At 39.3% G+C, this 72089-nt stretch overlaps 2 protein-coding genes across 2 annotated transcripts; one reads left to right on the top strand and one right to left on the bottom strand.

Moving 5' to 3' along the window:
* Positions 1-20146: 20146 nt before the first annotated feature.
* Positions 20147-20977, top strand: H1-7 (H1.7 linker histone). Its single transcript, XM_026400683.1, has one exon. It carries the CDS (start codon positions 20180-20182, stop codon positions 20975-20977), a length of 798 nt encoding a protein of 265 aa, XP_026256468.1. The 5' UTR covers positions 20147-20179.
* Positions 20978-30222: 9245 nt separating this feature from the next.
* Znf641 (zinc finger protein 641) lies at positions 30223-38116 on the bottom strand. Its single transcript, XM_026400645.2, has 6 exons — positions 37990-38116; positions 35132-35340; positions 34517-34608; positions 33267-33396; positions 32524-32637; positions 30223-31692 (listed from the first exon to the last, which is right to left on the bottom strand). Exons 2-6 carry the CDS (start codon positions 35313-35315, stop codon positions 30938-30940), a joined length of 1275 nt encoding a protein of 424 aa, XP_026256430.1. The 5' UTR covers positions 35316-35340; positions 37990-38116; the 3' UTR covers positions 30223-30937.
* Between the last annotated feature and the right edge of the window lie 33973 nt (positions 38117-72089).

Raw genomic sequence — 72089 nt, 5'->3', positions numbered from 1 at the left:
TGTCCTGGTTCGGGGCTGGGCACAGTGGTGTATACCTGTAATCCCATGACTCAGGAAGCCAAGGCAGGAGGATAGCAAGTTCAAAGCCAACCTCAGCAATTTAGTGAGGCCCTAAGCAACCTAGTGAGACACAGTCTCAAAATAAAAAATAAAAATGGGTTGAGGATGTGGTTCAATGGTTAAGTGTCCCTTGGTTCAATTGCTGGTGCCAAAACCAAAATTTTGGGGTTGAGACTTGAACACCATTCCTTATTGTAGCATTCAGGATTAAGGCTGCTTGTTAAAATGGGTTAATTTTTTTTTACAGATTTGAGAAAAGGAGGAGAAAGAGAAGAGTCCTGTTTTCAGGAGTTGTTAGAAATATTAAAGGTCCAAAACATTCTAGACTAAAGCCAGAGCTAGGATCCACTGAGATGGGGTACAGAGATTTAGTTGAAGGGCTTTCCAATCTCATTCAACCTTGCTGATTCTATTTCCAGCCCTGGCTTCTATTTAGTTTCATCCACTCCAGACATGACCTTGACTGTGCTGCAATAGTTTATACATTTAAGCAAAGAGGCAGATCAATATTGGAAGGTATGGAGCTTTAGGAAAGAATCACTAACCTATTTTCTCAAAGCTCAGAGGCATAAAGGAAGTATCAGTCTTCAGAGGACAAAGAAGATATGACTAGCCCAATCATAAATCCTTTTCTCACTGCTGTTTTATTTTCTGGCAGAAAATTAGCAAAATGGCTTACCAGTATTCCACACACTGAATTTCTATGTACTTATATTTATGAGAAACAAAGGCAAAGAGCTCCTTTTCCTTCTTTCTGACTCTGCCCTTCTAGACTGTCTCCTTCCTTGCTGTTTTTTTTTAAAGAGAGAGTGAGAGAGGAGAGAGAGAGAGAGAGAGAGAGAGAGAGAGAGAGAGAGAGAGAGAGAGAGAGAGAATTTTTAATATTTATTTTTTAGTTCTCGGAGGACACAACATCTTTGTTGGTATGTGGTGCTGAGGATCGAACCCGGGCCGCACGCATGCCAGGCGAGCGCGCTACCACTGAGCCACATCTCCAGCCCTTCCTTGCTGTTTTGAATATTGTTTGTCCCCTCCAAAACTCCTATTTAAATTTATTCCCCATTATGAGATGTTCAGTTTACAAAGCTTGCTGTTTTATGACATTTAAGAGATGATGATTATGGGGCTCTGTCCTCATGAGTGGGTTGGTCCATTGATGCAATTAGTATATTAATGGGATGTTATGGTTTGGATGTGAGGTATCCCCCAAAAGCTTCTGTGTAAATGCAGGCATACACAGAGGTGAAATGACAAGCTTATGCGAGCCATAACCTAACTAGTCCATCCTAGCTTAAATGGGCTGATTGGGTGGTAACTATCGTCAGGTAGGGTTTGACTGGAGAAGTTGGGACACTGGGGGTGTGCCCTGGAAGGGTTCATCTTCCCTGATGTCCCTTCCCTCTCTCTGCTTCCTGAGAGGCTTACCATGTCCTGAGAAGCTTTCCTTCTGCCATGATTTGCTGCTTCACCTGGGACCCAGAGCAATGGAGTCAGCCCATCATAGACTAAATCTCTGAAACCATGCACCAGAATAAACTTTCTCTCCTCTAATTTGCTCTTCTTGGGTGTTTTTGTCACAGTGACACAAAGCAGACTAACATCTAGAGAGTGGGTCTGCTATAAAAGGCAGCTTGACTCTGTCTCTTGTGCTGTCTCTCACTAGATGATGCCTTGGGACTCTGCCAGAAAGCAGGCCATGATCACATGTGGTCCCCTGATCTTGGACCAGAACCAAGAGCCAAAATAAGCCTCTTCTCTCTATTACTTACCCAGTCTGGAGTATCATGTTACTAGCCATAGAAAACGAACCAAGACACTCCCTAACCATCTGAGTGCCCCATATCACCTTCTTTGTGAGCTTCCAGAACTGTTTCTCCAAGTTTTCTCTTCTGCCATGCCACAAATTCCTCTTCACTCTTTGAATGCTTCTGCTAAGCTGAAGATTAGTTATCCCTCGGCAGAACACTAAGAATTTGCTCCTGTAACTCCAGGATATATTCCTTGATGTAGTCCTGGCTTCAACCCCTTAAAGCATAGCTTCCAGAATAGAATAGGAACTAATTCAAAAAGCAGCATAAAATATTTAGGGTCAAAAGACTTCCCTCACTTGGGCTGAACTCCTGATTCCAAGAGGTATGTTTCTGAGTTTCACCAGTAGGTTCTCTTTCTGGCTCCCATTTCTGGCCCTGAAAGCATTATATAGCTCAGATTACAACTGCAGTCAAGGATGAAGCCAATTTCTAAGAAAAGAGATACAGATTTTCAGAAGTACAGCCTTGAGCATACGGGAGCTCTGGAGAAATTAAACACCAACCCAGTCTACATGTCAGTTTCTAAATTTCTATTATATATCCTTAATGATCATTCTCTCAGGGAAAAATATCTTTCCCATAATTTCCTCTAAAAGCTTCTATTTGTATTTCTTACTCTTCTAGTTCTTCAAGTACAATTCAAGGACATTTGGAGAACTGAAAGAAACCAGTTTCAAAAGCCTTGAAGCCAATGCCCTTCCTTATGCCTTCTGGTAAAAAAGAAATTTACTTGTGTTTTACCATAGTCTTGAGGTAAATGCTATTATCTTCATTTAATATAAGAATACTTATAGAAGTAATTTGATTATGTTAGATTTAATAATAATCTAGGACTTGAACCAGTCTTTTCTAAGGCCAAAAAGTCTTTGCTCTTCCATCTCCCTGCTGTTGGCATTGCTCAATTAGGAATTCCATTTCTAATGGATGCAGGAAGAGAAGAATGAAACCTTCTACCTCCATCATTCCAGAGGCTAATTTAGATCTGACAGTAAACACTGGAAGAAGGAGGAGGGGAGGTGAAATTTGATGGATACAAGTCTTGGGCTGGATTGTAGGATACAGTTTAATATGTCCACTTCACTGATGTATCCATTCGTGGGTCCCAGGCTCCATCTCATTGGAGAATCAGTTATTCATCCCTTCCTGAGGCTCATAGGAAGGGTAAGCTGTCTGCATGACTAAGCTACCAATGGATTCCTGAGGGAAAGATGACTTCAATTTGTCTAGGTTGAAAAGCCAAATTCTGGCATCATGTTTCCCTGGCACTGCCTCCCAACATTTATTTACCCTCAGAGGTGTAAGAAGCTGATATCCATGCTTCTTTTGCTGGCCTGGAGGTAAACCATGAGAGGGAGAGCCATACGGCTAGTTTCATTGCTGTTGCTATGTAGTTGAGAAGGAACCTGTATCTCTCAATTATCTCTTCTATAAAATGAGGGAGCTGGCCAAGATATACTATGATGAGTCAAGCAATGAGTAAGTATAGACTCATAGAAACTCTGATCCACAGCATATATTCCTCTCTCTCAAATATCAGTGTTACTGCAGTTTGAGACCAAACACCTGACTGAAGGTTCCAACAAATGGGGTCTGGTCACTCATCCCTCACTGTTGAGAGCCACAGCTGAAGGGGCCCCAGCGTTTCCAGCTGCCAGCTGATGATTGGCTCACAGCACCTGAGCAAACTTCTAGCTGCCAACTGATTGGCTCCTCTGCTCATTGGGCTGTTCCCCCCCCCTTTCAGACCACGGAGCTGCTCATTGGGGGACTTTTTTTTGGCTCTGCCCATGCGACCCAACCAATGGGCCTCAAGAGCAGGAGGGGTGGGGGGAGGTAGAGAGGCTTGTGGGAAGCCTTGGTGGCAGTTGGGCTCTGAGGGTTTTCCTGAAGAGCTGTGTGCTATGGTGTGTGTGTGTGTTCTAACAATAAAGTTTGTTTCTTTTGACAAGTGGCTCCTGAATTGTGCCCAGCCAGACTGCAGCACCCCACACCAACCCCCAATAAACAGAAAAATTAATAGTAAAAAGCAAGAAAGGAATTTTAATTGATAGAGCTATATTGAGAAGAAAAATAGGATCAAGTATCTCAGTCCTGTTGTGGGAGTACCAACATGAGCTTTAGGTTTAAATAGAGAAAGAACTGGGGCAGGAGGTGAGAGGTATCAATAATTAAATAGTCTTGGATAAACTGAAGTCTGATTCTCATTTCTGATTCTGTGAGGTGGCTCTGGAGAACTCCTTATCACTTCAGGGGCATCCATTTGTTGCTTGGATATCTATCTATCAGACCTGTGATCCTGGCAGTGGGTAATTCAGTTTCTCATGAGATGATTGTTTCTATTTTGGGTTGTAAGAAGGGGAGTCTCATGGTGTGGTGATCCATCTACAAGGCTTTGCTGCTCCTGGAAGGTATAAGGCCAATTCTGGAAATTTCCAGGTGCCATTTCTGTGATCTGGAATAGGAAGGACATTGTAAAAGATGGCAGTTAACATCCCTGCAAATATTGGAAATACCTTACTCTATTATCTTGATGTCTTCAGTCTTGAAGGAAGATGAGATAAGTTAGGTAAACTTAGGGCTAATAAACTTTGTATTACCAGTTTTTAGAGAAACACTCATTAAATGATTAACATGTCTGTGTGCAAGGTTAGCAAGAATCCCACCAAAGGTTTAGGGGAAGGAGGACAGATACAAAATGAAAGCAGAGATGCCAAAACTTTATCCTTCTCTTAGCTACTCATCAGGAATCAGCAGACCCAAATAAAGAGCCAGCACTTTTAGCAAAAGCAGCATCTAATTCTCTGTTACACCAGTACCAGGGGGGGGGGGGAATCACTTTACTCCCAGAGCCTTTTACCATATTAAATTCAACAAACACAGTACACCTATTGGCTTCTTTGTGTCAAGGACTATACTGAGCCATACCAAATATTTGGGCTTTCCAGTTGGCGCTCTTGGGGAAAGAAAAAAACAAACTGAGAGTGAAAAACCAGCCAGATTCTGAAACCCTCCACAGTTTCAAGGACAGAGAATGAAGGAAAGAGTAGGGTCAGTTCTTCAGGACAGAGAATTTTAGGAAGCTACCGAATTCTACCTAAGATTGTAGCTTCTCACTCATTTCTGGTCTTTATCTCATTAATAAAGTGCACAATAGCTTTTTCCCTGAGAGGGAATGATGGCCATACCATTTATAGGCGCAGGTGCCTCTCAGGCTCCAGGACCCAGGAGGCCTTAAGACTACATTTCCCAGAAGGCATGGCTCAGCGTCTGTCCTCAAAACGCCCTTCCTAGAATTGTGCGCGTCCTTTGTGGGTTAGCGCAAGTCACACCAGTCTGGGTCTTAGGATCCAACACACCCACCCTGGTTTTAATGTGCAGTGAAGGGTTGATCAACGAAATAGAAACTTTCTGCTTTACCCTCGTGCCTCTCGGTGTTTCTCCAGCACCTCTTGCAGTAGCCCTGGCCCTGCGTGGTCCCTGTGGACCGGTTCGGTTGCCTGCGTCCTCTCAGCCTTAGGGCAAGAAGGGGTCGAAGTCAGGAAAGGGGCTTTGGCGAAATGTATGGAAATTAATCGGGAAGTTTTCTTAATTTGAAGTATCTGGGGAGAAAATTGCTAGAGGGCGTGAGGAGAGGGGGGGGGCGTTAGCGGATGGTAGGGCACAGGTGCGGTTGAGGACCTGGAAAGCCCGCCCCGTTGCCATGGCAACCATCTGAGGACTAAATCTCGGTGTAGTCAATACCCTAGGACACAGAGGCACGATAATAAAATAAAAGGCTGCCTTGCTCTCAGACTGTGTGTTGTGTTGTGTTGTGTTCTATGGGAACAAATTGAAAGGACGCTCTTGAGAAGACAGATGAGAGAGCCAAGGAAAGCCACCCAGAGAAAATGATGGGAATTAAGTCCAGAAGTGTCCTAGATTTGAAGGGAAAACTTCAATACTTGTTAACTGCATACAGAATTAAAGCCCATGTAGATTGAAGAGATAAACATTAACAAATTCAAAGAAAAATGTACAGAAATTTTATGATCTAAGGTAGGAAAACAAGTCACTTTGAAACTAAGAAGTTATGAACAACATTGATATCATGACCATTGGAAACTTACCCCAAACAAAAGATACCATAAATCAGTTTCAAAGACAAAAACACAAGGAGAAAATATCTGTATCATGCGTGAGAGCTAAGTGTTAACATCTAAATATCTAAAGATACCAGGAAACACCAGCTAAAGATATCAGGAAACACTCCTGTAGGCAGGGTTAAGGTCTGTTGCTTTTTGCAACAAGAATCTACTGGAGCTAAACTATAATTGGCAAAACAGCAACAGGTCCTCATGTTAACTGGGAAAGGGGATGTTTGGTCATTTTTGTCATTTGTCCAGTGTTCCTCTCTATGCTCAGATATGATTTCAGAGTGTTTATCATGTAGTTTTGCAATAATTCCAAACATTAGCTTCTTATATGATGTTTTTGTTTTAGAGCATATTCCACTATCCCTTTAAGATTATGACATATTATCATATTTCATATGTGGGAACTTGGAATGGATTCTCCTTTCCCTTAGGAACATTACATCAAAGCTTTTCAGAGTCCCTATAGGTAAGTTTCTGTCTTCAACTACTGTACTTCAAAATATGTATAAATTCAAGTTTGATTGCCACTTTGAGAACTTAGGTTGCAACAGGCTACACTCCTCTGCTGCTTCTCTGAAGACCCAATATAGGCTGTGAAAGTCTGCAATCTGTCAGCAGCATTGCAGAAAGCCAGGAGCTCAAGCTGAAACAGGTTGATACCATATTAGTCTTGAAGCTTTGAAATCTCACCTGCCAACACCAGCCTCCACGCTCTACCACCAGGGGACCTCATGTTATGTCATGGATCTTGGCCATACTGGTCAAATAGCTTCTCCCAAAAATGACTTGTATACAAATATGCCTCAAACTTTAATTAAACTTTACTTTCACAGAGGCCTGATTCCATACTTACTGAGCAATTTGGCTTCAATAATTTTCGGAACTCCCTTGCTCTATGGCTAATGTACTTTGTCAACTGAGTGTATTCCTAGTGAGATTTGGTCATATCATTCTCCTTCTCTTTGTGCATTGCCACTCTCTGCATGGCAATAAGCCACAGAAGTTATGAAGTTATATTTTGGTCATCTCCTTATTTCCACCACACAACAATGTTCATATTTTTGTCTTACTTCATCACAGTCACAGAATAACCTTGACTGATGTTGGTGATTTGTGAAATGGTTTATATAAAGTAGGACACAATTTGTCTTAGGTACTAGTTACAGGCTAGTTACCCTCTGAGCTAGTTTCATCTGTCATTTTTCTTTCTCATCAAATATATAAAGAACAACAAATAACCTGGTAAAAAATTAGGGAAGGGTAGCAACAACAATTGACAAAAAGGAAAGAAATGAATAGTTGTGTGTTAGTCCATTTATCATAATTACAATGAAATATCTAAAGCAAGGTAACTTTATAAAGAAAGGTTTAGTTAGCTCACGTTTCTGGAGGTTCATACAAATGGAAACCCCTTCTACTCAGAAATGAAAACAATAAAATTTGATTTACTAGTATTTTGTTGAGGGTTTCTGCATCTGTGTGGGATGTTGGCCTGTAGTTTTCCTATTTGTTAGGTACATATATATTTACAATTGTAATATACCATTTGCAAATATATTCTTTTAACATGACCTTTTTGTCTCTTTTTACAGCTTTTGAATTACAATCTGTTTTGTCTGACTTAAATATAACTACCTGTATTTTTTTGTGGTTTCCATTTGGGTGGACTCTTTTTTCGTCCTTTCCCTTTTATCCTACGTGTGTCTTTAAAGTTGAGATGAGTCTCTTGTAGGCAGCACATAGTTGGGTCTTCATAAAATCGATTCTATTGTTTTATGTCTTTTGACTGGAGAATTTAATCCATTTATATTCAAAGTAATTAATGATAAGTATTGACTTACTATTGCCATTTTGGTAATTGTTTTCTGGAAAATTGTAGATTTTTTTGTTTCTCTCTTCTCTTGCATCTTTCTTTGTGGCTTCTGTGGTGGTTTTATTTGAATCCTTTCTTCATTTCTTTTGTACATCTACAAGGATTTCTGCTTTGTGATTACCATGAGGCTTACATAAAACACTTTACATTGATAACAGGGTATTGTAAGCTGATACTTGCACAAACTCTACACTTTTACCCTCCCCCCCAATTTGTTTTTGTTTACATGTTTTGTGTCTTATGGTTTTGTTGCTGTGTTAGTCAGTTTTCTATTGCTATAACAAAATAGCAGATGCTGTGTACTTTATTAAGATAGCCAGTTATTCTTGCATTTCTGGATATTCATGGGCATGGTGCCAGCATATGCTTAGTTCCAGTGAGGGTCTTCTGGCTACATCACAGCATGGCAGATGATATCATGATAGGAGCATGAGTGAGAGAGAGAGAGATCTCATGTTGCTACAGGTAACTAGAGAGATTCAAGCTAACTTTTTATAAAAAAGAAAATCATTGTCATGGGAACTACATGGATCCCTCAAGAACCATATTAATACCTTCTGAAGACAGCACCCCCCCAGTAACCTAACCACCTTCCTCTAGGCCCCACCTCTTAAATATTCCATCACCTTGGAATGAGATGGACATGATCACCCTAAGTACATGTATGAAGACACGAATGGTGTGAATATACAACCAGAGATATGAAAAAAGTGTGCTCTATGAAGTGTAATGCATTCTGCTGTTATATATAACAAATTTTAAAAGTAAAAAAAAATAAACTACAAAAGTCAAGAATATAAAAATAATTAATTAAAAAAAAAAAGATTCCACCACCTTAACCTGTCATACTGGGATCCACCTTCCAGCACATGATCCTTGGAGGGATATACTCAAACTGTATCCAAACTGTAACATCCCTCAACAAATTATCCTTAGCTGTAGTTGTGTTTTAATAGTTTTGTCATTTGATCTTCAAAATAGAGAAAATTGATTTTCACACCACCATCATTAGTGTTTTAGTCAGCTTCTCTGCTGTTGTGATCAAAAGACCTGACAAGAACACTCTGAGAGGAGGAAACGTTTATTTGGCACTCATGGTTTCAGAGGTCTCAGTCCATTAGATCTCCAACTCCATAGTTCTGTGCCTAAGGTGAAGCAGAACATCACGGCAGAAGAGTATGGTGGAGAATAGCAGCTCAGGACATGGCAATCAGGAAGCAGAAAAAGAGCTTCCCTTACTGGGAACAAAATATAAATCCCCAAAGCACACCCCCAGTTACCCATCTCTTCCAACTGCATCCTACCTGCCTACAGTTATGGCCCAGTTAATTCATATCAGTGAATAATGCACTTATTAGGTTAAGGCTCCCATAACCCAATCATTTTACCACTAAAATCTCTAGCATTGACTCACACGTGAACTTTTGGGGGACACCTCATAGCTAAACCATAACAATAGTATAAGAATATTTTAAGTCTGACTATTCACTTATTTTAGCAGTGAGTTTTATATTTTAATATATTTTCATGTTGCTACTTAATGATCCTTCAAATTGAAAGGTGCTTTGGGAATTTTTATAAGGCAGGTCTAATGGTGATAAATTCCCTCAGCTTTTGTCAAAGAGTTTTTTTTTTAAATCTCCCCATTATTTTTGGAAGACAGAATTGCTGGGTATAGTTATTAGTTGGCAGTTATTTTCTTGTAGCTTTTTAAACATATCATTCCATTCCCTTTTGGCCTGCAGGGTTTCTTTTGAACAATCTACAGATAGTTTCATGGTAGTCTCTTGTACCCAACAATTTATTTTCCCTTGAAACTTTCAATATTCTTTGTCTTTTAACTTTTCATAGTTTGGTTATAATATGTCTTATTGTGTGTATCTTTAGTTTCATTCTACTAAAAATCCAATGGGTTTCTGGGCTCTGGATTTTTATTTCCTTCCCCAGACTTGGAATGTTTTCTGCTGTTTTTTTGTTTAAATATGTTTTCTGTCCTTTCTCTGTTTCTTCTTTTCTTGGTACAGTGACTTGTAAGTCCCTTAGGCTTTCTTCACTCTTTTTCATTTTGCTTTTCAGGCTGATTTCCAGTGCCCTGTCTTCAAGTTCAATAATTCTTTCTCTTGCTTGGTGTAGTCTAATGTTGAATCTCTCTATTGAATATTTTAGTTCATTTGTTGTATTCCTCAGCTTGAAGATTTATATTTGGCAATGTCTTATATTTTCTTTTTCTTGAAATTCTTACTTTGTTTATACATTGCTCTCTTTATGTCAGTGAGCATTCTTTATGAGTACCCTTTTGAATTCCCTATCAAGTAAACCACATATCTTCATTTCATTAGGCTGGCTTCTGCAGATTTATCTTGTTCTTTTAGTTGGAACATATGCCCATGTTTCTTAAATTTCCTTGATGTTCTGTATCGGATTTTGTACACTAAATAAAAGAACCATCTCTCCAATTGTTGGTAGCCTGGTCTTGTGTAGGAGATGTGTTTCCCTAATCAGCCCAGCTAGAGATTCTAGTTACCTACAAACTTTTTGTGTTTATGTAACCTGTTGTCTTTATTCTTAGTGGCCTCCAAGAAATTAGAGTGTCAAATTGTGCTATTACCTTGAGAGAGGTGGGACAGAAGCCAGTCCTTTGGATTGCAGCTGGAGAGGTTGAGGTGTTAGATATGTGCACCAGTTCCTTTTTTCCATACAGAGAATCTGAGTTTATTTCCCACTCCTCCTGCTCTACACCAAGGACAGGGTCTGAGGATGGTATCTGTAGTCTTAATCAAAGTGTTTACTTTGTACCTGAGAAGAAAGATGATGAATGTTTGCAATTTTAAAAATTACCTTTTTGTTTTCTATGGTCTAGGATACTTAGAGTACAGAGCTCCATCAATTCCCAGACCTACATGATTCAGGAACTAATCTCAGGTGAAGGTATAAAATCTGGAATGCTCTATATATGCAGAAACTACTTCCAGGGGTGGTCTGCAAATCTAGATTTATTGCTGGATCAAGCCAGAGAAGAAGGTGGGGTAGGCCCATTCTCTTGTTAAGCAAGCAGAAGTCTCAAATTCTTCTAGCAAGGATAGACTTCTGGCCTGAAGTTTTTGCTAATGCCAGCCAGGGAGGAAGGTGCATGAAATGATAGTATTCTCTATTAGGCATGAGATATTCCCCCTCCTTCCAATGTGAGATTGTGGGATTTTAACCTCTAGAACAAGTTAAGGAAGAAGGCACAGGAAGTGCCGTTCTTCCTGGCAAAGAACTCCAACCCCTTTCCATGTAGATATTGCAGGGCTGGAATTATCACTGGAGCAAGCCAGGGAAGAAGGCACAGGGCGTGTGAAAGAAGTTTAGTTTTGTTTTGCTACACGTGCTTCCAAATACTTGCTTGTTTGAGGCCAGAATCACAGGGAACTGTGGAAAAGCATGCAGCCAAAGGCCAAACTCTTTTCAGGGGAAAGTTGGAAGCTGGACTGATTCTGGGGGCTATAGCTATTGGGAGTGCTTCTCTTTGTGCTTTGGGCTTGAAGAAAATCTTCCAATGAATGTCCTGTTTCTGTCATTTCTTGAGTTTGGCCATTTAAGAGCCAAGGTCTCTGGCAGAGACTGTAAGAGTTGAGCTTTATATGTGTGATCCAAGCTCCTTATACCTCAGAAAGAAGCTGGGTATTGGGATTTTTTTTTCTAATTATAAAGTGTTGTGTTAAAGGTGGTTTTATTAAGGAAGTGTATCTTTTGTTTTTCCTGCCCATTTTGATGGTGGGATCATTTTTTTTCAGTCATCCAGTGTTAGTCTTTCAAGTGGATACTGGCTTTCTCTGGAGAGAACATATCTGTGTGTAGGTGCTGGCTTGAAGTGTTCATGGGAGAAGAGATGGCCAGAAGCCTCCAGTTCCTCCATTGTGTTGACATCACTCTTGGTCTTGTAATTTTTAGGAAGCTATTTAATTCTTCTTTTTCTCAAGTTTCCTTATGTATAAAGTAGGTTTACTAATACCTATGAGACATCACTGGAAGGATTATTATAATAACCCATGAAATCTCCCTGAAAATATGCCCAATCAGAGCAGCAATTAAAGTCTGACTTGGGAAATACCTTATTCTCAACTAGAACAGTGCCTATCAGCAAATACTAGGCTCAATAGATTAATAAATGAATGTAAAACACATAAATTTATTAAGTGTTCAAAAATTTGGTTCAGTGTTATACACTGAACCCTACAGTAGGAATAACTTTGAGATATGTAAATCCTTCTCTACCTCTTCTTCACCATGTGGGCCTCCTTAGACTCATTTTTGGGGGTTACAACCTAACATCTTCTTCTTTAATCACTAAATGAACCAACCATTAGAGATTCACTCTTTAGCTGGTCTTATGACATATGACAACTCTCTGTTGTGCAAAAACTGCACTGCATTTAGTCAGTAAAAGACATCATGGTTATCCAGCGGTACTGTTGGAAAATTCACTCCAATTCCTTTTCTTTTCTTTAAAGAGTAAAGGTGAATTATTAAATTATTATTAACTGATGTTGAGATACGCATTAGGTACCAAGCCCAGTGACAACCCTGCCAGGTTGATATTAGCAGCTCAGTTTTATAGATGGGAGCTGTGGGTGACTTGTCTGAGGTTGCATAGGTAATACATAAGACATTTCTTCATCATATATTTACTATATTCCCGGCACTAGAGTAAACATTTAACACATATTATCTCATCTAATGTCACAACAACTTTAGAGGTATCAATTAGTTACACATGTCCTCCAACTTTTCATCTTTAAAGATCTTCTGAATGATAGACAGTGTTCTTGTGACCAAGCATCAGTTGAAGCCAAGGTCAAGGAACACCTATGTCTTAGTCTATTTTGTGTTACCATAACAGAATACTGAAGACTGAGTAATTTATAAAGAAAAAATATTTGGTTTTTCTGGCTCATGGTTTTGGAGGCTGGGAAGTCCAAGATCACCAGGCTGCATCTGGTGAGGCCTTCTTGCTGCATCATCACATGGCAGAAGGCAGAAAGACAAGACAGAACAAGTAAGCAACAAGGGCCAAATTCACTTTTATAATAAGCCCACTCTTGTGATAACTAACCTACTCCTGCAATAATGTCACTGATCCATTTATCCACAGCCAAACAAAGAAGCAAATAAAGAGGCAATCTCAGGAAATGACTAATGTAGTCATTGAGTGGTAAGATATAATCTATTTAGAATAGAAGGAATTCCAGAAAATTAGCTAGAGTTTCGGGGGGAGTGGTTAAGGAGAGTGTGGTTTCAAAGCACAAGGAACAGAAGAGGGAACCAGGAAAAGGTTAAAATCAAGGTCAGCTGGGATTCTCAAGGTAAATCAAGTAATCATATTAAAACTTCTACCAATAATACCAACCTTGTCACTCCCTATCCATTATACAACCTATGTGGATCTGGCTGTTAATGTTTTGCTGATAATTAAGATTTCATTTTGTTTGTAAAGGTATTTGTATTTAGTTCATAAAAATAACAGCCACCTGTCAAAGCACCAGTCCTTTACATAGTAGTTTCCCAAGAAGATATGAGGTCCTTGTCTCAATAATTTTTTCTATATCATCTGGCATTGTATTATATTGTACAAAGACACTATGTTTTTTGTGGCCTTATTATCATTATTATTTAATATTATTATTATTATAATATCTGTACATTAATCAAAAGAAGATGGTCTACTTGATCAATGGCTAGAATTGAAATTTTCTGACAGTGGGATGCCTGTATTCAGAGTTCTCACCAAGCACTTTTGGTTTGGTAAGCAACCAAAGTAGACCATCTATGGTCTGATTCAAAGAAGAGCCAATGAGAAATTTCATAAATAGTCCCTAATTAGGACCTAGTTAAAGGGTTGAAATTAGTGATGTGGTGTTCAGAATTCTCTGGGGTAGGGTCCTCAATCTGTGAATAATGAGACGGAAAACAACTCGTAAGAGTTCAAAGACATAAGTGATATTACCTATCATTAGTAATCTACTAGTGTTTTAAAATCTTGGGGCAAAGAAGGTCCTTGCCCATGACTAGTTTATAATAGCTTAACACAGTTTTCCTGTTTAGTGTAGCAAATGGTCATTTCAGATATATGATATGTAGTATGTTCAATTTCTTCCTTAAAAATGTGACTCATCTCTCATCTCCTCTTACTCAGAATGGTGTAAACATTATTTTACACAGAAAAGCATTCCCAGTTACTCTGGAGGCTGAAACAGGAGGATTGCAAGTTCAAGGTCAGTCAGCCTGACTGTAAATGTCAGATCCTCTGTAAAATAAATAAATTAATTAATTTAATTAAATTTTAAAAAATTAGCATGGATTTGCTTCACTACCTAACCTCAAAATGGGTCCCACTATTAATGTTAATAATGTCAGGCAATGTTCTAATGGGCAAACAGAGTGTTATTTATCCTAAAAGTGAGAAGAAAATCAAATCTACCCATAGAGAAATGTTTAAAAATATTAAAACATACATACAATTAATAGACATTAACATTAACATACAAGTAATAGACATAAAAGGGACAGCAGCATGTTTGTATAAACTGAACTTCATTTTTCTGAACTCCATTTCCACTTCTCATTCTTATTTCATCTCTGGGCATTAGATGTGATATCAGAGGCATTAGAAATATTATCCTACAGAAAGAAGCCCTGGGTTGAGCCAATTATGGTTTATGCAGCATAAGTTTCCACACCTTACATCAGCACTGAGACTACAGGAAGCTTCTGAGATTCATATCAAATAAAATTTGTTTGTTTCTTGCTGAAATATCCACTCAAGGTGGCAACCATGGTTATCTTTTGCTAATCAGTAGAAAAGACAACTTTGGCTACTTAAAAATAAAAAAGCACAGTTTCTTAGTAAAGAATTCTGTACAAGGCAAAATCTTTCCAGACATGGGACACAAGGAGGGAAAATAGTATGAGTTTAGGGATGCTGATGTCTGTCTAACTCCTGTAGGCCAACTTGCTCATTTTGAGGATACCTAGGCTTGAAGAGGCAAAATGATTTGTCCAGAATCACTCCTGTAGGGAACATCCAGTTTAGCAAAGGTATTTCTTAACCATAGCATAAAACTGTTCTATGCCTCCTTATATCAAAGAAAAATGTGAAGCTGGTGGCCAGCCTGATGGTGGAGAGGTGTGTTTTTGGCCAGCTTCACTTGAGAATAAGCTCAGTCACTATCCTCAGCCAAATTTCCCTCTCTGTAAGATGAAATATTAATCCTTATTTGTTACAGTTTTGCATGTAAGAATTGCATATAAATTAAGTCATATGCCAGACCAGTAGTTCTCAAAATGTGGACCCCCAGAATAGCAGCAGCAACAGAATCGCCTGGGAATTCCTTAAAATTCTTCAGCCTCACCGTAAACCTACTAAATCTGAAACTCCTTGGTAGGGCCAGCAATCTGTTTTGTTTTGTTTTCATCACAAAACTTTCAAGTACTTTTGATGCACAAAGTTTTAAGAGTTAGGTCACACTGTGGTAAAAATAAAAATTGAAATCCCCCCGAGGAAATTTATACTTACAAGCATCTTGGAATGTCTATCATTTACACATTTAAAAGGCATAAACTAGCAGTAACATTGGGAGTTCATTTTAATAAAAACCTGCTGATGGGCAGAAGCAGGAAAGAGAAAACCTAAGTGCTCAAGACCACCCTGTAGGCGAACCAAACAGACCCTGCAATAGGAATCGTCACCAGATCAGGCAGGAAAAATCTTTGCTTAGCAAATTCCCCTCAACTCCAAGAGTATCCTCAGGCATCCATTTGGCCAAGCATGTTCCAATCCCCAGCCTCTCAGAAGTAGCTCTCTGGTCTTGTCTTAGTATACACACTTTGCCTGTTGACTATTATTTGCCTTCTTTTGTTCTTCTTCTTCCTATGGGGCAAGCACAGTGGTCTTTTATTATCATCTTCCTGGGTTCTGAGCAGCCATCTCCCCTCTGACTCTGGAAAAAGGGCAGATTGCTGTGTGGGCAGGGCCAGGGAACAGCTCTCATTGCCAACATGTGCTCCCCTCCACCCCCAACAATAAGGAGACTCCTGGGAGAGGAGCTTGAGATCCCCCTCCTCCTTGAGTTGTAGCTCCGCTCTAACTGTTGGTTTTTGTGGCTGTTAGACCTATGGCTTCTTGGGCATCAAGACCTACCCTGTGTTACCCTCCTGTGTGGACCTTCCCGGAGTGTGAAGGTGTGCCTCATTTCTTCTCCACCTTCTATTAAAAAGAGACTCCCCAGTCCTATGACCCTCACTTTAATTTGGGACTCCGCTGACCTCCCGGGTGCCCCACCACCTCTCAGAAAGGCCTTCTGCCCACTTCAAGCCGAGATCTTCCTGTTGTGAGTCCTGGTTCTGGAGGTGGGAAAGGATGGGAAAGATTTGAAAGTTTTGAAAATGATTGCTTTCAGAAGAACTGGGGAAGGAGGTTTTCTGATGACAAATGATTTCAGGAATGGAAAAGGCATTTTAGGTAAAATTAACCAGAGGAAAATAGAAAAAGCCAGGGAAATACTGCTCCCTCCATTTTCCTTGAGAAAATTTCCTTCTTTTAAGCATTTAAAAGCTCCTACTTTTTTGTGACTAAAGGAGGAGCAATCTTTCCTTGAAGTCAACTTATTTGGGGGTTCTTGTCCTCCCCTCAATTTTCTATTTCTTCTTCCTTAATTTCTTCAGAGCAAATTTAAGGCCTTTGTTCCTTTAGGAATGCTCACATTTTGTTTTCTTTGCAGCACTTTGTATATTTTTTTCCACATGCTATGCAATCCACTTATATTAATAAGTTTGAAAAATAGGACACAAATATTATTTTAAAAGAAAAATAACTGTTAAAGTTCAGGAGCTGCAGACAGGGAAGAATTAGTTTACCATAGTATGTCTTTTTTTTAAATATACTTTTGTTTTATTTATTTATTTATTTTTAAGTGGTGCTGAGGCTCCAACCTAGCACCTCACACATGCTAGGCGAAAGCTCTACTGCTGAGCCACAACCCCAGCCCCTACCATAGTATATCTTAATCCATTTTCTCTTGATATAACAAAATATCCAATTCTGAATAATTTATAAAGAATGGATTTGTTTATTTTGTCTCGCAGTTCTGAACTCTGGTAAGTTCAAGAACATGGCACTGCTGAGGGGCTCATGGTGGAAAGTGAAAGAGTAAGCTGCTACATGTGAAAGAGAGAGAAAACCTGCTGTCTTGATTAATTAATTAATCCAACACTCAGGAAGAGTAAGAACTCACTCATGTGAAAAAGGCATTAATCCATTCATGAGGGTTTTGTCCCTGTGACATGAACACCTTTTAAAGTCTTCCCCCAACTCTGAATACCATTACATTAACAATCAAACTTCAACATGAGTCTTTAGGGAGCAAATCACATTCAAACCAGCACATATTCTTTTAATATTGTAGGATTCAGGGTGCCTTCTTCAACCTTATCAAACTACAGCCACTGGTGTTATTAATGACATATGAAAAGAGACTTGGTACTTGTATCTTAAGGATTTTAAAGAAAACTGGCTCATGGAGAAAGGACTCATTTAGGAAAGAAACATATGAAGATGACTATATATAAGCAACTAGTGAATTTAGAGAAAGTAGCAGTTGTATCTAAAAGCATGTAAACTGCCAAAATAATAATTTTCAACAAAAGGCAAACTTGTAGTCTGGTCCTTGTTTTCTGGAAAATCCTATTTTAAGATTCTAAAACATTAAATGAAGAGGATTTTACCCTCTTCTAGATAATTGCAGCCTTTATATACTAAACCCCAAATCCAGGGTTTTTCTGTTAAAAAAATAACTTTAAAAAATAGTTTTCAAAAAATAAGTGTAAACAGCAATTTTTATTTATTGTTTTGATGGTTGAAGGAAGCAACATATAAGAAAGTGGGAGAGAGAAATATTTCCTAATCATCCAATAAGGGAAATTGGAAAGAAGAATTTTACATAGTGAACTTTGGGTTGATTTAAGTTGGAGTTATCTGTCACGAGCCAGTCATGGACTGTGTGCATGAACTATGTGCATTTGAATGTATGAGAGGACTGGACTGATGTTATTGTCTGATTGGGCTGTGCAATGTAAGTGTGCCTTTTCTCTCACTCTGCCTTTGATCCTACACAGCACCTGAGGTGGGTGTGGCTTTCCAAGATGTAAGTCAATCTGCTGACCACAAGACATCACCGAGCAAGACTCCACTCTTTGAAATCCAATTCCTTGCCTTATTTGGGTGGAATTTTCTCGAATGTCTTTTCCCCAGTAAAGAGAAGGTTTTAGGGGTGCCCACTCTCTCTCTTGCTCCTTCCAGCACTGGAGCTGACCATTGGGGTCACTGAGCCAAGCCATCCTGCCTTAGAAACTTATGTTAGAAACTTATGTTTATGTGCCATGTGGTTTCTTTGTCATTTTCTTAGTTACTGATACAGCCAGCTGCTTTGAACCCAGCTCATATTGCCAGCCTGGTCAGCTGGTGATAGTTATCATTTAAGGTACTGGACCATTGCATCTTCTATTTTAGAAGAGCAATCTGGTTTTTGAGGGACAGAGCTGCCTAAGGTGGTGATGAGAGTGAGAGTTGAAATATGTGGGATTTTTTTCAGGTCTTGCCATCATTTTACAAAAAGAGGTCAGATTCAAAGATATAAGGAATTTATCAATGTCATTTGGCTGCTAAAGAGCTAGGATAAATATCCAAGTTTTCCACCTCCATGTCCAAGTTTTTTTTTTTTCTTTTTTAAAAAGTATACACACAGGGCTGGGGATGTGGCTCAAGCGGTATCGCGCTCGCCTGGCATGCGTGGCGCCCGGGTTCCATCCTTAGCACCACATACAAACAAAGATGTTGTGTCTGCCGAAAACTAAAAAAAATAAATAAATATTTAAAAAAAAATATATATATACAGATAACAAGGGAGGAGAGGGAAGAATAGAAGTTCATTGGACTAGACAAAGGGGAATAAAGGAGAGAATGAGAATAGGAAAGACAGTGGAATGCATCAGACAGAACTCTCCTATGTACTAGATGAATACGCCACCAGTGAAATGCCACATCATGCACAACCACAAGAATGGGATCCTGATTAGAATAAGTTATACTCCATGTATGTATGACATGTCAAAACCCACCTAATGTATATCTAAAAAATAAATAAATAATAAATAAAAATATTATGCTACATATTACCCTGAAATAGCAAATTAACTTTCAGAAAAAATCTATATAAAATTGCAAAAGTTAACTGTAAAGATTATGGTAATTGAGGAGCAGTGAATCATTTGACTAAAAGAGTTTGGGAAATTTTCAGTTCAAGCTCAGCTTAGCAGAAACTTGAACAAACAACAGGGCTTCTCTGGGCAGAAAAAAGGGCAGGGGTAACCTAAGAAGAAGGATGAGAGGCAGAAAAGTATAAAGTATTGTTCATTAGACCAGTAATCTCAGTTGACTTGAAATCTGGATTATTCCATTTCAACTGAATGAGGCATCAGGCATTTAAGCTTCCCTGATGTGGGAATCTAGTGTTCATTGTAGAAAGACTACAGTGTTGTGGGGGTTTTGTTTGTTTTTGTTTTTATTTTACTTCAACCTTTTGTGCAGATTTCTTGGAAGAGTCAGCGAGCCATGACTGTAGAATCTAAATGGTGGACCTAAAAGTGTGGTTTCTAGGCCAAATTGTGGGTCACCACATTTATTCTTTACAGTCATTGAATTGCTTTTTTTTTTTTTTTGATGTGGGTAGATGGTGTTCAGTGCCTCAGAAATACAAATGGACTTCAGAAAGCAGTGGAGAGCAATAAGAATGAACCCAGAGACTTATATGGGGACTGTTTAGGGGTAGACAGATGCTATTAAGATGTGGGTTGGTTTGGACCTAGAAGAAAGTGGCGTCTGGTTGTGGGTGTTTTTTCGTTTGAACCCAGGGGTGCTTTACCACATCCCCAGCTCTTTTTAAAAAAAAATACTTTATTTAGAGAAAGGGTCTCACTAAGTTGCTTAGGGCTTCACTAAACTGCTGAGGCTGGCTTTGTACATGTGATCCTCCGGCCTCAGCCTCCCAAACCGCTGGCATTACAGGAGTGCACCTCCCTGGTCGGGCATTGTTAAAAGGCTCCTACCTGGGTGGGATGTGCCAGCCTTCTGATTAGGACCTGAAAAGCTGGGCCCGGCCTGCCTTTGTGACGTGGTCCACCGGGCCCCAGCCCGTAGGTCATGTCTTGGCAGATGTGGTCCAAAGCCTGCTCAAAGCCAGCGGCCCCGCGGAGGGGCAAGCGGGGCCATGGCCGAGGCGGCCCAGCCCAGTGGAGAGTCCCAAGGCTCTGAAGTTAAAGCTCAGCAGCCCAAGGAAAGGGTCACCTCTGGACCTGTGAGGCGGGGCCCGCGCTCCGTGCTCAAAGTGTCCCAGCTGCTGCTCCGGGCCATCACGTCGCACAAGGGGCTGACTCTGGCTGTTCTCAAGAAGGAGCTCGGAAACGCTGGCTACGAAGTGCGCAGGAAGATTGGCCGCCCCTCCGGAGAAGCCTCCAATTCTGAGGTTAAGGGCACGCTCCTGCGGGTCAGCGGCAGCGACGCCGCCGGCTACTTCAGGGTCTGGAAGATTCCGAAGCCCAAGAGAAAGTTGGGGCGCCCTAGGATGGAGGAGTACGGCCATTCCCCCAGGAGGATCCCACCCGGGTCCCGGAATTCGCGGAGGCGCCCCACGCGTCGCAAACAGGCGAGGAAAACCAAGGAAGCCTGGAGACCCAGGAGGGTCACCGCGAAAGCGAGAAGGGGGAGGCAAACGACCCAGGAGCCGGTGCGTGCCAGATCCAAGGAAGAAGCGGGGGTCAAGGTGATGGACGAGGGGAGAGGACGGACCCTGAAGGAGGACATCAACAGGCCTAGGTCACGAGAAGAGAAGAGGCCAAGCTCTAAGGTCAGAGTAGAGAGGCAGCAGGAATCCGAGAAACCGGGAAAACGGACCATCCAGAAGCCAACCCCGGTTAAAACCGACCGTACTTTTACCGGGCAGGGGAAGACGGGCATGAAGACCTGTAGTAAATCCGAAGGCCTTCGGGTTGTAACCGGGAATCCTTAATGTAGGGACGCCCTCATTTCCTACAGGCTCTAATGCCTTTCCCCATAGGCTCCAAGGAGAGCACCTCGCACTCTTAATGAACCTATTTACAAAACCTTCCCGCCTCTTTGTGTCTGTTTGCTCTTAGCCGCACCTGGAAGGGTGGATGTTAAGGTGAGACCTCTAGTGGGCACGTGAGATAAAGAGAGAAATTAGACTCTGACCTGTTGCAGGACCCAGAGAATCTTTTAGAAGGAAAGAAAAGAGGTAGAGGAAAGCCACCAGCTTAAAGTGGTTAGTTAGGAGTGCTGAGTTAATGATAGACAACACTAGCAAATCCAAAATGAGTTTGGGGAAGGAGGGCATGTTGCCAGAAGTGTAGACAACCTTGATCCAAAGTGTTCTTACCTGAAAAAGTATTTTAAGACAAAATCCCTTCTGCCAAAATCGATTGCAACGAGTTTGCAGTTGTTGTCCTGAATTGATATCCTATTTGAATTTGAAAGTATGTCTTACATGTGAATCCTCAATTAAATGAGATGGTATGTGAAAGCATCCTGCATAGGGCTTGGCACAGGGCAGGGTGCTCATGGCTGAGGATTTAATGTGTTTATAAGTAATTCCTGATGAGATTGTAATGTGCTATAGCGGAAAACTACACTGAATCAGTACTTAGTGAGACCAGGATTCTAGTCACAGTTCTCCCATTCAGACCTTAACTGCATTATTACATAAGCATTTGTGTGGTTTTACACCCCTCTGCAAAATGTTGGGATTGTGCTAGGATGATTTGAGGTGATTTAAAGTGTCAGTAAAATGATAAAGGGAACTTGATCATCATTATATATGCTTTGCTTGACAAAATTAAACAATAAGGGAGGTATCAAGTGGGCAAGTGCTAACTGCTAGAGAAGAAACCATTAAGATTTATAGAATGCATATCAGAAGTACAGGAGATAGGCAAGGCTAGATAGTGAATATCTAGTCCTTTTGCTTTTCATAAACTACATAGATGTTTTGAGCACTATGTACCAAGTGTGGAGCAAATGTATGATTTCTTTTAGTTCTAAGGCAGGGGTAAAGAACAGCAGGGGAGTAATTCTCATGTCATAAGCTGTGACAGGTCACAGAAGTGGTTTCTAGGGAAGTAAAACATTGATTTAGGGAAAGGACTAGCTGTTTCCAACTGAAGCCAAAGCAGTAGGGAAAATGAACACTCCTGAGAAGTGCTTCCTTTTTATTCTTGAAAAGAGGTGGGTGGAGATATTTGAACCACCTAGAAGTTTTCCCCAGGACAATGTAGTATCTTCTATAAGGGGTGATGTGTGTTTCAAACAAACAAAGTGATGCTACTCTTAGCCCTCTCACACCCTTGAGAATCACAGCCTTAAGCCTGTGCAAAGCCAAATAACAGCAAACTGCTTGAAATGTATCTCATCTTAGAGATGTTCTGAACCTGGAAATTTCCGGATGCTCAAATTAAGGTTACTATGCACTTGACTGTCTATGAATGGCAAAATGAAGCAAACAGAATCAGAAAATGAAGAGCCATCTGGGAAGAGGCAGTGAGAAAATCAAACATTGTCTATTGAACACAATTAGAACAAAGTTAATCAATGCCCTTATAGTAGGATGAATTGCCCTCTTTGAGTCCAGGGATGTTTTTACCTAAAGAACAAGGTGGTCTACAATTAGCTTTTCCTATTAAGATGAATGGGAGTGACACTGGAAACACCTTGTTTTCTAGATTTTCTAGGAATCATCACATTTGTCTTTGTATTACGTCTTCGTATTATTTGTATTATGGTTTCTTCATTTAAGCAGACTTCCATTCATTTAGTAGAACTTATCAAATTAATGAAAATAGTTACCTTATATAGGAACAGAGCTCCCAGACCCTGATCTTATGTTGCTAACAATGGTCATTTTAGTTTATTTTTCATTGACCAACTCTAGAATGGCTATATTCCAACAAAATATGAAAAAACACCTTACCTCAATAGCAAGCTATCCAGATTATCTAGATCCTGATGAGAGCTGGGTACTCTGTGAATGAATCCCTAGAATAGCTAATTCTATTCCTAGTGTTCAGTCATGAATCCAAGATTCTGGAACCAGTGCTGAGAATACTAAAATGGATAAAACATATTCCCCACTTTTCTTTGGGCTTATATTTGAATGGAGTATTTGGATGTTTTAATTAGAGCAAATGGAATGTCCCTGACTGCAATTCTTTGTTTTCCTTTAACCTCAACTGCCTAGTGCTGTACCAGATAACTGTTGGACTTCAGAGCTGTAACAAACTTTAGCTACTCTTAAGCATCAGATATTTAATGGTTGTTCAAAAACAGTTAACAGAAATATATATGCCCTTTAAAAATACAAAAAAAATCCAAGTTAACTCATAAGAAAAGTGCAAATTAATAAGATAGTGTTTTTAATCATATGGACAAAAATCTGAATGTTTGAGAATAGAGTCCATTGGTGACTGGGAAAACATTCATATTCATTACTGGTGGAAGTACAAATTGTTGCAACCCCTAATGGAAGGAAATGTCTACTGCACTACAAATGCAAATGGAATTTATCTTTTATATGTTTATACTCTTGTGGAATGACTTATGTCCAGGGTATTTAGTGAAGCATTGCATTTAAAAAAAGAACAAAAGTATAATTAGGAGATAGGTTAAACTGCAAAGCTTCCATATAGTGAAATAACATGTAGCTCTAAAAAGGCAAGTATTCTTAATTATGATAAGCTCCTCAAGATACAATTAGAGAAAAAGAAAAAGTTCAAGACACTGAGTATATACTAACTTTTGAGCAAAATAAAGGGAAATCTAAATATCTCTTTGTAGACACATAAAGAAACTACGGGAGAATATGCTGAGAAACCTAAGTGGCTCTCTATCATGAGGGGAAGGTGATAGGAATTGTAGGGAATAGATTTAAGTGAGATTCTTCACTATCTTTTCTGTGTTTGTTTTCAGAAACATATAAATTGTAATTTGTTAAAAATTAAGGTAGAAATTTCCTTGTAATTGTCAATTATAGCTTTTTCATTTATAAGATGCTTTGTTCTACTGTATGCTTTAGTTCATCTCATTTTTCTAAGATAGGTCTTAGGTGAAAAAGTGAATGTTTTAGAAAGTGTAAAGCTTAGAAAATTGACTCTTAACTGCAAATCCAGCATTATCTCAAGTTCCAGATGTTGAATGGGGCTTCACCATCCATTCATTAGCTCCACAAGCCATCTTTTTGAATGTAGATAAAGGTCAGAAGTTCAGAATTTATTTCTACATGTTGCAGAGATTTCATGGAGATGGGGAAGATACCTCAAATTTTCAACCTGTTTTACAGAACATGCAAACATCTCCATTTATCAGTGGTCTTCAAACTATCGATTTCTTCTGTTCTTCTCTGGGGAACTTCTTACATGACAAGGGCATCTGGTCATGTTCAGCCACAACCTATATACCTAGTAAGGACAGGAATACAGAGTTAGGATATTAACATAGGAGCACTGTGTCAAGAAGGACACAAACAGACCCCCTAAACCAGAGAATTAAAGAATTGAAGAGGGAGAGGGTGTTAACACCAGGGCTTGAATGAGAGTGAGAGAGCAGGTTGGGGGTAGATAGAAGGAAGTCAGGATTTCAGTAGTCCTGGTTGAGAAAACATCCCCCCCACCACCACCCAATGAAGGAACAATCACAGCTGCTGTGTTTTCTCCTTTCCCTTTTCTCAGTTCCCTTTCCTCTTAACCTTTTTAGTGATGGAAAAGATCAGGAAGTATTACTCCAAGTGGCTGGGGGGAAAGAGTGAACACCAGAAAATAAGAAAATATGTGAAGCCCCAGGCAGCAAAACAGCTTGGTAGGTGTAAGGAAAGCTGCAGAGGCATCTGAGGCTCAGCACCCACTAAGCAACAGGCTTGAAGCTCTTTACAGCCACTCCCATGGAGGAAGAGCTGTGCCTTTGGATTATGCTCATCCCCGGAAAGGGGGGGTCTTTGTTTGCCCGCCCCAGAGGATTGGTCAGTGAGTTAATGACCACACCCCACCCCGCCCCATCACCACAAGCCTTTCCTAGATTTCTCCCATAACCATTTCCTACCTAACCTCTCTGTACCTGCGCTGAGTGCATCTGGATGACCCTGTTCTGTCCTAACCCTAACGGTGACCGTGACCGCCTCATCTGGCTCTGGGAAATACCCAGTTATTTCGAACTTACCTAAAGGGGTAAATTCGCACTCTTCAACACAGCCACCTCAGTCTCCACGCGGCAGCACTCCCTGTGAGCCGACCACTCGCCCAATTCAAGGGCGTGTCTCAGGTTGGGTCACAGTCAGTAACTGAGTGGGGAACGATATTTTTGGGGACCTGACGCCAGGGAAGAGGCCAGCCTGTTGCATCTTGAAGCTGTTTCCATAGGGCGACAGGGGCTAGTGCGCGACTCTCTTGATACCCCGCCTCCCTCACTCCCTCAATGCTCCCACCAATCGCCCCCTCCCCCAGTCTTTTTTTTTTTTTTTTTGGCTCAGGAAAGAAGAGTGGGGAATGGAGGGAAAATTGGAGAGGACCAAGAGGAAATAGGTGATCCAGCCTCACCTCCTTATTCAACTGCCAGGAACCATACAGAGCATATTATAGATCCCCAAGGGTACGTACTAAACTTGTAGGAAGTTCAGCCCTTGGAGACAGCTAGCAGCCTAGCAGGTGCAGCCCTAGTTGGGCATACCCTGAACCTCCCCTGAAGAGGGAGCTGCGAGTGCAGGTGAAACTTGGCAGGAAAGCTTGGCTGAATAACTCGCTGAGGACAGGGGCAGGGTCGCCAGGTCTGGAACCACTAGAGCCTGGTGCATAGTAAGCACACAAAACGCTGCTTGTAGAATTAAGACAGTTTGATTCTCAGGAGCTATAGGAGACAAGTAGGAAGTAAAATAAACTGGCAAAAAGCAGAAAGTGACCGGAAGCTACTTCAAGGGTTGAAGAGTCACTGGTCAAAGGAATAAGGGCCTCCATCTGTCAGTACTAGACAGCGAGTTTGGATGTGGTTTATGGCATGAGTGGGAATGTGTATGGGAGAGAAAGACTGGTAAGGTGGCAGCTCAGTTGCCCTAGATAAGAATAGGGGAAGGGAGTGGAAAGTCTTGAGTGTGATCCCTGCTTAGTAGGTTTAACACTGATAGAAAATAAATTGGCAGGGACTACTTATTAGAAGGACCGCTGATGGATGAGCAGTGAGCCCATGATGAAATGAAACTAGAGAAGAGAGAAGCCTGAAGCTGGAAAGATGGGAGTTGGGGCAAACAAATACCCTTGGGAAGGTGCAGCATTGCTCAGGCAAAACAGAACAAAAATCAAACCAAAGAAAGCTGAGAAGTGAGAAGGAAGAGTGGAAGAGTGCTGCCTGTTGGGAGAAGGGAAATGGCAGACAACAAAAAGAGGGAGAGCCTGAAGCCTGCAGTTAAAGAAAGCTGAAGCTCTCTCTAACCTTCTATCTTAGAGAGCCTCATAGGTAGGTTTGCAACTGTCAATTCAGTCTGTTTTCATGGGTGTGTCTGGGAGAGGAACTGGAGCAGGTAGCAGGGCCAGGGCCTACAAGATGGAGCCTTTTCCACAGTCTGAATTGTACAGAATTTTCAAAGCAGGAGAATGCATTTTAGGTACCATGGCTTAACTGATTACAATCTCTATGTAGTAAATAGAGTCTAGGATTGAACCTCACTTGTGTCACATCTCATTACAGAAGTCTAGTTCCCCTGTGTGCCCTGGGAACTATCTGATGTTCCCGATGCCCTTGCCTATGAGGTACACCAAATCATGGTTAGAAATCCTTTGTGTGGCTCTTATTGGTCCCTAATCCAATTGTGAGTTTGGAAAACCTGGGTCCTTACATGCTTAGCATCACAAGTCTCACTGTCTTGTGCTTACCTTTGTGCTGAATGCTTGATTCACCTGCCTCCAGGGCTACTTGTTAGAAGGCCTGAGGAAAAGATCAGATGACTAACAATGGAGGACTGTTTACTTGATTGTCCATTTCTCAGTTTTATGTTGGATTTTCTTTCTTTGAGTTGTTTATTCCCTCTATCCTGAGGTTTCTGGACTCAAGTTACACTGTGCTCCCAGTTTGGTGGTTGATAGTTGAGTTAGGTAGTTGTCCCTTCAGTTCCTGGAATTGGTGAATAACCCCAGTTGTTCAACTGAGGTAAGCATGGGGAAGACCCTAGAACTAAGGGGAACTGAATTGAGGACTAGCTTAGTGAGGTTGACAACAGGAGTGTGAAGATGGTGAAGTACAACTGCTTGACATGGAATTTGAATCCCCTAGCTAAAACTTAGCTTATAGTCTGGAGGGCATGCTAAAAAAACTGATTGTTGGGCTATAACCCAGAGTTTCTGATTTAGGGATCTGAAAATTTGCAGCTGGTCTAAAGACCACATTTTAAGAACCATGGTCTGGTATACCATACAAAGAATAGAGGGAAATTTTGCCAGCTAAGGCCCTCCAAGGGATCTAAGGGAGATTTTACTTTTCTTTTATTGTTCAGCCCTACTCACCCCACCCCATCCCCATTCAATGCACCTATCTGAAAAGAGATGGAAGGGACCTGACTTCTAACTCTCCTGGTTCTGAGTCAGGATTGACCTTGCCATGCTGTAAACAGCAAACAGTGGTTTGGTTTTAACCCCAATTATTAGCCCATTTAGCTCCCCTGAAGGCATAACATTTCTCTAACAAGGGAAAAGCATTTCTTTCCACAATTAAAGTTAGAGCTTAAAATATAAATAGCTTCAGGAAAAGCTAGCCCTTTGGGTTACATTCTCCTATGCAAGGGATCCTTTATTCCTTGGGGGTGCAAAGGGAAGGATACCTGAATTAGGGCATAGTCACCACAGATGGAAAACTGTGACAGGATCCTGAAGATACACTTCCCTGTTTTACATTTTGCCCAGAGAGAAGACAGAGACACTTTTTATTTCAAGGGAACCCAGTGGCCATGTGGCAGATGAGAATTAGGTGGAAGATGAATGTTTGAGGCTGATTCCCTGTGGGAAAAATAATTCAAATCTATTCACTCATCGGATGGCTGTTGCTTGTTTATTTTTTGTCCAAGGGAGGTGATGTTGGACCGAGGTAGAGAAGACAATAGTACACCAGAGATGACCCAAAGGATCGCCCCTTCTGTGGAAGGCCCTTAGACTCCATGATGCCTTTCAGCTGCACCTACATTTTGGGGGCTTCACTTTCTATCCCTACAATTACTAAAACAGATAAAAGGCTGGAGGTTAACATGTAGATATTAAGAGGTCTGACCTGAGAGTAAGGAATATCACTTACCACAAGTGCTTAAGACCAGGTTTGTGAGGAGTTGGATTTGCCAGCGTGTCAGATATTTCTTGAAAACAGAATAGAACTAAGCAATATTCTTATAGTCATTAAAGACCAGATTCTGTCCTCATACCCTGATGCTTCTAGTATCTTAGTCCTTAAAATATTTAGTGACCTTTGCCTTATAATTCTTGACACAAATATAGAATAACCATATTGAGTCATGATAAATCCCTTTCTTTGACCACAGTTTAGGGATTCCACGGGTGGGCTCTGAATCTGCTAAATGTATATGCAAAACTATGTAAACTGTAATATGTCTATTTTTCACAAAAGTGGGCATCTGGTTTTCACCAGATTATCAAACATATCTGTGATCCAAAATAGGTTCTATTATAGAAAGCTTTATATTTGTATTAAATATTTGTATTTAAAGTATGAGGGAAAAAGAAATGGTATAGTCCAGTTTTAACACTGGAACCTAATATTTTCTTATTTCCTTGGGCATCTCCTAATACTGATTCTAAAATGCTTCTGTCCCTGAGGACCTAGGGTAAGGCCTGCTTACAGAGGGCTGGTTGGCCATTTTACTTTATTCATAAGAACAGAAGCAAGAGAAGTGCATTCCAGGCAAAGATGGAAGGGTGCTCTCAGTAGCAAAAGAGAGATGGGGCTGAGCTACTCTTGTTTGTAGTCTTAAGAAGCCCAGTCAGCAAAATGACCCTATTTTCAATTCCACTTGAGCCCAGGACTCTGAGGAGCTGTGATTCATCCAGTTTTTCCTAAGCAAGATGGAGCAATCACTAAATTAGATTCTTGCAGCTCACTTCCTCTTGTGTTTCTGGTTAATTCCATCAACTGTGGTTAAGAAATAATTGTCTTAGGGAGAATCCAGAATCTAAGAATTAAAGAAAAAAATCACAATTTCACCCTCTTTGCTTTTCTTCCTTCCTAACTCAAACTGCTCTAACAAGATAAATTTTAAATTTAAGATTGGCATTAACACAATCATTAATAATGAGAAACAATGACCAACTTATCAACTAACAGATGTTAGAATATTTATACAAATCCTAGTGTGGATACCTTAGAATTCTAAGATTCACAGTATGGACACTTTTCCAGAATTGGAAGAAAAACCAGCCAGAAAGCTCATTACCCTGCATCAGCTGAAAAGTTAAGCCACAGCCTTTTCCCATAAAGTTCTGTTTCTGGGAGAATGAGATCCTCAAGGTAACTCTTCCCCCTTGATGAGGAAATCAAAGTCAAGATTAATAATAACAACAACTTGCAAACACTGTGATTCCTGTCCTAATTTTCCAGCACTCATAAAAGACAAGACAAAAACCCCACTCAGCACAAACCTTCTAAATGTGCCTTGCCTGAAATCAACAAGAAACAGCTCTCTGCTCTGAAGACTTCTTTCTGTCTTCTCCTGGGTAAAAACAATTTGCAACTCAGAGATTCAGACCTAGACATACAAACCCACAAATGTCTTGATCTCAGTGATACTGGGGAAAACTTTGTACACAACTTAATCCATCATTGAACCCTTTCCACTAGGGCTCCCTTTATCACGCAGATTACTTTCTATCTTGAAACAAAACAAAACAAAAATCCCCATACAATCCCCACTACCCTCATCCCCAGAACACAACCCCTAGAAAACCTAGCTTGTACAATTTGCACTTAGCATGCTCTCTTCAAGGATCCTGCACACATGTACACATAGACACACATAAAGACACAGTCAATGGGAGAGGGGATCTGTTTGAGGGGATAGTTTTTTCTTCTGTGTGGGCCTGGATTACTTGGGGAGGTAACATCCATCTTTTAGCATTATAGCGTGATCTCTCAGCTGGAATATGTATGTGCAAGATGAAGGAAATAGGAATAGGAGGTGGAAAAGTCCTTTGTTTTTTCAGCAGGTGGCATTGAGAGGTGTAGATGTGTATATGGATGACTAAGGTAAGGGTGACAGACCCACACAGGAACAACATCTGGCCCCCTGGCTTTCACAGGGATAAAAAGGGTGACTCTGGGTGCCTGATCACAATCTCATTCCTGTTTCCTCATTACTTTCAAATTCATTGTTTACCAGAGTATATTTCATGGAGTCACCAGTTCTGTGGGATATGAAATAAAGAGGATATTGAGGTCAAGTAAGTTTAGGAAACACTGCATTAACAGTTTACTGCAGAAGCTTTCAGACCCTTTAATATGCAAAATAGTCTCTCTCTACATATATTCATAAATATATGTGTATATATAGAGAAAGAATATAGTTAATACACAAGGGTGATACTCAAAAATATTTAACAAGTGGTAACGTACATACTCCAACCAATGAGAATGGACCTCAGCCATAACTGCTGGTACCACTGTACCTTTGAGAATGGGCTCAGGCTGAATATCAGCCCACATTGTATGCATTGTTTCCCAAAATTTTGCCCAAAGAACCCTGTTTTCATGTGTTCTCACAGAACTGGTGAGAAATACTCTGGCCAATGCTGGAGCATCATTTCTCTAGGGACAGGGACAGGGCTCATGATTCTGGCCATTGGGGTGCAGGATAGAGGCAGCCCTGGCAGTGACTACTGGTAGCACCGGCTGATAGACCTGACCATAACTGCAGCAGAGACAGATTTCAAAAGACAGATGTCCCTCGGTCCCAGCTACTTCGGGGACTTTGCCCCTGATGGGTCAGCAGATGCCTGTCCAGGTGATGTTTGCGGCCAAAGCTCTTCTCACACCGAGGGCACTGGAAGGGCTTCTCCCCTGTATGGGTCAGCCAGTGTCTCACTAGGTGGTGCCTTCGGCCAAAGCTCTTCCCACATTCAGTGCACACATGGCATTTTGGCACTGGTTGGGCACGCTGCCGTTTCCTAGCCCCAGGACTCTCTCCAACCTCTTGGCCCTTGCAGGACTTGCCATCTGCATGCACTCTCTGGTGGCTGGCCAGATGGGAATTGCATCGGAAATTCTTGCCACACTCAGAACACCTGCTGGGCTTGTCATGTAGGTGGGTTTTCTGGTGCCTGATTAGGTGGTGTCTTCGTCCAAAGCTTTTCTCACACTTGAGGCAGCTATAGGGCCTCTCTCCAGTGTGTGTTTGCTGGTGCCTGGCAAGGTGGGAGCCCCACACAAACTGTTTCCCACATTGGGGGCATGTATGGGGTCTTAAGAGAGAATCCATCTCTGTGCCACATAGAAGGTTTGAGAAGCTATCTTCCTGAAGAAAAGGTGGTCCTAGGAGCATTCCTCTGGAGCTCCTGGACATGGAATCCCAGTTCTCATCCTGCTCTGGATTCCAGAGAACAGTATCTTCAGACACACTAGATAACATTCTGGGAGGTTCTGCTTCTAGTTCAGGGGTATCCCCCTCATGTTCACTTCCATCTCCTGTGGAGAAGGAAAAAGAACAACCCCAAAAAGGGAGTCACAAGATAGTACCCTAGGACCTAAGCATGATGTATGATGCCAAACCTCACCCCAGGAGGGTTGAGAGGACATATTCTAATATATAAGATAGGGTGATAGGTGTAGAGGTTCTAAAAGCCTAGGCTTAAGGAGTAGATCAGCCAAGTTTTAATCTCAGCTATCCATTTAAATTCTTAAAGCCTTCATTTCCTCTTCTGCAAAACAGGAGTAAAACACCTCTCTCCCAAGATTATTATATAATAGCATAATATCTGCACATAGTAAGCACTTAGAAAGTGGTATATGCTATTGTCATTACTTATCAGCATTATTTATCAACTACTATTTATTACTACTAATCAACATCTTCTAACCTAAATATGGATGGAGAGAATAAGGAATGTGTTGCAATCATCAGTGTCAGCAATACTAGAGAGACATGGAAGTCATTCCTGAAATGGTTAGGAGATTCAACAACAACAACATCAATAGTAACAGTAACAAACATTTACTGTGTGCTTATTACTTTCTTCGCCTTGTTATATTGTTCTAATATGTTAACATATTTAATACTCAAAATAATTTAGATAGGAAGAAACCAAGAAGAAGTAAACTATTTTTCCAAGGTTCCATGGACATGGTCCAGAATTCAAATCCTCAAAGTTTGATGCTGGACTGTCTTATAAACTTTTCTGTTACACTGATTTGCTTTTGAAGAAAAAGATCTCCAAACCTTTAAATGAGAGTAATATACAATAATGACACCCCAAGAACGGTGAAGGCAGCGGCTGAAAATCTATTCTAGGTCCTCACCTGTATATGTGACCCTCAGGATATCCCTCTCCTCTAAGTCCTGGGGGTCAGGGACCCATTGTTCTTCTCCTCCTTCTAGTTGAGAAAGCATGTCAAGTTTAGGAATTGGAAATCCTGCCCATGGGAAAGAAAAATAGAGATGTAAGTTAGTTCAACAGTTATCCTATATTTGTGAAAAACCCTGTTTCCTAGATGATTTCTTGGAACTCTAGGAAAAAGCAGGCCAGATTCAAGCCTCTCTCTTGACCCCTACCATTTCTGTTAAGTCCCTCTTCTTTATCCTAGGAAAACACATTTTCTTTTCCAATTTAGTCTGTTATTTTCTACTCAAATCCTTCCAGCCCAAGTTCCCTTTCTGATCATAACTTCACTTTAGTCCTACTATAACTTCAGAACTTTACTTTAGTCCTACTGCAAACTGCCCCCACCCCACCCCATTCCCAGTCATGTCCTTGGAAACTGTCTTCCCCTAGATGGTTCCCAAGATTCTGAGGACCCAGTTCCAGATGTCTCTCTCTCTCTGCTTTGTAAGAACCACCCAATCCCAACCAAGAAGAACTTCAAGTTCTTTACTGCACAATTCAGCATTATTAAGTATTTTTTTAAAGTGATCCCTCACTTCCATTCTCTTGGGGTTAGCCCTGAGGTTCTTTCTTTGGCAGTAGCCTAGAAAGAATCCTGAAGCAGATGGCTTTTTCTTCTCAGGGTATGATCTTTTAGTAGGTAGGGAAGATCATGCTTACTCAGAGAGACCACTATTCCACAGTTTTCTTGCATGACATATTCTCCATAAAAGTCTGTTTGAGAGGGGTCCAGGCTCCGCCACTCTTCCTGAGAGAAGCACAGTGACACATCCTTGATGGTTACCAGGCCCTGAACAAAATATAGCATCTTGGTCAGTAGCTGTCCCTTAAGGAAAATGTGATCTCAGTATAAAAGGCTGAGGTAGTAGCGAAGAGAGAGCAAGAGAATATCTAGGAAAAGAATTGCCTAGAGATCCCTAGGTATGATATATGGTTTTGGTAAAGGGGAAGTGAGGAGAGGAATAAAGGTTAATGGTTAAGGAGTGAGTGAGGGTAATGTCACCAGAGAAGTTTCCCAAATAGGATCATGAGAAGTTGAGGTATCACAAACTCCTCACTCCCTCTGTTTTAATGTCTACTCAATCTCTTATCACTTGCTTTACTCTTTTTATTACAGAAATTCTGTATCATCTTCTCCTTCCTCCATAATACCCCCCCCTTTTTATGGCAACACAAAATGATAAAAATTAAACATTATTTCTTGTTTCCCATCATGCTATACCTTTACCATTTCAGGCAGCATAGTATGATAGTTAGGCCCAGAATATGGAGCCAAATGACTCTTAGTTTTGTTACTTATACTAGCAGTATGACCTTATACAAATACCTTAATTTCTCATTTAAAATGGGATGATTGATTTTTTCTCAGAATCAAATGAGATCACACAAAGCACCCAGAGAAGAACACACATGATAAGCACTCTGGGAGTGTAGTTAAAACTACTACTATTATCTTTCCTTGGCTCCTCTATTGCTTTCTGAATCTATACCTATTTTCTTCTCTAGCTTTGACCCTCTTTACATATTTCTTTTCTTCTTTTCCCTAAGTGCTTCATTATCTACCCAATCCTGTCTATATTCTTCCAAGCTTTACTTAGGTCTTCTCTTCCTAATATTTCCGTATTTATTAATTGAAGAAAGCTAATTAACTATTCTTAAAAATTCCCCTGTGGATAATAACATACCCATCCATTTAAAAACCCTATCTTTAAGAAATCACCTCTCCTTGTTGTGCCTCCATTTAATTTTCCAAGGGTATAATGTGCTCCTTGGAAAAGGATAGACTCTGTTCAGTTACAATATGAACATACAATTAGTATTCATCTGAACTAAAAAAATCAATGGGATAATATTAAAACTATAAAACTGTTTGATGAGACCTTGAGAGAGGCCAACTTTATACATCCCACCTGTGATCCAGCTGCAAGAAGGGCAGCTGCCATCTCCCAATCTCCAGTGCTCCCCTCTTGAGGAATTGCAGGAACCCAGGGAGTAGATTGAGCTGGTAAGGGGAGAGAGGAACCATTAGAGATTATCCATCATTTTCCAATAAGTACTTCATTTTAGAGGAGCATAATAGTCTCATCTTCTCTAATATCTATGACCATTGATAAAATTAAAATGCATAAATGTAAATGAAGAATCCTTCATTCAAAATGTTCTGTAAGGGCATTAGGTAGCTTTTGAATTTGTATTATTTGAATGAAATTTTCATTTAGTGAAGTATTATATTACTGGGTGTGTTCTCTAATGGAAATCAGTGTTGCACTTTCTTCATCTCCCACATTCAATACCACCAATTACATACTTGCATGTAGAAGGAATAACTGTGCAAGCGACAGGAAAAGCCTAATCACATGGTTGAAGAATTCATGAGTCCTGAAAGCAGGGTAAGGAAGAAAGGACTGGTGCTGGTACTGGGTATGCTGTTTAGTCCATGATAATTTGGGGATTTTAAACTCTACTCTTTGAACAGAGATTAGGAGACTACACATTGGGTTTCCCACATTGCTGTGGGTTCTCACCCTTCTCCTGAAATGACTGTGGCTCCTCTTCAAGATCACAGCATAGGTGCTCCAGTGGCCCTGGTGCTGTTCTCCATGGCCCCTCTTCCTGGCTTCCCCTTTCCATCTGGGGCTCTGTTCCATCCAGCTGTACATTCATTGACTCCCATCCTGTCCCCAGGGCTGCTGTCTGTTCTGAAAGCATTTTTGCTCCAAGCCCAAATTGTGACCTGGAACAGATCAATATTAGCTATGCCTAAGGAAGTTATGGGGAACAGCTCCAGGGATTAATGATGAGACTGGATAAAAGGAGCTTAATGGAAGATGAACGTCAAAACTTGATGTGTTCCAATCAACTGAGTCTGAGCCAAGCATCTTGGAGGAACTAAGAAACTGGCAGGTACTGAATAGCAAAGTCACTAACTGTTATTTGGGGGCCTCATGGAAATACCAAAATATCTCTGAAGCCTGAAAGAAGAATATGTTTAAAAAGAACAATCCCAGAAATTCATAAGTTATTCATTTTATTTCAACAACTGAAAGTATAGGAGAGTAGACAATTTGGAAATATGCAGGAAGGAATGTACATAGATCTGTTCTCAACAAAGATGAACGCAATCACACATAAAATTTTCTGCCATAAGTCACATTCTCATCAATTATTTCAGAATGACATGATTACTTCACATAGAAGTCCCAACCAAGTGGTGTATGTGCATAGTGAGTTCACACATCTTTTTTGAGGCTTAACCAAACAGCACCTTACTAAGACACATGATATGTTACTCTCATGTAGTAAATAAGGTAGAAAGACCAATAACTTGGAAAGCAGGTTTAAGATTCCAAAACTACCCTACTAGGTAAGAGAAATTGTTGGTCAATAAGAAGCTGAAGTTTAATCAGAAAGGGTAAAAAAGAACAGTAAGTTTGTTGAGGCATAGAAAAAGAGGAAGCAGTGCTTCTACAATGATCTTCGGGTGAATTAATAGCCCTGTGATTTGAGACACAGGAACAAACCCGTTTATTTGGAAGGCACCAGTCATATCTTATTAGAAAAATAAATTCAATTTTAAAAAAGGGTATGAAGAAGCCAGTATGTATTCAATGGAACAAATTCAAGTACAGAAAAGGATAGGAAACAGTCATTGGAAAAGGTAGAACCTAGTTTTCTCTTTTTTGGAGAAGGCTGATGAATGGAGCTACTAATGCATAAAAAGAGAGGTGTTTTCTATCCCTATATGAATCGAACAGAAGAAGTGGGTTTTGATTACAAAAGAAGATTTAGGTTAGATTTTTTTCTTAATTAACAATCATGTGCACAAGACCAGGTTGTGTACTCTTCCATTCCTTAGTCATCTTAAGAACAGGACAGGCTCCATTTGGGAAATAGTCTATTAGAAGACTTCACTTTAAGCCTTTCTGTTCTTGTGCTTCCTTTCTGCTTGGTAACATATTTTTGTGATACTTATTCAATATTGAAGTAGTAACAGCCAGAGAAAGACTTCCAAGAACAGATCAGAACCTTGGTAGATATTCTGGCTCATGCATATCCATTCAATAACATTTGCAAGAACCAGAAGGCCAGGTTAGGTATCAACAGATGTCAAGTCATTTTTCTTTTTTCATTTTTTGCCTATTTGTCTTTAATGAAAGAGGTAGGTGGGAACCTTAAACTCAATGCAAAGGAAGAATAGATTCCCCTTTCATCTCAGAGGTCCAAAGATGGCTCAGGGTCGCATGGGAACAGAATCCTGGACAGATTCCCAGTTTAGGAGGTTTCCTTTTCAGAAACTTCCCATAAGGAAAATTCCCAATAAAGAGAAACTTCCATTTTAGTTTTCTTGTATGAATTCCTGTCCCTGTCTTCTTTTCGCTTTCATCAAAGTACCAGTTTTCCCTCTTCACTCTAAGCCTTCCTGTTCTTGTGCTCCTTCAGCAAATCCTCCTCCTAGGGTTCTGCTTCTAGCTAAATATCTGGACACCTGTCTCAAATCCTTTCCTCCTCTCCTCCAGAAGAAAAGTCTCTTGATGAGAAGCTTCTTTCTGCAGAGTACACTGGACCAGTTATGAGTCTCTTGATATCACTGACAGAAAACCTATGGAAGAGCTGGCAAAAATCTCAGCAAAGGAAGGGGTGGGTACCTGTCCCTAGCTTACATTTCCTAAGATGTTCAAGGCAGAACCAGCACCTGGGCTGTGAAGGGGCAGCCTTAACTTGGTTTCTCCTGGTTCCAGATAATCCCATGCCTATTGGAGTCTGGGTTCTGGGGCTTTAATTTTCCCTTTTCCTCATATAGCTGGATGACAAGGTATCTGTAGAAAGAAGTTTTTGCATCCACTGCTGTTGTACAGAAAAAGGGCCATGTTATCAAAAAGAGTGGCCCAAGGGCACTGGGACGAGTTGTGCCTGTGACTGTCAAGAAAACCTTAGCCCCTGCAACGGGTGGGGCATGGGCGGGATGGGAGCCTGTTCGGGAGTAAGGTTGCTTCTTTCCTCCTTCTTGTCACACTGCCCCTGGAGAGGGTCAGATTTCAGAGAATCCGAGCAAGGCAGAATCGGAGCGGGGGAAAGTGAGGTCAGAAAACAGGTTTCCTCTGAGCAGGGGCTTGAGCAAGTGAAGAGAAAGGGTGCCTTGGGGTAACCGGTATGCGAGTGACAGCGACAGGAGCCTGCAGGGGCCTGACAGCGACGATGGGAACTGCGAGACGGGGCGAGGGGCGGGCACAGAATGTCAGCGGTGTCCCTCGGGAAAGACAGCGACCGGGAGGCCGCATCGTTCCTCCTCCCCGCCCCCATGGGTGACCGTGCCCCCCGGCCCCCGGGGAAGCCAGGCGACCCTCCCTCCAGCCGCGGCGCCCTCCGTCCCGGCCCCACTCACCCCGGGTCGGCTTGGCCCGCAGCCCGGTGCCTCCCTCCCGGGCGCCGCCTGCCCCTCCCCTCCGCCCTCTGCTAGCGTTTTCGGAGCCAGCGGCCGGCCCAGCCAGCGACAGGCGGCGACAGCGGCCCGGCGGGCGCGGGCGGGGCGGGCACAGGAAATCCCCGCCCGCTTCCGGGGCTCGGCGGCGGCGGCGGCGGCGGCGGCGGCGCGGGGGGCGGGGCCGCGGCTCCCGAGACCCGAACGGGCCGAGCCGGGACCTCGGCGTCCGCGGCCGGGGGTGGGGTGGGGGGTGCCGCCGGCCCCGGTGTCTGGCCCGCGGGGCGCGGGACCCGTGCCTGGGTGGCCGCCGGCCCGCGCGGTTCTGCCACGGACCATCTTCTGTCCTGGCCACTGAGCTTCCCACGGGGTTCTCGGCACCTGGCTTCATTGATTACCTTGAGTTTATAACCTCCCGTTGTGGGCTGGAGCCAGCGCTGTGAGAGCCATTTCTCAAGCCCCGTCTAGAATTTGACAAGAAACCTACAGCCTCTAGGTGTCCAGACCGTGAGGGGTGAATGCTGGAGAGGGCCCTGGAGAGTCATGAGTTCTCAGTGAGGGGTGGGTAGTTCCTGCAGGTGGACCTCACCGAGATGGTGCGCTGTGAAGCAGGCCCGTGGCTGCATTGTCCCCCCAGCCACATGTGGCATCTGAGCTCTGGAAATGTGGCTCCTCTGGATGGAGATGTACTGTAAGGTTAACATGCACACCAAAGACGACTTGATTTTAAAACAAGAAAAAAAGAGCTCACAAGTGATATTTCACCTACTTTTAACTTTTTAAATGTGACAACTGAAAGTTTCTTTTTAATTTTTTTTTCAGAAAAAAAAAATCCAGGCAGCCCTTTTAATTATGTCATTATAATGTGGCCACTAAACGTTTCTAAATGACAAATGTGACTTGTACTAAATCTCTTAGATAGTGTTAACTTGAACTATTAAGATGGCTTGATAGGAAAAGATGAGATAGAAAAGATGAGAAAGGCCTGAAAAACAGAATATATACATTACTGTTAGAATCTGTTTGCAACCAGTAAGTCACATTCACGTTCATTATTTCATTAGTTATTATTTCATTATCACAATAGTTTTGTTGTTATGGGCTGATTTGAAAATTAGCCCAGACTTATCCCATTTTGTTCAGACACCTCATCCTGTGTGAAATTTCCCCCCTTCCCCATGAGCCCACTCTCATAGAACTTGCATAATCTGTGGGACTAATGCAAGGTTGTTTTTCTGATAATGTAATTTCTGAGAGTATGACCACATGATTCTTTTTTTGTAACTTTTCCACCTTATGAAATGTATCTTTTGATTATAATCGCCTCTCCTGCCACCCTTCTTTGTGGTTTTAGTCCTTGTAAGCTTGTTCCTGTCCCTGGGTTGTGATGGGGGTTAAAGAACTGCTTGGTCTCTGCACTCTTGACCCCGGGGAATAAGTCCTTTGTCTTTGCTTCAAAAAGCCCCAGAGTTTTATTTTGGGATTTTGGAAATAGCATCTTAACACTGTAAAATTTTACATCCTATTTAAAATAAGTAACTCACTAAGGTCATGTATGACAATCATTCCTTTAATACATATTTATTTTCTGCCATATGCCAGATGTTGTAAGAAAATGAGGCAAATCAAAGAAAGGACTCAGTCTGTGGAAGCACATGCCACCAAATGTTTGCAATAAAATATAATAGATGTTAAAACAGAGCAGTATACTCCACACTAAGAGTATATGGGTAATGGGTGAGGAGTTAGTAGGATGATGGACAGTACAAAGATAGATAATATATGGCAAAGAAAAGTGATAATATATGGGAGGGAGGTCAGGAAAGGTCTCAGAGTTCACAGAGGAGTGGGGAGGGCTCTATAATAAGAGGAGAAAGTGCTAGACATTTAGTTGAGAAAAGATACAGAGCATATTCTAAGAGCAGATCATGAGATGTGTGGGGTAATAGTAGAGCCAGAATTTGTATTCCAGGTCCTAGAACTAAGTCCAGAGGTTCTTTTCAATTATGCTACTACTGGTGATAGATATAAGATGTGTAATCAGGGTAGGCTAACAATGCTGTATCAGTTGCTTAACTCCATAAAGGCTTGTATTATACAAGTCACAGTGTGTTGCTGGTTGGTTGGGGCCAGTAGGTGGAGGGTCTTTTCTTGCATTCACAAAAGGATCCGGCTCCTTACATCTAGTGGCTCCACATCCCCATGGCCTTAGAATAATACCATCTGTGGGCTTCATATAAGGGAAGAGAGTGTGGCTGAACCAATGGCAGTATTAATGACATACATAATTTCACCACTTTCTCTTAATCAGAATTCATGTGTGTGGTCATATGGCGCCACCTATCTGTAGAGTAGCTGGGAAGTAAAATGTGTGTGCCTAGTAGAAAAGGAAATAGGGTTTGATGAACACTTTGGCATTGCCTCTGTCACACAATTTTATATTGAACATAACCCAACACTTAAATTGACTTTACCTGAAAAGAGTATTTGGAAAGAGCTGGTAAAGATTATTTTAGCCCAGATTTTCCTCTACTCTTTGGGAAACTAACTAGTGTTAGTTTAGTATTAGATTAGTATCTTAATCTAGAAAAACAAAATAAAACAGGAGGCAAATAGGCTTTGGCCTCATGAAGTGGGTCATTAATATTTAATAAATATCTACTTTATGCAAGATAATTGTGTTAAACATCACAGGGAATAAATGTAAAATATCCTTATATTTTGCTTTGGTGTGTTGTCTTCTTAACCATCAAGCAACATACTCTGTGAAGCATAGATATTATTTCTGCATATGTTCAGGAGCATTAAGTGAGCAAGGAGGCAAAGTAGAAAATTGAGCCCTGGTCTGACTTCTAATCTAGTACATCTGTTGCAAAGTGTTACCTTACCTTTCAAAGTAACTTCTTTGTATAGAAGTCCACATCCCTATGCAATATTGCAAAGTGGGGTGATTAAACATGCAAATAAAAGCAGGCTAATGATTCTATCTTTTGCAGATTTTCTGGTGGAAGAGTTTCAGGGTCAGCTTTGAAGGTGAAATGTAGGAAAGGTATCCTACATAACATCAGAAAGCAGAAATAGACATGCTTTGGCATGAAGAATTCACAGATGTGGAGTATTAGTCTAGAATAGGGAAGAAATGAAATGCAGTAGATAAAGTAGCATATGAAGGTTTTTTCTTTTCCGTGTTAGGTGAGAAGAGCCACTAGTTTTGTATTTATAAGGAAGTAATTTACTTGATAGTATTAATCATATCATTACAAGGAAACTTGGTGGTTCTGGGCTGCCCTGTTGATGAAGTTCTGCTTACAACAAAAGGGAATGAGTTGGGTCCACAGCTGAATTCTAATATGTGGAATATAGGCTTTCTTTGGACAATAACAGTATTCTTTCTGGACATCAGAGAGAGGTCTCAGACCTCCAGGGTTCCAAGTTCTCTATTAGACTTCTAAATATCTTAAGAGACAGCCTTTTATATATCAGGCTTGGTTCCATTGTTTCTAAACTCTTGTTCTGCTGTGGTTTAGATAAGAAAGCACAAGGCAGGTGTTTGCCTATTTAGTTATCAAAGTTCTTTTATTTGGCAGTTGATTGTAATGAATTATAGTCTAGCTTATAAACTTTGTCAGTTCAGCCATAAAGAAACCAGGCCCCCAATAGCTAGTTAGAACCTAACCATCATTTATGATGCTGCTTTTTCTCCAAAGTTTTGAAGCTTCTCATCAAAGATGAATTTTCTACCAACAGGGTAGTAAAAACAGTTGCTTCCTCTATGACCACAATTATGAAGGAGAAGGGGAAAGCTGAGGTAAGTTTTGGGTTAGGACTCCTGATGAGGAAGGGTAAGAGCTCTCTCCAGTCATTAGCATATAATTATAGTTGATATTTGTAAGATACTTTATACTTCACAGAATGCTTTTGTGTACATGTGATCATCATAACTCAGCAAGATAAATTATTTTTATGCCTAATTTACTGTCAAAAAACTGATGGTTGAGATATTTAAAATTCTAGACCCCCCCACATTTTATTTCTGTAATTCTAGGCAGGTTTACCTATAAAAATTTTAGTTTCCTGTACAGTGAATGTCATTATACCTAGATCTTAGAGTAGAAGTGCAGGATAAAAGAGATGATGAAAATGGTTAATACATAGGAAAAATTCAACAAGTGATAAGACCTAGGAATTAAAGTTGGATAATGGGTGAGGAGTTAGTAGGATGATGAACAGTACAAGGATAGAATGAAAAGTTAAAATTTATTTCTGAGTCCCAGAAGATTGATCAGAATAGAGTTAGCTGGAGGGGTGGAGGATAGAGTGGGATGCTTAAATTGGAGATATGGAGGAGTAGCATTTGTTGATAATAACTAAGTACAGAGTATGACTATGAGAGTAAGTGGCTGAGGTGGTGGGCAAGATCATTCAAGACAGGAGAAAATCCAGAAACTAAAAAGCTAGGGTAGGGTGCTATAGTGTCCTTCAAAAGTTCATGGAATGGATAATCCCCAAATGTATATATTAATGGTATTTAGGGGTGAGGCCTTTGGGAGATAATTAGGATTAGATGAGGTCATGAAAATAAAGTCCCCATGATTGCAATAGTAGCTTTATAAGGAGAGGAGAAACAACCTAAACTAGCATGTTTGCTCTGTCTCGCCATGTGATACCCCTGCCATATTATTATGCATCAAGAACACCTTTACCAGATGCTGAGCAGGTGCCAGTGCCAGGCTCTTGGATTTGCCATCTTCCAGGACCTTGAGCTGAATAAATTTTTAGTCTTTATAAATTACCCAGTCTAGGGTATTTCATTAAAACAACAGAAAAATGGACTAAGATGGGAATTTGGTACCAAGAATGGAATTGTGCTAGAAAAAGATTGTATTGTTGTGAACAGAATGCTAAGAGAAATTCCAGTGAGGACTCAAAATAGACTAGGGGAATATCTGAACTGTATTAGAGATAAGTTGTTACCTGAGTCCTAGACCAGAGACCTGACTCTGGAGATCCCAATGATAGGTGGCATACAGACATGAGCAGTGGGAACATGAGGTTGGGGGATGGTTCTGTGGGTTGGGTCTACTGTGCTTACCTCTCCCCCAAAAACATGCTTTTTTTCAAAATGCAATCTGTGTGAGGCCATGCTAGTACTGCCTGAATGTAGGATATCAAAAGATATCCTACATTCCCCCAGAAACAATCTGGTTTTTACAGGAGAAATCAGGACCAAAGGGCTTCTCACGGCAGATAAGAAGAACACAAGTTATCCTGAAAGGGTGCAGGGGTGGGGCGCTTTTGAGATCTTTATACAGATCAGATTCCAGGACTGAGAAGACAGGACAATTAAAAGCAAAGCCCCCAAGCCATAAAATCTGTAAGAATAAGTTCCAGTTAGAACTGGTCAGCACAGACTGAGGTGACTCACAGTTGCCTTGGGTCTTTAAGGTGTCATTATAATAGCAAAATCTCTCCTCCATGGGGTAAGACCATGAGCAGTGGGGACTTGACAACAATCCTGCTGCAAGTCACCAGTCAAGAGGTAGACCTGGGTGGAACTCTCTGGAAACTTTCCTGGTATCCCCAATAAACTTTAGGGCAGGAGGATTGTGCCATCCCTCTCCTCTCTGAGAGGACCCTCTCTTTCTCTTGAGTGTCCTCTTTCTTTCTTTTCTACCCCTCCTCGTAAAATCAAGCCTGCTACTCTGAGTGACTTGTCTGAAATCTTTCAGGCAGGTCCCAAGAGCCAGTGACTGAGGATATCCATGATCACTTCAGTTCTGTAGATCCTCTTGCTCTGCAACACCAACAAATCTGGTCCAGCTATTTACCACCAAAACCAAAAGGATAAAGTAATGGCGAAAAGCAGAGTGGGGGGAAGCTTTAACCAATGAAGTATATTGGGAAGGCAAGTGAGAATAAGTGTCTCAGCTCAGTCTTCAGGGTACTGACATGAACTTTAGCTTTTAAACAGAGGAATAATTGGGGCTTGGGGCAAGAGATGTGCGTAATTAAATCTTCCTGGTCAAACAGTGGTCTGGTTGATCATTATCTTGGTTTTGATTCTACTAGTCAGCTCCCCAGAAATCCTTATCACTTGGGAGGGCAATTTCCACTTGTTGTTTGGGATATTATCTATCAGACCTGTAGTCCTAGAAGAGGCCAATTCAGTTCTCATGAGATGATGGCTCCTGATTTTTGTTTTTGTTTTGGAGGGGGGCAGTCTAATTTTAGGGTGATCTGCCTACAAGGTTTTATGTTCCTGGAAGTATAGGGCAATGACTGAAGACATCCAAGAGCCACCCCAGGGGTCTGAAACAGGATGCTGTAAAAGCGAGCAGTTGTATGTCCCTTCAAATCTTGAAAATACCTTAGTTACTCTTATCTTGGTGTCCTCAGTCTTGAAGGTGAACAAGATAGGTTAGGTAAACTTAAGGCTAGTAACCCTTGTATTAGCATGCATACATGCAGGGCTGAGCAGGAATCTGACACAAAGTTTAAAGTAAGGAAGGAGGCAAATATGAAATGAAGGCAGAGATGTCAGGTCTTTATCCTACTTTTACTTACCTGTTGGGCATCTGCAAGCACAATTGAATAGTGAATGCTTTTAATAAAAGCAGCTTCTAATTCTCTGTTATATACCTAAGTGGTTTTAACCAGAATGTTGATGAAAATGACCATAAAAGCCACTGTGACAAGGTCTCAAGTGGAACGGAGGAAGAAAGCGTTGGAAACTGGAATAAAAACAATCTTTGTTACAAAGTGACAAAGAACTTGGCTGCATGTGTTCATGACCTAGTACTGTATGAAATGCAGAACTCAAGAGAGATGAACTAGGATATCTGACAAAAGAAATTTTTAAGCAGCAAAGAATTCAGGATGCTGCATGGCTTATTTTAAAAGTGTACAGTGAAATGAGAGATCAGAGGGATCACTTACAGACAGAATTTATAATTAAAAGGGAAGTAGGGCAGAAAGAGTTGGAAAATTCTCAACTTGGCCATGTGGTAGACAATGAGAGAGTATTTTCAGGAGAGGAAATCAAGGATGTAGCTGAGCAACCAATTGCTAAAGAGATTAGTATGGATAGAAGGGATCGTTAAGAAAACGGGAGAAAGAATCTGAAGGCATTCAGATTGTGAAGGCTGTACCTTCCATCACAGACCCAGGAGCTCTAGGAGGGCAGAATGGCTTGAGGGGATTGACCTCCATGGGCTTACTACCCAAGACCACCCCAAGTCTCTGTTTCTCACCTTTCCTCCTCACTCTAGCTGTGGCTCAAGTGTGACTCAACCTGCTACTCTGGAGGATACAAACCATGAACCTTGGTGGCATCTATGTGATATTAATTCTGCAAGCACACAGAATTAGCTGTAGGGGTATGGCTTCCTCTTACCTGGATTTCAAAGGCTAACATGAATGGTCTGGGAACCTAGGCAGAGACATAAATTTTAAGTTTATACCTTACTTAGTCTTAGGCATCTTGTTGTTGCAACAGAAAACAGACTTTTTTTTTTTTGCACATGACTTCTTTTCTAAAGAACCAGGAATAGTGTTCAAAATATTTAACTACCAGTTCTAGCATGGGCATGGATTCATCAAACAGATGTAGCCTGTAGCACTGGTGTAGGGTCTTGGAGACAACATGTTGTACAAGGCAATTCCCTTTGGTTTGGGTTTCTGAATGTGGAGTTAATCCTAATAGAAAGACCAGAGCATTGGGGAATGACACTTAAGTGTCATGAAGCTATGAAAGTATTTCAGTATTTTAGCAAGTAATGAAATTGTACTTGTGCATATTTATATGCTATAGATGAATTGTCCACATGGATGTTGAAGTCACCAGGAATGATAATGGGGTTATGGAGAGTGGGATAGTAAGCCAGTTGATGGAATCTCTAGTGAAGGAGAATGATCAGGAATATGGTAGGTGACAATAACAAGGAAGGGTAATGTGTGAAATGGTTTGAATGGCATGTACTTCAACGTAGCTAAACATTTAGGAAGAAGGAGAGAAATGGTACTTAATGTGGCAATAAGAAGCAAAGTGAACATGTTCTCTACTTCTAACCTTAAGTAGTATAAAGCAGTAGCTTTATTCACCACCCCCAACTCACACATCATGATTTTTGTTTTGTTTTGTTGTTTTGTGGTAGTAGGGATTGAATCCAGGGCTTCATGCATGGTGGGCAAGTGCTTTACCCCTTGGCTATGCCCAAGCTCTTAATTATGATTTTTAAACTCTGTGTTCATGGTACAAAAGTAAGTTTTTCTCTAATATCTATTCCACAATCACTTAATTCTTTTTTTTAGTACTTTCTTCCATTTGACTTGTATAACTTTCAGAGATAGTTTACCAGAACAGTCGCATACAATTATATAATACTTTCACACAAATGATAACATAGACTACACTCCATTTTGAAATTTTTCTTTTTTTACTTATCTATCTCAAACATAATTCCATATTATTATTATGAAATTGCACAATTTATTCATTTATTTGTAGTGCTAGGGACAAAACCCAGGACCTCGAAATCTACCACTGAGCTACAACACCAGCCCAGCTAGAGTTGCCTGATTTTAAAAGGATGTCTATTAGTCTATTATACGGAAGTATTATAACTTCTTAATTTTTTTCTTTAGAAATGGCTGTATCCAACATTCCAGCATTTCTGCATTCAACAAATACCTATGGAACGTCTATTATGGACCAGGAGTTCTTGTAGGTGCTTAGGAAGACATTAGCAAAAGAATAGAGCTTCTGCTTGCATAGAAAAATGTAACTATCATTCTTGAACATGGCTTCTTTTCTAAACTTTCAAGAATATGTCAGATAAATTCCTAAAGAATAAAAATACTTGATCATAGCGTGTGTGTGTGTGTGTGTGTGTGTGTGTGTGTGTGTTGGGATTGAACCCAGGGTCTCATACTTACTAAACACACACTCTATCACCATATTACACAACCCCAGATCCATTTATTTATTTATTCATTGGTACCAGGGATAGAACTCAGGGGCACTTGATCACTGAGCCATATCCCCAGCCCTATTTTGTACTTTTTTTTTATAGACAGGGCCTCATTGAGTTGCCTAATGCCTCACTTTTGCTGCAAGGCTAGCTTTGAACTCACAATCCTCCTGCCTCAGCCTCCCGAGCCTCTGGAATTACAGGCATGTGCCACCAGGCCAGCCAGATCCTTTTTTAATGCTTAATTTTTATTTATTTATTATTTGTTTATTTATTGCAGTGCTAGGGATTGAATTTAGGGCCTCATCTATGGTGGGCAAGAGTTCTACTACTGAGCTATTATCCCACCCCAAACACAGCATTTTTGATGGAGGTTGCCAGATTTTTTTTTTATGGAAACTCCTCTTTATGGTTTGAATGTGTCCTCCAAAAGTTCATGCATTAGATAATCCCCAAATTCAAATATTAATTGTGTTTAGGGGTGAGGCCCTTGGGAGGGACGGTAATGAAAGCTGTGATATGAATTAGAAGGTCATCATCTTTTTACAGCAGGGCTAATATTCAGTTAGCATTCATGCCAGATGAGAAATCCAGTGTTCATTTTTATCTGTTTGAAACCAAATTTGATTGGCCTGTACTTATGCCCTGAGTCCTGTACTCATGCCCTAAGTCCAGGTTGGAAAAATGATGGTTTAAACTGTTAGTAGAGGAAAGATCATGATGTCCAGGATATATGTGAAGATAGAGCTAATGGAATTTGCTTATGTATTGAATATGTACTAGGAAAAAGGGAAAAAGAGGAAATCAAAGATTATTCTTAGGTTTTGGATTGTTATGGTGCAGTTAACTTAAATCATGAGTTCAATTTGGAAATGTTGAGCTTAAGATACCAATTAGACATCCAAGTAGTGTCAACTCATTAAACCTATAGGTTTGGAGAGATCCTGGCTAGGGATATAAATTTAGGATTAATGGGAACAGAGGCAATTTTTAATGTCAAGGATTGGATAGGATAACCAGTAAATGGAGGTAAATAGAGTAGAGAAGAAGTACTGGGAAAATTTAGGTAGAATTGGCTAATGGTATTAGATGAGTGTTTCTCAGATGAAAGAGTTCAAGTGAAGTTATAGCTCTTGGGGATTGTAAGTTTATAGATGGTAGTTTTAAGACCCTTCATAATTTTCTTCCTAACCCTAATAAGTCGGGGAACTCATTTGGAGATCATGTTTCAGACCCTCTTTACATAGTTTTACTCTAGTTGCAAAACTTCTGTTGATTAAAAAACTTAGAAGATGGAAAGATCTCCCATGTTCTGGGAAAAGCAGAATTAATTTTGCCAAAATGGTCATACTACCAAAAGCATTATACAGATTTAATGGAATTCCTATTAATGTTCAGTCATTAAATTCATTTGGAAAAATAAGAGGCCCAGAATAGCCAAAGCAATTCTCAGCAAGAAAATTAAAGCAGGAGGCATCCCAATACCAGACCTTAAACTATACTACAGAGCTATAGTAACAAAAATGGTATGATATTGGTGCCAAAACAGACATGTAGACCAATGGTACAGAATAGAGGACACAAAGACAAACCCACATAAATACAGTTATTTCGTATTAGACAAAGGCACCAAAAACATACATTGGAGAAAAGATAGCCTCTTCAACAAATAGTGCTGGCAAAACTGAAAATTCATATGTAATAAAATTAAATTAGACCCTACCACTCATCCTGCACAAAACTCAATTCAAAGTGGATCAAGGACCTAGGTATTAAACCAGAGACCCTTTTCTTACTAAGAGAAAATGTAGGCCCAATCTACATCATGTTGGCTTAAGAACTGAATTTCTCAATAAGACTTCTAAAGTGCAAGAAGTAAAATCAAGAATCAATAAATGGGATTGTATCAAAACAGAAAGCTTCTTCTCAGCAAAAGAATAATCAAGAACATGAAGAAAGAGCCTACAGAATGGGAGAAAAATCTTTTCCACCTGCACCTCAGATAGACCATTAATCTCCAGGATATATAAAGAACTCAAAAAACTAACACACACACACACACACACACACACACACACACACACAAAAGCCCAATCAATAAATGGGCAAAGGAACTGAAGAGACACCTCACAGAAGAGGAAATATAAATGGTCAACAAATATATGAAAAAATATTCAACATCACTAGCAATTAGAGAAATACAAATTAAAATTACACTGAGATTTCATCTTACTCTAGTCAGAATGATAATTATCAAGAATACAAGAAATAATAAATGTTGACAAGGATGTGGAATAAAAGATACACTCATAAATTGCTGGTAGGACTGCAAATTGGTGCCACCCTTCTGGAAAGTATTATGGAGATTCCTCAGACAACTTGGAATGGAACCACCATTTGTCCCAGTTATCCTACTCCTCAGCATATACCCAAAGGACTTAAAATTAGCATACTAGAGTGACACAGCCACATCAATGTTCATAGCAGCTCAATTCACAATAGCTAAGCTATGAAACCAACCTTGGTGCCCTTTGATAGATTAATGGATAAAGAAAATGTGGCACACACACACAATGTAATATTACTCAGCCATAAATAAGAATGAAATTATAACATTTGCTGGTAAATGGATGGAACTGGAGACTATCATGCTAAATTAAATAAGCAAATCTCCAAAAAAAAAAACCTAAAGGCTGAATATTTTTTCTGATATGAGGATGTTGACTCACAATGGTGGGGGTGGGGTGTGGAGGTTCACTGGATTATACAGGGGGTAGTGAGGGGAAGGTAGGCAGGATGGGAATGGGAAAGACAGTAGAATGAGTGAGATATAACTTTCCTGTGTTTGTATATGAATACATGACCAGTGTAACTTCACATCTTGTACAACCACAAGAATGGGAAGTTATACTCAATATATGTATGATATGTCAAAATACATTCTACTGTCATACATAACTAAAAAAGAATAAAAAAATAAAATAAAAAACTACTATTGAAAAACCATCCTGAAAGTTTATTTGGCTCTTGACATTATTTTACCTTTGTGTATGTTTTCTTGGCTCATCATTCAATTCTGTGTGTGGCCCTGCCTCCCTGAACTGAACAAGGGTCCTGTGCATATGGGCATTGCAAATCAAGATGATCCAATACTTATATCCGAGGGGCAGGAAGGAGAACAGGAACTTGATAAGGGGTTGCATTTTGAGTGTAAGCCCTGCTTTCACCAGCAGAATTCACACATCTAGGCTATGTGTGGAGTAGCCTGCCAGGGCTCTTACTGCATGTGGCTCTGCAGTAGGTGGTAGGCAAGCAGGAAAGCTTATGGCAGTAATTTCCTTAGTCTCCTAAGTGTTGGGAGACTGAGTATGAATTGGTCTTTGGATCAGTCTCTCAGAGATGCAGATAACGAAAGAAGTGGTTGTAAGATTCAGACAAAAATACTGTTCACAGTTTCTATGTCTTTGTATCCCAGCCCTTAACTATAATTAAATAAGGCCACTTTAGGAAATTTATCTTAGGAACACAAAAAAGAGGACAAAGGCACAAGGATGTTCTTATTAATTCTTCCCTTATTTAAAAATCCGTCAAGTTCTGTGAATTCCGCCTTCTAACTATCTCTTAAATTTCAGCCACTTGAGGGAGAACCAGGTGCTCCACATGAGGTTCATGACTGACTACCCTTTATACTAGAATCCTCTTTTTCTTTGACAAAAATTAGATGACTTGTTAATTCTCTTTGTCCCAGAGGTAATTTCTATTTGACATATAAACACTACCCATATTTTAGAAATGCACTTCAAAATAAAGTATGCTTTTTCCGGAAAATAAATTTTTATACTCACATCTTTAAAAATTAAAAATCTTTAAAATACTTCTCTTTCTCATCCACTTTCATTCGCCCATTTATTTTATAAAATTTATCATATATTTAAAATTGAAAGTTCATAATACTAATGCAAGACAAATGAACAATGTTTTTTGTTTCAATTTTTTGAAAATAATTTTTTAGTTTTAGATGGACATAATACCTTTATTTATTTTTTTATTTTTATGTGGTGCTGGGGATAGAACCCGGTACCTCATGCATGCTAGGTAAATGCTCTACCACTCAGCCACAAACCAGCCATGTTGTTTCAACTTTTAATAAATTTGAATTAAAAAATTTAATTTATTTATTTTAAATATAAAATTCAAATTTAACTTAAAAAGTGCCATATAAAAAGAAAATTTTACCATTGTTTAGGCTTAAGGGTAGAAACACAATGGTGTTGTTAAGTGTTTCATTAAAGGGATCATTTGGGTCAGTTCACACACTAGATCATGAGCTTATTATCACCCCCCCCCAGGAATCTCTTTTAATCAGAAATTAATTTATTTAATTGAATGTGTATAAATATCACTCTTGGACAAAAGAGGCCAACACATAGTTCCAGCACACAAAAGAGCAATGGAATTACTCAAACAGTATATATGTCAAGAGAGCTATGAGCAGTAGGCTCAGGAGAAGTCTGGCCAACTGGGACTGGCAGATGCTGAGTATATTAATTGACTTGGTACCCTCTGGGTTGAATGAAAACATTGTTTTGATACTGCAGAGACATTCATCACCATGGGTCACAAGGAGGTCTCTATTCTACTCATCAAGTAGCCTATCCCATCTCAGTCACCAGGATGTCTTTGCTTGCATACCTGAAAAGTTTTTCCTGTGAGTGGGTTAGGGCGGGTTCTTGCCAATCTTTATCTTTGCTTTCTAGCAACCAAGAAGTCAGCTCCAACCAGGTTTATCAATTTTTTATGTGCCCCCCAGGTTAAGTGGATGAAGCATTCTTCTTCCATCAGTAACCAGTTCACACTTTGAAGTGCATTTCAGACTCGCACGTTTCCTTCTTTTATTTATTTATTTTTCAACCATGAGAACTCTACACTTTCAAAACTTTTAAGTCAGACAAACAGGCTTGTACTCTGTCTGTTTAAACTACTCCATCTCAGGACCTATTTCTCAATTTTCACTTTATTTTCTTGCCAGAAACAATAAAATAAGCAATCTCACATTTGAACCTTCTGTTACCCAGATCCAAGAATTTATTTTCAAGTGGTAATTTTCTTAGATGATTGAGTTAGCCTTTAATGTACTTCCAACCCTATTTTTTTTTCTCATTGTCTTCAGACCAAACACAACTCCAATCTCCCATGGGAGGCACATTTACTGCTTCAGCATTTTATGCAGGGCTGCCTCACTCTGGTTCTTGAGGCCATAGATGAGGGGGCCCAGCAGGATAGTGGTCACCCTGCACTATGTGGAGATCACTTGCTACAATATGGGTACTCAGAGAAGGCTCATGAATCAAAAAATGGCTGTTCCACAGTACAAAATCACCTCAGTCAGGTGGAAGGAACAGAGAATGTTTTGCCTTGATCCTTGGAAAAAATGGATGCCCAGAATGGCAGAGATGGTTCTAGAGAAAGAAAAGAGATTCAGGATAATCACAAATCCTAGAAATACACATGACCCAGAAGAAGGGCCTATTGACAGTAGCATCAGAGCAGGGCAAGAGAAAAGGAAAGAAGAAGATGAGGAATGGAAAGCAGCTCACAGCAGGAAAGAGAGAGAAACTCATAGCAGAAGGCAGGGATGACATTGGGGAAACTGAAATATAAGTCATAAGTGAAGAGATTGTTTTGGCAAAGGGTACAGGGAACCCATTGTCCATACTGCAATCCCCATCCTGGCACAGAGAGGACTATTCATAACCACCTGTAGAGTAGAGGGTAAGATGGGAGCATAGCAGTCATGACCATGGCAGAGAGTAAGCAGGTCTCAGTGCTTCCAGAGACACTGAGAAAGAAGCTCTGGGTCACACAGCCCCACATAGAGATTTTTTTCCTTAGAGTTAATAAATTCAGCAACATTGGGCCTGGTGACTCAAGAAAGATGGGGATCTAGAAATGAAAGGTGACCCAGGAACAAGTACATGGGTGTTTCAAGGTGAGAATCAGTCCTGAACACCAGGGTCATCATCAAGTTCCCCATTCACATCAAGGAGTAAATCACCAGGAGCAGCACAAAGAGCACAGTCTAAATCTGGTGATTTCTATGCTATTTATGAGGACAGATTCAGTAGTGATGGTGAGATTTTCCATGATTAGAGATACTTACTCAGAAAAGAAATATAACTTAGATGAGTCATTTCAGATGAATAGGACTGCTTCTCCTATGAAAAATGTCACTTTCCTCTTAAGGTATAAGTGAGCCAGGCGTTTTCATCTGGGTCACTTACCACCTCCATCATAACTTCATCTCTGGAGGAATGCAGCATTCCAAAGTCCCTCTTCCCTGATTGCTTCCTTAATACTCATTTTTTTCAGCAAATATTCAATAAACATCCAAGTGTTGGGCTCTGTACCAAGCACTGATGATACAAAGTTGAATGAGACATGATTCCCAAAAGACTTAGAATTTCACAGGAGCAGAATGAAATGTAAAGAAACAAAATAAAGGCTAGAATAACCTAAAGCCCTGGATATAGCGGTGGCACAGATGTGAACGGGTTATGTGAACTGGTCTCTAGATGACCTGGTAAACCTTCAGAAAAGAGGTAAAGCTTAATCTTGTTTTGACTGATATTTATCCCATTATGTAGACAATGTGGAAGACAGTGCAAATGGTGTGATTTTACATAAGGGGGCATGAAATAATTGTTCTCTGAGAAACTTTATCAGTTTGGTGTGGATGGATGTGGAGTGACATAAGAAGGCATGCAAGGCCAAGTATAGGGGTAACATAATGAGAATGGTAGTTTAGCAACATTTTCCTTGGGTATGCAAAAGATGAGCTAGAAACAATGGAGCATCTAGTGAAGGCAGTGAGTTCATTCATTCAGTAAATATTAATTGACCTATTAACTGCTTCAGCATTTTATGCAGGGCTGCCTCACTTCTGGTTATGTGAACTAAGTTCTAAACTCTGAATCCACACCACTGAAACAGCAGACTAAAATCTTTGTCCTGACAGAGTTTATATTCAAGTTGAAAAAAAAACCCAAAATAAGTAATAGGCATAAAGAATAACTATGATGTATTAGGAGGTTCTATGTGCTATGTAAAATACAGATCAGGGAAAAGGAGATTGTTAATGTGGAGGTAGAGGAGGGCAATGAGGTTTGCAATTTAAAATAGAGTGGTCAGGAAAGGACTGAGATGGTATCATTTGAACAAAGATTTGAAGGAGATGAGGTCACAATCCACGAGAACATCTGATCTGTGTGAGGAGAATTCAGGGATTGTAGCAAAACCCTGGCCAGAGACAGTGATGAGCTGACATAGGCTTAGACGTGAGGGCCAACTAGAGGAGACAGGTTTGAAAAATGTATTTGAATTGAATTTTAAAGGATGTCATCACCAATTAGGTATTTAAATTGACAGGGACGTGAATAAAAAAAATGATCCTCAGTTTTCTGTCTTTGGTGAGGGCAAGATGGTAAACTCAGATTTGTATTCATCATGTTTGTTGAGCCTATGAATAGGGAGGGGATATCCAGGAGGCACTGGGAGGTAGACACTTGAAGTTCAGGGGAGATATTTGGGATGAATATGTGAGTTAGAGAATCATTAAGAAGCTTACCCAGAGAAAGCCCACTTGTAAGAGAAGATGCTCTAGGATAGAGTTCTATGTGTCAGAAAAGTTCAGTGGAAAAGAAGACAGGAGACCCACAGAGGATTCCCACATGCATTCATCATGTCAAACACACACCAAGACTCTCGGATCTGAAGGGTGCATTGGAGGTCTTGGAGCCCAAGGCCCTCTATTTACAGGTGAAGAGACTGACGCCCAAAGGGGGAAGTGGCCGGCGACTCCCCTTACCAGCTCCATCACTTTCTAACCCACCCACCAATCTGTTCCCCTTTTCTGCCTATGCTGTCTCATCTCGAGGGCTTCTTGGGGAAGGATTTATCATCCATCCTCACACTGTGATTTCTGAGTATGTCAGAGAAGACTTCACAGTCTCACTTGACCTGTCTCCCTCCCCTATGGTCAACCGCTGTCTAATTGCCTTGATTTGTCTTCATAGTACTTACCAGCACATGGCATTTTATGATATATTCATAATCAATTACACTTTGTGTGTAAGCACAAAGATTTGCTTCATCATTGCTATATCCCTTGCACTTAGAAAAGTGCCTAGAATATAGAAAGGTCTGGTGTATATTTGTTGAGTGACTAAATGACTGACTGAATGAATTTGCTCCATGTCTATCTATGTTTTTAGTAAGATTCATAAGGGCAGGGACTATGTCAGTAGTTTTCATCATTTTATCTTTAGAGCTTAGTACAATGCCTGGAATTTAGTAGGTACTTAGTAAAAGTTTATATAGTCAATGAATAAAAACATCACAAAACTAAGTTTTGCAGCTTTCTATTCTACTTTAATGCACCACATACAGGCAATTATAAAAATATTTTTGATTATTAAGTAAAAAAATGAATGAATGCACAATCTATAGGCAATCCCATTAATCAGACACTAGGCAGTCCTGGTAGTAACACATGTGCTAAAGACCTGTTCCAAGGAGGGGGCCATTTGGGGGTTTTGGTGCTCTTTTGAATGGATGGTTGATAAACTACATAAAGAATCAGAGGACCTTGACATGGTTCTTAGCTCTGCTACTGATCAGGCTATCTGACTTTGGCCAAGGAGGCAAATCTGAATTTGAATCTTCATTTTCTCTGCTGAGTTCTCTCCCAGGGTTTACATGACATTAGCTTCAAAGTTTTGGGTCACTTAGTTCACCCCAGAGAGGGTCTTTACATAACTGGAAAAAAGTAGGGATAGTAACATATTCTTAATGGAGTAAAACTGATTGCAGAACACATAATTTATTAGTGTATTAACTCTGTATTTCTGATAAGAACTAGATTAGCTCATGGTTGATTCTTTTGAGTTTAGTCTAAACATGCTCCTGGGTAAACAGTGGTTTCTCCCATCCTGACTTGTCTCCTCAATGTTTTCATGTCTCCCTCTTTCAATATATTTCCACAGAATTTACCCTTTGGGAATCTGTCATCCAGCACTGAATGACTCCGGAAGACTAATTAGTGACCCCTTTGCTAATAGGTCCTAGATAATTTATACTTGCTGAAATTCCTAAGGCAAAACTAAAATTGTTGCATGAATAAATTTAAACCCCATGTATTTACTATCAGCATAATGAAAATTTTCCACTCTACTTTTTTAAAAAATATTTATTTCTTTTTAGTTATTGGCGGACACAACATCTTTGTTTGTACGTGGTGCTGAGGATCGAACCCGGGCTGCACGCATGCCAGGCGAGCGCACTACCGCTTGAGCCACATCCCCAGCCCCATCCACTCTACTTTTATCAAAGACTCACAGACAAAAACCAGATGATGATGTTGTTCTACACTTATTTATATGGAAATGAACTATTTTAAATTTAATATCCAGTGCTAGCAAGATTAGCTCTTATATGGTTTTTGTAGGATTTTTATCTTGGTATAAAACTCTTGGCAATAGGAAATTTATTTATTTTAAAATTTTATTTTATGGTTCTTCTTAGTTATACATGTCAGTAGAACCCATTTTGATAAAATTATACAAGCATAGGATATATCTTATTCTAATTAGAACCCCATTCTTGTGGTTGGACATGATAATGGGGTTCACTTAGGTAATTTCATATGTGTACATAGGAAAATTATGTTAGATTTAGTCTTTTGACTTTCCTATTCCTATCTTTCTTCTTTCCTTTCATTCCCCTTTGTCTAATCTACTGAACTTCTCTTCTTCCCCTCCCTACTTTATTGTGGTTTAGCTTCCACATATCAATGAAAACATTCGACCTTTGGTTTTGGAGGATTGGCTTATCTCCTTTAGCATGATATTCTCTTGATCCATCCATTTACTGGAAAATGTCATAAAATCATTCTACTTTATGGCTAAATAATATTCCACAGTGTATATACATCACAATTTCTTTATTCATTCATTGGTTAATAGGCATCTAGGTTAGTTCCATAGCTTAGCTATTGTGAATTGTGAGGCTATAAACATTGATGTGGTTATGTCACTGCAGTATGCTGATTTAAAATCTTTTGGATATATGCCAAAAAGTAGAATAACTGGGTCAAATGGTGGTTCCATTTCTAGTTTTTGCTTTCCAGAGGGGTTGCACCAATTTGCAGTTCTACCAGCAATGTCTGAGTGCTCCCTTTTCCCTACATCCATGACAACATTTGTTGTTACTTGTATTCTTGATAAAACAATAAAAAATTTAAAATCTCTTTTTGAAATTTATCCTAAACAAATGATTCAAAATAAGAGAAAAAAATCTATATGTGAAAAATGTATATTCAGAATTATTTCAAGGCAGTATCACTAAAAAAACCAAAAAGTCTAGTAACTGGAGAATAACTTCTATACTTTAGTAGAAACACATTATAATATTTTATAATGATTAAAATGATAATTATAAGGAGAGACAGAAACATAAAACATCCTCACTGTACTATCTAGTATATATATATATATATATATATATATATATATATATATAAAACACAATTAGTTTAAGTTGATAAAATTATATAAAAATGTACTCACAATAGGGACCTATAGAAGTAAAATAAAAAATAAACAGCTGAGTTGTTAAGAGTGGTAACACCGTGGAGAGCTTTTTAATTTTATGTTTGTTAAAAATCTGGTTTTTATATTTTCAATAAAAATACCTTTCTGGAGGAAGCAATATAAAATTCACATCCTACTTTTATTTATTTATTTATTTATTTTTTGCTTCAAACTCAGCAACTAAATAAGCCCAATCCCCCCTCCCCCCAAAAGAATATGCACCTCTTTCTTTAACTCTTCTGTTTCTGCCCTGTATGCTCACTGATAAAGTTGAACTTGATCTGAAGAAGCCCTTTATTCAAGAAGGAGGCTTACTTGCTCAGTTGGAGACTAGAAATGGCTCAAGCATTTCACTTTTCTAATAGTTACTCTGCCTTTTGTCTGCTTCCTGTCTAGAAGCTGTCCTAAATCTGTGGTCTAAGGAACTTGTCTGGAGGAAGAGAGAACTAGGAAAGTTGGAGGCTGGGAAATCTCAGCTTTGAAAGATCCGTGAAAGAGACGGCAAAAGGGATGCTTTTGAAGAGAAGAGAGTGTCTTGAAGTGAGGCATGCTGTGCTCCTGTGGCGTGGGAAGAAAGGTGTATCAAAGACATCCTTCTCCTTCATCTCTTGCTCTAGTTGGAGGTTTTGTGGACTCCCTGAGTAAATCTTTGTAGACAGCTAGCATTTGGGCTTTTAGATAAAGAAAACTTTTTAAAATCTTGTTTCATGACAAGAATGTGAATAGAATTTATAAATTTGACTTTATCTCTGAAACATTCTAAATAGTTGCACAACTAGGCTGTGCTTTCCACAAATTTGGGATTGCTTAAAGATGGAACCTTGAACTAAAAGACCCCTCAAATTAATTTCAGCCTCAGGGCTTGGCATTTAGTTAGGAAATTACCCACCAGAGAAAAATGAGAATACTCCCAACTCACTGTCACCCATAATTCAAGATTGTTCACCCTAAACTCCAGCTGTAGCTGCCCTTTTTATTCAATCCCAAAGGAACCTTAGCCTTGTATCTAGAATCTGATAAATGAAGGAAAAAGACAAATTATGCTGATTGATAAAGTGTCAAACTGTCCCAAGTTCCTAAAATATCCCAGTTTGTCATGACCTACTTTTGTAAATTTGGCAAGCTGCTTCCTGCTTCCTCCTGTTTTTGTTTTGTTTTGGTGCTGGGGATCAAACCCAGGGCCTCATGCATGCTAAGCACGTAGCATTCTCCTATGAGCTACACCCTAGCCCTCAGCTTCCGCTTTCTGAGCTGTTCTCTCTGCTGTGAAACAGAAGGATGCACAAATGTGGGGTAGTTGCCTGTTACAGTCCCTCACATCCGGCACTTGGGAAAGAACTAAGGAGGACTCTGGACACCTGAGTTTCGCCTGCTGCCTCCCTTCAAGAGAAAACTATTTAGGATACTTCAAGAATTCAGTTAGGTCTCAGGAAAAGCTGTTTTCTTAAACAATTGAAAACTGTATGGTTAATGCAGTTCATCAACAGTCAGCTTGTGTTTAGTTTTGGATAAAGCCTAAAATGTTGCCCTGTGTGAGCTCTACTTTGAGTCAGTACCTGTTGAAAGGCTTTGGCTATCTTTTTCTTCTTTTCAAAAATTTTTTAGTTTTAGATGAACATAGTATCTTTATTTATCTTTATGTGATGCTGAGGATCAACCCAGTGCCTCACGTATGCGAGGCAAGCGCTCTGCCACTGAGCCCCAGCCCCAGCCCCTGGCTATCTTCTTTTTCTTCTTCCTCCTTTACCTCTTTTGATTCTGAGGAGCATCTGGTCGGTTTGTAGGGTTTTATTATTTTTTCCTAGTCTTTTCCTACTTGGGAAATGTGCCAGGCTGGCCCACGGAGAAGAGGGAATGATGAGGGCCTTACATAGCTGGGAATTAATCCCTAGAAATTAGCAGTGGAAGTTGTTCTCTGGGTTCTAGGGATGGGCGTCTGCTCCTGCTACTGTTGTGATCCAGGGAAAGAGGAGGTTTGTAAACCCTTTACTAGCCAGAGATCAGTCTTAGACTTTCCTTAGGATTGACAGGGTCTGATCCTCATTACACACCTGCTTACACTCATACTCTCTCACATCTCTCACATACATACGAACAGACAAGCCTTAACATGAGAATCACAGGACCCTGTGGAACATAGAGGATTAAATGGACAATTTATTTTGATCTCCAACCTAATACAAAAGCCTGTACAGCCTCTCCCATCAATGTTCCTCCAGTCTCTAAATGTCTTCAACTCTTTTCTAGCAGCTGTTGTGATTTAAAGTTTGTTTGTCCCCATGCTACCTAAAATCCTGATGTTTTATTACCTTTGTGACCATTTCCTTGAACACCAAAACAGCTTTGATATTTCTCATCTTAAAGGCAAAAAAAAAAAAAGAACTCCACTTGATTCCATATCCTTTAAACTCACTGCTTTACTTTCCCAATCTCCTTTATACTAGCACTTCTCAATACAGTTATCTGTGGTTGCTCTTTCTACTTGTTCACCTATCAGTTTCTCCTCAATTACTCTAGCAAGATGAAATATCTCTCATCAATGTTTTCAGCCACTTTCAGATCCAACAGTACAAAATCCAATGGTAACTTTTTTGGTCTCTTTTTACTTAACACAGCGGACCTCCCTAGTCTCCTTGAAGCACTTTTTTTTTTTTTGCTTTTGTGATATAAAAATTTCTGATATTCCTCCTTGCTCAGTGACTGTTGCTGTTTCCCTTGCTGGGTCGTCTTTAGCTTGAAGTCTTGGAGTGTTCTAAAGTTCATTGCCAAGACCTCCACTGCAATTTCCTTAGATGTTCTATGCCATCTTACAGCTCCAAATCTTCCATCTACTCCAAATATTAGCCTTGGTCATTTCTACAGCTTTAAAATAATATATATTAGTGGACATTGCACTTCAATGTTTAAAAAGCATCTTAAAGCAGTTTTGTCAAAATGTAACAAAGCAGTCAAATAAACAGGAAACAACCCTCAATTTTCACTCACCTATTGTGCATTTCCAATCATCCTGATTTCAGTCAATGATGTATTATCATCTACTCAGTTGCTTATGAAAACCTAAGACTTAGGCTTGAGCTTTCTCTTTCTTTTTCAATCTATATCTAATGCAGCAGCAAGAACTTTAACTATATTTCCAAAATATATCCCACATTTCTCTACTCTTTTCCTTTTCTCTGAGCAACCTTACAAAAAATACCATCATATTTCACCAGGGGTCCTGCAATAGCTCCTAAGTTTTATCCCAATTCTCTTCATATCCTTCTGTGATTACTTCTCCATAGAATGGCAATTTATTATTATTATTGTTATTGTTATTATTATTATTATTAGGTACTGGGGATTTAACCCAGAGGCTCTTTACAACAAACTGAATCATGTCCCCAGCCCTTTTTATGATTTTGTATTTGTTTTTTGAGACAAGATCTCACTAAGTTGCATAGGACCTCGATAGATTGCTGAGGCTGACTTTGAACTCATAATTTTCCTGCTTTAGCCTTTGGGCTAAGTCACTGGGATTATGGCATGCACCACTGGGCCCAGCCAGAAAGTTAATCTTTTAAGACTCTCACATGTCACTGAGAATCAGATACAGAGCCCTTACACCGCCCTTACACCATGGTCTGTAGGTTATTGTGGGATCTTGTCCTTAACGACTTTTTCCACCCATCTTTTATTGAGTTTCAGCTCTTTCTGTCCCTAGTTAATTAATGTTCCTTCTGTCCTGGACCCCTGTGCTACGCCTTCCTTTAACCACAATGTCCTTCCTTCTAAAAATGCTGGACCTGCTGATTTTAGTTCGAATGACAACTATCTGGAAAGGTCATCTATGACCACTCAACCTAAATTAAAGGTCAGACAGTATTTACCACATCACCCTATTTTAATTCTCAGCATAGAACTGACTGATTGCTATTTGCTATTTCATTATTCAGTTATTGATTGATTGATTGATTGATTGATGGTCTTACCTTCCTAGGTTGTGAGCTCTGTAAGAGCAGGGGCCTCCCCAGTATGCAGAACAAAGCCTGATTGTATGAACTTGAGATAGATTCCACACTATCAAAGAGAAAGGGGTGAATTCTGAATGTCATTTTAAACCATATGGGTACTAGCAAGCATTTACATGAGAACTCTGATCTCTCACCTGAGATAACTTCTGGAAATGTAGCTCCAGAGGGAATCAAGGCAAGAAATCTTTCATCTCAGGTCCGTCTGCATGAGTCAGCAGTGAATAGAGAGAAGGCTCCATAGGTGGTTTCAGGAACAGCACAAATAACACTTTCCTTCTCCTCCTAGCCTCTAAATGTGACCTTACTCCTACCAGTAAATTTAGACTGTGAAAAGATTTCCAACCTCATACTAACCTCTCCAAACTGAAAAATAAAAAAAATATTGCTAGGTTATTTTCTCACAAACTGTGCCAAGCCCTAATGTCACACAGTTCAGAGACTCCACATCTATAAATAAAACAGGAGACTTTTTAAAAACTAATTTTTATTAGAACATTATATTTATACATAGTATCTGGGTTCCTTTTGACATAATTATACATATGAGGAATTCAATTTCAATCCCCTTTCCCCTTCTCTTTCCTGTCCTCCTCCCTCCCCCTTTTCTTTCTACTCCACTGATCTTCCTTTCACTCCTGTATTTATTTATTTTTGATTGGTACTTTCTATATATACATAAAAAAGATTCCATTTGATACATTAATATATGTATGTGACATGATTATGCAAGATTCATTCCACATTTCTTTCCCCTCTCATTCTCCTATTTCTATCTACTCCATTGATCTTCCCAATATCTTTATGATATTGATCCCCTCCCCCATTGTTTTCCTTCCCTTATTTTTGCTCTATCTTCCATATATGAAGGAAAACATTTAACCCTTAATTTTATGAGTCTGGTTTATTTCATCAACATGATTTTCTTCCATTTCCATCCACTTACCAGAAAATGTCATTATTTCATTCTTCTTTATGGCTAAGTAAAACTCCATTGTGTATACATACCACATTTTCTTGATTCATCATTTTACTGATAGGCATCTGGGTGGATTCTATAATTTGGCTATTGTAAATTGTGCTTCTATAACCATTGTAGTGGTTATATTTAATTCTGATTTAATTCTTTTGGATAAATAGCAAACAGTGGGATAGCTGGATCATATGATGGTTCCATTTCTAGTTTTTTGAGGAATCTTCATACTGCTTCCCAAAGTAGTCCCACCAACAATATATGAGTATACATTTTCCCCACAACCTCACCAGCATTTATTATTATTCACATTCTTGATCATACCATTCTATTTGAAGTGAGATGATATCTTAGTGTAGTTTTGATTTATATTCCCCTGATTGCTAGAGATGTTGAACATTTTTTTAAATATATTTGTTGGCCCCTTGTATTTTTTCTTTTAGTTATTTTTCCCATTTATTAGTTGGGTTATTATTATTATTATTATTAATTAGGCATTGAATGTTTTCTTTATATATTCTGAATATTAACCCCCTGTCAGAGGAGTAGCTGGCCGAGATTTTATCCCATTCTGTAGGGTCTCTCTTCACTCTCTTGTTTCTTTTTAATTTGATGGCATCCCATTTGTAAATTCTTGGTTTTATTTCTTGAGCTTTAGGGGTCTTGTTGAGGAAGTCAGTCTCTATACCTATATGATAGAGTGTTTTCTTCTAGCAGTTGCAAGTTTTCTGGACTGATTCCTAAGTCATTGATCAATTTCGATTTGACTTTAGTGCAAGGTGAAAGATAGGGATCTAATTTCATTCTTCTGTACTAGATATCAAGTTTTCCCAGCACCATTTGTTAAAAGGCTATCTTTTTATAACATATATTTTTGGCATCTTTGTCAAGTATCAGGCTGTAAGTAATGTGGCTTTGTCTCTATCTTCTCTATTCCACTGGTCTTAATGTCTACTTTGATGCCTATACCATGCTGTTTTGTTACTATAGTTCTATAGTATAATTCGAGATCAGGTATTGTGATATCTTCTGTGTCATTTTTCTTATTCAAAATTGCTTTTGCTATTTTGAGTCTCCTATTTTTCAAAATGAATTTAAGGACTACTTTTTCTAGTTCTGTGAAGAATGTCATTGGTATTTTGATAGGGATTGCATCGGATTTGCATATTGCCTTTGATAGTATGAACATTTTGACAATATTAATTCTGCCTATCCAAAAACACTAGAGGCCTTTTTATATTCTAAATTATTCTTCAATTTATTTCTTCAATGTTCTATAGTTTTCATTGTAGAGATCTTTCACTTCCTTAGATTAATTTTCAGTTATTTTATTTTTTTGGGGGGGGGCATTGTGAAGGGAATAGTTTTCCTGATTGCTTTCTCAGCTGAATCACTGTTGGAGTATAGACAAGCTTTTGGTTTATGAGTGTTGATCTTGTATCCTGAAACAGCAAATTTTTATTTTAGGGCTACTAAAAGGATTATGAATATTATCCCCCCAAAAACCCTTCACTTTCTTTTTCCTGCAGCAGCTGTCTTTAATTTCTTAGTTCAAGGCTTACTTCTTCCGACTGTGCATGCAAAACACAAATATAAAGAACTCTGGGAATCAGGGAACATGGTAACAGCAAATCATTCACAGCAACAAACCATAGATTGAATTTATGTTAGAGCCTGCCTAAAATAAGGGATCCTTGAGAACAGCTCCTTGCAGAATGAGGTATTAAAGAAGTACTTGAAATAGAGATTTGATGACCTGGCAGAGATTGAAGTTTCATTGTTCTTGGAAGACACATGAGGTTTCATTGATCACAGTGAGTAACTTGGGGCTTTATACTGGCATGAAATCCCTGGGTTTAATGGGAATGTACTGAATGATCTGGCAAGAAGTAAAACAAAAGTAGAGATAGGAAGGCATTCAAGACAAAGTTTATTTATATAGAATTTTATCCAAAAAATAACTGAATCTTTTTCATTTTCATTTTCTGTAACCCACAGTCCTGACAGGTGAACAGAATTGGAGGTTATCATAACAGCAGAAAATTAATGCTCTGCAGTTCATAGGAGTGGGATGTTGGTTAATGATCTAGTGAGCCATAGGGAACTCAAAATATCTTTGTGATGTCCTTTCTTCTATCCTTTCCAGACTGTGCAGTGCCACGACTCTAATCTTAGCTTCCCCGGAGGTTCACAGCCCTAAAAAACTGGAGACTGTTCCAGAGAGGCCAAGGACGAAAGCAGGACATACAAAAATAAAGATGACCTTGAAAACAGACTAGAATCAAGTTATTAATTCTAGGGGTCTCCTCCTATGATCTTTGGAAAAAAGTTTTTCGTATTTCAATTTTTCTAGTTTTTTTAAAAAGGCATGTAACAGCATCTCTCTTGTATGGTTTAAGAATTTATTTAGATAACCGATGTGCAGTGCTCAGCATACTTTTGTCAATTGGTTCTGATTACATTTATATGTTACTAATTGCCTTATTTTTAATGTATAGATATTACTCCCCCAAAAGAAGAATCAATTCTGAGGGCAAATCAGAACATGTTAATGAACAGAGAAATATAAACCAGATCAAGGAGTGAGAAATGGAGTTGCGTGGGATGTGAACAGGGCGAATCCCTTACAAGATCAGAGATGTAGAAGAGTTCAAAGACCAAAGCACAGAGCCAGGGAGGCACCAAGAGGAAGGCTTAATGGGAAGTCACAAGCGGCTCAGAAGCTGGCTGGGGGATACAAAGGCAGATCTAGCTTTTGTCCTCCCCAGTGGAGAAAGCTTCCAGATGCTCTGACTTGTCAGATGAATGTCTCAACAAACCATCATGCAGGCAGAAAAGAACAACTAAATCTCTGTAGGAAGAGAACTCTTTTGTTCATGGAGATGCCAATAGTAGAAAAAAGAAATATATTAGTTCATACGTGATATGGTTTGAGTGCATACCTCAAAAGTTCATGTTAGAACCTTAATTCCTCAAAGCTGCAATATTGGGAACTGGGGCAAAGGTGGAGGTTGTTTGAGTTAGGGGATGGCGCCCTCATGCATGGATGAATTTCCCTCTCTGGATTAAATAACTGGGTTAATTCTCCCAGTAGTGAGTAAATTCATGCTCTCACATGACGGGATTAGTTACTACAAGCGTGAGTTGTTGTAAAGCAATGCCGTTCCTTATATTTTGTCTCTTTTGCACACACCCACCTGCCCTTCCACTTTCCTCCATGAGTTGAAGCAGCACCAGAAACCAAGCAGATGCCAATACCATGCTATGGATTTCCCAGCCCCCAGAACTGTGTACCTACATATGCTTTCCTTTATGAATTATCAAGTCAAGTCTCAAATATTCTGTCAAAGCAACAGAAAACAGGCCAAGGCATTGTGTCAGGAGCCGTCCAGACCAAGATCTTCAAGTCTTTTTCTAGATTCTTCTAAGCTTTGGATGCTGTGAATGCAGAAAGAAAAAAGAAAGAAAGAAAAAATACAATTTTAAGTAGATCTGATTCTCAATATATACATATGTGAACGATTATTCAGACTATCTCAACTACCACCACACCGTTCCCACCCCCCCATTGTTCTAAATATTTTTCCCACAGGTGTTATTCAGATAAAGACTTCTCAGAAACCTTCGGGAAAGCAGCTACACTTGGATAGCCATTGGGCGGGAGCTGAGCCTGCAGGCTCGGGAGACAGCTGAGTAAATGCCTTAAATTCCTTAGAGTCCATCTAAATGCTTGTTTTGATCTTATTATCTTAGAAATTTTCTTGTAGGTATGTATTGACCAAGACGGTCTTTACATTCCTCTTAGTTTAACTTAAAAAACCGTTGAGTACAGACCATTGGTCACTGTTTTCTTAAAGCATTTACTTAAGAAAACTTGATAAATTACTTCCCTACCTCTTTGAATTGTATGTAAATATTCTTCCAGCCTCTTGTCAATTTTACTACCCTGTAAGTGCCTTTCTCAAGGACCTAGGAACTATCTCTTTGAAATGCAAACATCAAAGGACAAACCATCCCTATCTCTCAGTCTCTGTGGGAGGGTAGGAGCCTAACTTAAATAGATGCCAATTAGCAAGCACAGATGGCCTAATCACAGAGAGAGAGAGAGAGAGAGAGAGAGAGAGAGAGAGAGAGAGAGAGAAACATTTGAAAACTCAGAAATAACTCATTGTGCTGGACACATCCCATTGATTGACCTTCCTGATAATGTCTTTCAGTACTTTTCTACTAACCCCAGTGCTTAAAATTCTCATTGTTTCAGTGGAGTTGAGTTCAGTCTCTTTCTCCTCTCTATTACAATAGTCTTCAAAGTCTTCCTTGCCTGTTTAGCTCAGATGAACATTTGCTGTGACAGTACATATTGATTGGTGGATTTAATTATAACTCATACACATTGCATTGAGTTAAACATAATGTCTTAGCTAATAGCACACTATCATTGTCATTTCTTAAAAGGCCCCATTGGCTCATTTTCTTCTAAACCCACAATCTACTCTTCTTTCTGTCTTCCACTGGGTGTCTCTTCTAATGTGTTTGTTTCTCATCCTCTTTTAAGAACCAGTTTTGTTATTGTCAATGGTTGAATTTTAAAAATAGAAATAAAAACGAAATTACTGTATGAACACTAGAAAATAAGATAAATTACACATATGTGATATTGATATGTTTATTTGCCTAAAAAATCCAAAAGACTCTAAAACAAAATCATTTGGACCAATAAGAATTTAAAAGAACACCATGATATGGATAGTGAGTCTATCAATATTCACATACAGACAATAGAATATATTTAAAAGAGTAAATATTTTGTTAAATAATAATTGTGAGATTATTAAAAGAAGAGGCTCTGTTTTCAGATTCTAGGGTGAAAATTCTTGCCCTGAGAATATATTTGCCTCTGTCTCAGTTGGGAAAACCCTGCTAATGCATTGCAAGAAGTTGATGAATCAGGAAGCTGCCATTTTTACTACTAATTGCCTGACTCCTGGACACCTATCTTCATGGTAACACTACCTGTTTCATCTAGAAGGCAAAAGATAAATCAGGATATTATTGCTTCTTAAGAATTATCTCTCTCTGCCAAGATTCATAGGAACAAAATACATCTAATTAATTGCACCTAATCATGTCAGGAAGCCATTCTTTTTAAATTTCTAGAATTTGAGATCTAGCAGGGTATTAAAGTGAATATGGAACAATTTAATATAGTATCTGATAATACTGAGTACCCTACATTCAACAGCTTTTTTCATACTAGAAATTGTTTCTCATATTATAGAAATAGGTAAACATACTCAGTATGGTGACAAACCTCTCAAATTCTTAAAAGATACATTTTACATGAAAACAGTATTTCTTCAGAGGACATTAAGCACTACTGAAAAGACTGAGAAACAATTTCTTGTTTGGGTTGAAAAGACTTTAAATGAAAAGATCAGTTTTTCTCAAGTATTTGCAACTGATTAAAGTTCATCTGGGATCCTAATTTTTTTCATAATTTGATAAGAAAATCTTAATATTCAAATGCAATAATAAATTCTTGAGAATATACATGAAAATGGTGACATGTTAAACACATGTGAGATCTCTTTTACTAGGTATTAGAACAACTAATATGTTTTATAAAGAAAAGGGCAAATTCTAAAATAGTAAACCTGGACAGAGCTCCCAATCTATGTCACACAGATGACAAAAATTATTTCTTTTTTTGAAGAAGGAAAATCTTTTTAAATAAATGTATCTGTCAGAGGTGGTATGCATTTACACATGAAACAGTATACTTCCATCTCATACAATTTACCTAAATAATTTATTAATTATTTTATTTTTATATAAAAGATGTTAGAAGAATGCTTGAAGACTATATAATTATGAGGTAAGGGAGACCTTCCTAGCAAAGCTAGGAAATTTATACAGGAAGATTATAATAAAAAGTGTATTTGGCTTTATTCATTTTTGTGTGGGGGGGGCGTGTACCAGGGAGCCACTGGGATTACGGGTGTACACCTGGCTGGCTATATGCAATTTTAAATTTTGGATGGTGGAAATATTCCATAAGTATAGAAAACAGTGAAATAATAGAGGTTAAAAATTTTTCCAGCAACTTGGAAAGAGATAATGTATGAAATATTCCAAGAACTCTTGCATATAGAAAAGGAAAATTCAAATGCTCAAAGAAAACTTAGCAAAAGATAAGTACGGAAAGCCACAAGCACACAATACCAAATGGTTCGGGAAAATGAACATATGCAAAAAAAAAAAGTCACTAGTGTTCAGAGAAATAAAAATTATTATAACATCAAGAATTCGTTTTTTACCCACTTGAATGCCCCCAAATAAAAAAATAAGGAAGTTGCCCAGTCTAGACTGGAAAGCACTGTGGCTTCATCTAATAAATTGAATATAATGATCTACTTTGGTTTGTGTGCTAGTATATAGAAATACAATTAAATTTTCAATATCTTGTGTTTTTTACCTTGTGACTTTGCTAAATTGACTTATTATTTCTACTAGGTTTTTTTGTAAATTCCTTTAAAATTTTGCATTATTCTATTAGTAAATATAGTTTTTATTTTTTCCATTCCAATTTGTGCCTCCCTCCTCCCACCCCCAGCTACCCTATTTTACTGGCTAAAACCATCCTATGGTCTTGATTAGAAATAGTAAAAGCAGACATACTTGCCTTCTTTTTCATTTAAGAGGAAGAACACTTGATATTTCCCCCCCCCTTAGACATATGGTAATTTGACATTTTTTTTGTATATGCTAACTTAAAAGTTAAGAATGTTCTCTTTTATTCCGAGTTTGATGAGTTATTTTATTTTTAACTACACAAGTTAAATATTATCTAAGAATTTTTCTACATCTGTTTAAATGATCATAGGCTTTTCTTTTGTGATCTAATAATAAAATGAATTATATTGTGTCATTTTAGAATGTTAAAGCAATCTTGCATTCTTGGAGGCAGCACCTGACCCCAAGAAAACAAGATTATTATGCATGAAGTATTACCAATTTAAATATTGCTATATTTCTCTTGATAAAGTTTGGTTATGAAATTTTGAGTGTGTATTCATGAGTATATTTGCCTGGCATTTTCTTTGATCTTGGTATCAGGACCTTCGACAGTAAATTGGGAAATATTCCTCCTCTTCTATATTTTGGGAGATTCTGTTTACAGTTAGTACCATTTCTTTCTATAAATATTTGTTACAATTCACCATAAGGGCATCTGGATCTAGAGTTTTCTTCAAGAGGTTTCATTTTTATAGGCCCACTCAAGTGTTGCAAACTATACAATTTTAAATGTTTTCAGTATCAAATATTGGCAAGAATTGGGAGAGCAACAGGATTTTTTCTATACTGTTGGTGGGAATAGAATTTTACAGAACCTTTGGAAAGCAGTTAAGCAGTTTCTTATAAAGTTAAACATTTACTTACTACACAATACAGCAATTCTATTCTCAGGGATTTACCCAGATAAGTGGTCAAGTACGCCCTCACAAAGATTTCAGTTCATATGTGTGCACGGCAGGATGAATCACTGCTTCAGCATCACTATGCTGAGGGAAAGATACCAGACACAAATGACAAGTTTATTATGATTCCATTTATATAAGTTCTATTTATATGTAAGATTCCATTTATATGAAAGGAAAAAAACAGTCATTCAGAATTAGTCTGTGGTTGCCAAGAGCCCTGGAGTGGGAGGAGATCTATGGTAAAAAGACTTGAGTGCACTTTTTGTTGTAATAGAAATGTTCTGTATTATGATTGTGATGGTGGTTAGTACTACTACATTTAACTTTGTTAAAAATTATCCATTTGGGGCCTGGGGTTGTGTCTCAGTGGTAGAATGCTTGCCTAACCTGTGTGAGGCACTAGGTTCGATTCTCAGCACCATAAGTAAATAAACAAATAAAGGTTCATCAACAACTAAAAAATTTTTTTAAATCCATTTGTATTCAAAATTGGTGAATTATATTGTATGTAAGTTATACCTCTGTGAAACTTATTTAAAAAACAAAAATTAAAAACTAACAGTAGAATCATACAAAATGAAGCTTATAAAATAATCTAAACATAAGAATACATATTTAATGTTTATTAGAGTGTTGTCTGTGGTATCAAAACTACAAGAAACATGTATGCCTGTCTATGGGACAATAGTGAATAAATTACTGTACATTCCAACAATAAAAATATTATGCTGGCAACTAAAAAAGACTGAAGTAGAAATGTATCACTTGACTTGGAGCAATTTCTTCACGTAATGGTTGCAAAATTTAAAACACTTGTTATATGCTTTCCTAGAAAAACACAGGTGTCGAGAGCCATCTGTGGGCTGTGTGTGGACTACATTGAGCATTGAAGCCCAATGAATAGGAGAATCTGGTATCTGGGAACTTCCAGTGGACATTTCCTCTAGTTGACTATCCAGTCACATTGTGAGCCCTATTTAGCTCCGCCCCAGGTCCCATACAGCATTGGGGATGGGAAGTTGGAGATGGGATGACCTGCTATAGCTGTGCAGCCATTCTGGGATGGGTGTGACCTGCCAAGTGCCAATCAACCTGCTGCCTGGAAGACATCAGGAAGCAAGGCTTCACCCCTGTAACCTTATCCCTGCCTTTGTCGTACCCTCTTAAATAAACCACTGGAGTCATTTTCTAATTGTCTAGCTCCAGCTCTTATGTGGACTGGGCCTATCAGGGGCTCTACCTTTTTGAAACCATCTTTCCAACTTTGTCTTTTTTTCTTCGCTAATTATTCTAGACTTTAATATCTTAGGTGGTTAACACCCTCATTGGCAGGAAGAACCCCCAAGCGAGGGGCTGATCACCTCTTCATACACAGGCACAGCAAACTCTATATATTTGCATAAGTAAATGCACATATATCCACATACATCGATATGTGATTGTATATGATTGAAAGAATTTGATGATATACATTGAAATATTTATTGTACTAGATTGTTAATATGAGTTACTATGATGGGATGATGTGAATAAAGTATATGAGGAGAGAAAGAAAGTGTTGGAAAGCCATAATGAAATAAAAAATAGAAGACCTTGCCATTTATATAATTTCCTTTAACATTTAGTTAAATGTGCAGATGTACATATGTATATATTATGTCACAAAATAGTTAAAAATATAAAAGCACAACACTATGATTACTATCCTTGGACAGAACACTATATTTCAACTATTCCCCAGATCTTGAAGACCTCCTCCCTTGTGGTCCTAAGTTGGCAGCAGATGTGTGTGACTTCATATTTCTCTGAAAAGCTCTGAGATGTCCATCTGTTCTGGATAGAGCTGGATAGTGACTTCTTTGACCCCTCAGTTCACTCTTCCAGAACTTCACTTTCCTGGCTCATCCCCCAATTATAAGACCTAACTGCTGTTCTGCATCACTTATCCTGTGACATTCTTGTGGCTTTGGTTCTCTGAATAGTCATAG

This window comes from Urocitellus parryii, chromosome 5 (genome assembly GCF_045843805.1).
Source record: "Urocitellus parryii isolate mUroPar1 chromosome 5, mUroPar1.hap1, whole genome shotgun sequence".
Lineage (NCBI taxonomy): Eukaryota > Metazoa > Chordata > Mammalia > Rodentia > Sciuridae > Urocitellus > Urocitellus parryii.
Note: the sequence above shows the minus strand (reverse complement) of the source record. Positions and strands in the feature narration are given on the sequence as shown.

Coding starts and splice junctions, on each gene's coding strand:
- H1-7 (XM_026400683.1), top strand. CDS start 20,180: ATGGCCGAGGCGGCCCAGCCCAGTGGAGAGTCCCAAGGCTCTGAAGTT.
- Znf641 (XM_026400645.2), bottom strand. CDS start 35,315: ATGCTTTCAGAACAGACAGCAGCCCTGGGGACAGGATGGGAGTCAATG. Junction 34,609..35,131: donor ACAGTCATTTCAGGAGAAGG/GTGAGAACCCAC, acceptor TCCCCTTACCAG/CTCAATCTACTCCCTGGGTT. Junction 31,693..32,523: donor CCTGAGGGTCACATATACAG/GTGAGGACCTAG, acceptor CCTTCTCCACAG/GAGATGGAAGTGAACATGAG.